The sequence below is a fragment of the Panthera pardus genome, unplaced genomic scaffold, assembly GCF_024362965.1.
Source record: "Panthera pardus isolate Hobbes unplaced genomic scaffold, ASM2436296v1 HiC_scaffold_13, whole genome shotgun sequence".
Classification (NCBI taxonomy): domain Eukaryota; kingdom Metazoa; phylum Chordata; class Mammalia; order Carnivora; family Felidae; genus Panthera; species Panthera pardus.
The window spans coordinates 20,703,140-20,775,228 of record NW_026526688.1 but is presented as its reverse complement, the minus strand read 5'-3'; the positions used below and the strand labels follow the sequence as shown (position 1 = coordinate 20,775,228).

Below are 72,089 nucleotides of genomic sequence, written 5' to 3'. Positions count from 1 at the left end.
ATTTAAGCTAGTTCAGGTTGTTTTGCTTGCGAGTTTGTATCTGAGAGCATCCTAATGGATGCACATATTAAAATAGGTATTGCTACCTTCTGAAGAGTGGAGGATTTATTGTAAAAGCTATATAATGCTTAAGTTTTAAGACCTTCTTCACTCACTTGTTCAGTCCTCTTCCAGACTTTTCACTTAATTTCACACTTGTAATTTTATATTCTTTTCCTTAAAGAGGATTATCCAAATTGTATAACCTCTGGCCTCACAACACCTGGATGTACCATCAGATGTTTTGGGGAGGAAATGTCCACCTTTCCCTCTAATTCCTTCCATGCACATCTCCCTAAGAGAGGAGTGGCTTACCTAGTGGGTAAAGAGCTGGAAGGGTCACTGCGCACATGTGGCCTGGCCTCTCCGGCTCTCTCATTCGGATCTGCTTGCCCATAGCTGTACGTTCACTGCAGCAAGCCCCAGGGGACAAGAGTAGAGGGGAATTAGTTGCTGCCTTTGACCACATCTTTCAGAACTGGCACTTGTCCAGCAAAGGTGAAAAATACTGTGTTAACACGATGGCTGTGAAGACTTTGAAGGAAGCATCATGAAGGGCTGGCTGTGCGAGATGTGGAGAGAAGGTAGTCAAGCACTGGAGCCTTTTGCAAGTCCTTGTGTCTGCTACCCCCAGCCCAGCCTCTCGCTGCCTTCAGTCTACACCCCTCATGGTAGAAACTGGCTGCACCCACTGGGGAAGCAGTTTGCATCTGTTCAGGGACCGAGTGCATAAATACATTCCTGAACAGAAAGACTCGGGATCCCATCTCGGCCTTAGGTCCAAGGGTTTTCTCTATTCCAGTTTACTCAGCAATAAAGCTCATATTGATCTCCATTTAATGCCTTTGTATATTTCCTAGACATTTTCACCTGGAAGGTGAGGAGAAAGATCATCACCCTGAAATGACAATAGGAGTCAGCAACAGCAATTACAGTAATTACGTATAAAATGTACTATATGACCAACTAACAGTACCAAGCAAATCCTAAGTGCTATGTGGGAGAATACAAATTCCTGATCTCAGGGGGTCTACAACTGGAAAAGAAAATAGCACTAACGTATATACATATCAACTTATGAAGCCAACCACAATTCAAACATTTTATATATGTTCAGTTACTAGACTGAACCATATGAAATTGCCATTTTTGTAGGCTAAAAAGTAGTTAAATGTCAACATTTTCACATGGCCATGCTAATGTTGCCAGCGCCTGACATACTCACAATTATTTGACTCGATTTGGAAGCTGGTGCCATCACACTAGATAGCTGTAGACCTCTGGTGGGCACTGCTTCCCCTCACCCCTTGGAGATTTTTCATACCTGGCTCACTGTCACTCTTTCTAATTTGATTTTCAATATTCTCAGTGACTGCAATATCCACAAAAAACAATTCTTTTAATATTCTGGTTTCTTGACCTCTTGCCTTGCGATGTTCTTGACCTCTATTTTACCTCAGATACCCAATTCCACATTTGTATCTGAGACATTGGAAAACTTACTTCATTTTGCTTAAAAATACCACTGTCTTTGACTCTTCCTCACTGGCACAAGATCTTCAGAAGATCTTGAATATCCTCTTGGTTTTTTCTCATCATTCGACCTCTATATATGGGGTGGCCCAGGGCTGTCTTCAGATGTCTTTCCTTCTTTTCCTCTGCTCACTCTTTATATGATCTCATCCAATCTCATGACATTGATGCCTTCTCTCTATTGATGACTCTCTAATTTATATCACAAGCTCAGACCTATCCCATGAACTCTCATCTGTCTTTTCAACATCATCTACTTTGTATATGTAATAGGTATCTTAAGCTTATCATGTTTAAAAATGAACTTGTGGGGTGCCTGGTGGCTCAGTCGGTTGAACATCAGACTTTAGCTCAGGTTATGATCTCACGGTTTGTGGGTTTGAGCCCCATGTCAGGCTTTGGGATGACAGCGCAGAGCCTGCTTCGGATTCTCTGTCTCCCTCTCTCTCTGCCCCTCCCCTGCTTACACTCCCCCTCTCTCAAAAATGAATAAATATTTAAAAAAAATGAACTCTTTATTTTTTCTGTCCTAATCCACACTGTCCCTATCTCAGTAAATGACAATGCCATTTTCTAGTTGGCTTGGACCAAACCTTTGACTTTTCTCTTTAAAAAAAAAAAATTTTTTAATGTTTGAGAGAGAGAGTGTGTGTGGTGCAAGCAGGGCAGGGGAAGAGAGAGGGAGACAGAGGATCTGAAGTGGGTTCTGCGCTGACAGCAGAGAGCCTGATGCAGGGCTTGAACTCATGAACCATGAGATCGTGACCTGAGCCGAAGTCGGACACCCAACCGAGTGAGCCACCCAGGCACCCCTGACTTTTCTCTTTCTTACCATACACCCATACACCAGCAAATCCTATTGCGTCTACCTTCAAAATGTATTATATGCAGAATCTGATCACTTCTTACCAGTTCCACTTCTGTCTTGGTCCTAGTTACTCTTGTATGGATTACTGTTTAAGCTTGTAATCAGTGTCCGCTTTTTCCCATCATGTAATCTCCACATGAATCAGATCGTGTCACTCCTCTCCTCCAAACCCTCCAGTGACTTCCTGCCTCACTCAGAATGGCAGCCAGTGTTCTTACCATGGCTCACAAGGCCACTTAGGCCCTGGCTAGCCTGCTACTTCTCTGATCTCATGTCCTTCCAGCTTTGCCTTTTCTCATGATGCTATAGCCACACTGGTCTTCTTTACAGACTTGAAACATGTCAAGTATGCTTCATTTGAGAAACTTGGTACTAACTTCTCCCTCTGTGTAGAGTGTTCTTTCCCAGATACTTGTGTGGTTCACACAAATGCTCAAATAGTCCTTTATGAGGGAAGCCTTCCCACAGCATCATGTATAAGAATCCGCAGGTATTCTTTTTCCCACTTTTTTTTAATTAAATTTTTTTAAATTTAATTTTGAGAGAGAGAGAGAGACAGAGTGTGAGCAGGGGAAGGGCAGAGAGAGAGGGAGAGACAGGATCTGAAGCAGGCTCCAGGCTCTGAGCTGACAGCACAGAGCCTGACGCAGGGCTCGAACTCACTAACTGTGAGATCATGACCTGAGCCAGTCGATGCTTAACCGACTGAGCCACCAGGCACCCCCTCCTTTTTCCCACTTAACCTGACTCCAAACATCATCACCACCTGCTGTTACACATATTTTCTTTTTGTTTAGTTTCTGTCTCCTGGCCAGAATGTAAGCCTCATGAGGGCAGGGATTTTCTTTTGTTTACTGCTTAGTCTCAGCACTTAGAACAGTGTCTGACACATAATAACACTCTATAACAAATAGTTGTTGAATAAAGGAACTGCATTAATATCATATACCAAGTGGTGTCTAAAATAATGTAAGGCATCACCAAATTACAAATGGATTTGTTTCCCCAGAAGCTTTTAAGTTGGGCATTTGGAAATCAACATGCATTTTCCATGCAGATATGAAGGAAGTGCTGTTATTATTTATTCCCATCTTATGGTTGAGAAATCTGAGACTTAGGATAAGTAACTGTGCTTAGGTTTTCCTATTCCAAGTACACCTAACCACTACACTAAATTCCCAGGCCAGATCACAAAACCAATATGTACATCCCATAGTTCTGATATATTCTATAAAAAGGAAGAACTACAATGGAAGACACTTATACACAAACAGCTGTACCCAGAGCCTGGATTGACCTCCCAGCTCTCTAGATGGTTCACTCAATTGCCCCCATTCCTTGATGGTCTTTGCCTTCATCAGCCTTATTGCTTTCTTGCTATCCTCTCCAGCTTTGAGCCCATGGTCCATCATTTCAACTACTCACTTGCCAATATAGGAGATGTTTTTGCTTTCTGTCCTTTCATTACCTGTCCCGTAAAACCCCAGCTCTGGATGAATACAACTATCTGTACTGTGCATCTGCACCAGGCCTGCTGAGTTCTGCTTGACCAATTAAGTATCATTATAAAATCACTATACAAATCTTCTGAGTCCCTAATGCTATATAGCAAGTCTGTGATCTCATGTACTTCATCTGTCCCTTAACAACTCTTTCAAACCCTTTTCCTGAAACTTTGATCATCTACTATTTCTTCCATTATTCTTAGGTTACCTTATCTTCTTCATGATGAAAATCTAAATTTCAGAAGGGAACGACCTCACTTCTCTGCCACCAAATCTCCATACAGGTCTGTACCTATCCCCGACCTTTCTGCTTCTCTTCTGTCACAGTGGGAAGGTTGTCCCTCTTATTTAAGTCCAATCTTTTTACTTGTCTTCTAAGTTCTCACGTCCTTTTTAGGAATATGATGCGATAAATTATGCCTTCTCTCTTGCATTTCCAACTTCTTCTCTCTTGGCTTCTTGACATTAGCATTTAAACATACTCAAATCTCCTCTACGTTAAGAATAAAGTCTCCCTTGGATCCTGTGCTAATCTCACTCTCCTCCATTTGTAGTCAAAGTCCTCAAAAGAGTACTACACTGGAAATTCCCAGACATTGATCCCTAGAGAAGTACCAGATTGTCAGGAGATTTTTATGCATTTGTGGTAAAATAGGAAACAAATAAGTTAATGCTGCCCACGTCTACCCGTATAGCCAAATTCGAGATCTATATGTTGGGTCAAAATTACCAATTTTCTCCCTCTAAGAATTGTCTTACACTTTCCAAATATGTAAAATCTTAGTTCTTTTTTTTTTTTTTTTTTTTTTTTTAATTTTCAAGAGAGAGTCAGAGCACTAGCAGGGCAGGGTCAGAAAGAGAGGGAGACACAGAATTCAAAGCAGGCTCCAGGCTCTGGAGCTGTCAGCACACAGCCCAATGCTGGGCTCGACCTCATGAACCATGAGATCATGACCTGAGCCAAAGGTGGACGTTTAACTGGCTGAGCCACCCTGGCGCTTCCAGATTTATCTTTTAAAAACACTCCACTTGTGCTTGAATATTCTATCTTCCTTAGCTCTGTGTTAATTTCTAGAAATAAATTCCAAGAAGGAATAGTTTCTGCATTTTTTGTTTTTCTCTGTATGGTATATATCTCTCTTATGGTAAGTGTATTAGAAGATGGCAAAGAAATTAGTAGTCTTATAAAATCTAACGGAGGCAACTCCATGTGGATAAGAGGTATCCCTCACTAGGTATCAGTTAACTCTGTAAATTATCTTTTGTTGTAGTTCTAAATAATTCACTGCATTTTACAGAATATATGGTCTTTGTTCCCTTTTTTTATTTTTGGAGGCCAACTTTATGGCTAAGCATGAGTCTAATTTTTGCATGTTCTAAATCCCTGAAAGAGTATGAATCCTGTTATGTAAAGTGGTATTTACATATCCCATAGATCACACTTTATGATCATTCCATTCAATTCTCAGAGTTTTGTCTGCTTGATTTATTAATTATTTAGAGAGGTATGCTACAGTAGATTTTCCAGTTTCTCTTTGTGGTTCTCAAAGTTTTGCTTATAGATTTTAAGGCTGTTATTAGATGTGTATAAGTTTAGAACCATTTTATCTTCAAAGTGAAAAGCCTCTTTATCACTGTATAGTAACCTGATTTATTTATATAGTAATTTCTTTTGAATTTGTAGTTATCACAGCCAAAAATGTTAGAATATCTTTTTTCCATTATTTGATTTTATGCATTCTTATGTCCCTTTAAGCAATTTTTGCTTGACATTTAAAAATCCATTTGAAAAATTTTGGAGTGCTTGGCAAATTTACATTCATTGTGAATGTAACACATTACGTGATTTCTCCTATTTTTCTTTTCCTTTTTAAATTTCTTTTGGATTAATTTTTTCCCCTTTTTGTTGGAGAATATATATTCTTTGCCTCTTCTTTCACTGGTGACCCTAAGTATTTTAATTTGCCTACTTAACAGAGTATAAAGTTAACATTTTTTTTACATCTCTTAAACATATCTAAGACCTTGTAATAGTTTGTCCAGTGCCCCTCTCCCTGTCAATAACATCCTATTTTTGTCTAATTTTTAGTTTTAACATCCCTTCTACAAATTATTATGTTTTTAAATGTTTATTTTTGAAAGAGGGAGAGCAAGGGAGGGGCAGAGAGAGAGAGAGAGAGAGAGAGAGAGAGAGAATCCCAAGCAGGCTCTGCACTAATGAGACTGACACTGGGCTCAATCTCACCACCCTTAGCCGAAATCAAGATCATGACCTGAACTGAAATCAAGAGTCGGACGCTTAACCGACTGAGTGCCATCCAGGTGTCTCTAAGTATTACTGTTTTTAATACATTTTGCTTAGCCTCACCCGTATCTTTGATATCTTTGCTTGTCATTTCGTCTCACATCTCTGACCTTCCTTCTGGGATCATTTTTCTTATGCCTAGATTTTCTCTGTTGTAATTTCTTTTAATAGTGATCTATTGGTAATAAATTCTGTTTTAATGTCAAGAATGTCTTTATTTTGCTTTAGGGTTTTTTGCCTTACTATTGAGATAATTTAATAAAGGATATCATTCTAGGTTGACAATTATTTGTCTCAGCTCACAGAAGATACTCTTCCACTGTCTTTTGGCTTCCTATCTGCTGGTGAGAAGTCAGCAGTCTGCTGATTGGCCATACTTTTTGGGTGATTACTCCTTACTTTCTAGCTGTTTTTAAGACAAAACGTTTTTCTGTCTAGTTCTGCAGTTTCACCACAATGTGTTTAAGCATGTATCTTTGTTAATATCATTCACAGGGATTCCAAGATCTGGTGTCTGAAAAATTCTGTTATTATCTCTATTACCTCTTTCCCATTCTGTTACCATCTTTTTATACTTCAATCGGACATATACTAGACATTTTCATTATATTCTGTGTGTCTCTTGATCTTTACTTCATCATATAGGCCATGTCCTTGTCTGTGAGCTGTACTTGGGGCCGATTATTCAGATATATCCTAGTTGATTCTGTCTGGCTTTGATGTTTAACGCATTGCTGAATTTTTAGTTGTTTTTTATTTTTTGATGTTATTATTTTTTCATATCTGCTTCGTCTTTTTATTATGTCATATTTCCTACTTATATTTGGGAGTTTTACTTCTTTAAACATGTAAGTATATTTAATATTCTACATTTGGTATTTTTAAGTGTTCTTTTTGTTTCTCTTGGCTCTAATGGTAGTTTGCTTCTCTGTGTATGTTAAATTTTGACTGTGAGCTTATTTTCTTTGAAAAAAAATTTTTGATACGATTTAAGATCAGAAAAACAGAACCAACTGAGTATTTTAAATTGAATTCTCTCCTTGAGACTTTTGTTCTCTTTTAAAATAAGTAGTAGTGTGATTCAGAGTCACAGACCCATCTGAAGTCAGCTTATAGTTACATCTCAAGACACTTTTTCCTTCCATTCTACTCAGTGCCAAACAAAACATTTCTTTGTACCCCTGTTTGTGCAATAAGATTTTTCATTGGCTGTTACCTTTGAAGGTACAGTCCTTTGTAGTCATAGATTCCCTCTTGGATGAATACAGGCACCTACATCCTGTATCTTGGGCTCTTGTCGAGGGAAAAGCTCAACGTCTCCAGGAATTGGTACAACTTTTCAGGTCAGAGTGGGCTTGGTATACATTCTTCTCTGATGTTCCTGCTTTTTATTTGTTTGCTATTATCTATAGATTCCTTTCTTTGATATGGATGAGTGACGTTTAAAAAGATATTTAGCGGCCCCTGAGTGGCTCGGTCAGTTGAGTGTCCAACATCGGCTCAGGTCATGATCTCAGTTAGTGGGTTCGAGCCCTGCGTTGGGCTCTTTCTTGACAGCTCAGAGCCTGGAGCCTGCTTTGGATTCTGTGTCTCCCTCTCTCTCTGCCCCTCCTCTGCTTGTGCTCTCAAAAATATATAAACTTAAAGAAAGATACATAAAAATATTTTATCCACTGCATTAGTTGTTTTACTAAGGAGTGCCATTCATGGTATCTCAGCTATCATACTTCTGAAAGTGGCAGCCCACGTTTTGTAAAATCAAGGTGAAACACTTCCCCTTCTCTTGGGTTTAACATGAGGGAGATGAAAAATCCCAGGAAAGAGAGAGAAAGAGAAAGGAAGAAAGAAGTCTGTGCATTTAATACTTGTTAGTTTCAGACCCTGTGTAGTTCAATGGCAGGTAGATGAGCACCACTCCCCTCGGCTCCTGGGTAGGAGCTGCAAGAGTGGGGCTGGGGAAGAGAAGAAAGAATAGTGAGAGTGTTCGTAGGCATGTTAAGAGGACGTTTCATCTTTCATTGCATTTACACCATATGGCAAATTTGTCAGTAGTTTTCTAATATTAAAGAGGAAACTTTGGATCCTTATTACAGTAGGAACTGGGCGAGATTTCAAATTTCTAAGACATAATATATTTGTTAGAAAAGAAAATGTTAGCATTGGGTTGAAAAATGGCACTTTATAGTTCTTTGAATGCAGGAACTTAAATAATACAATGTATTAAAAAGAAAACAATTAGATTTAGAAATAAGACACTAAATTCAAGAAAAGAAAATTAAATCTATTAATAGCAGAGGGCATGGCACTGAGAAAGTATATTGCAAAACATTTTAAATGAAAAGTGCACTGGGTAAAGGGATGCTCTTGGAGGGTCACTCAGAGATAGAGATCAGGATTTCCAATCTCAGAAGACAGTGAAGCAAAAGCGCAATGTTTAACCCAGCTGGGCTGCAGTTAAAGTGGAGTGAGAGATCAGCTGGGCCGAGAGGACAGAATTTTTAAGGCAGATGAAAGAAAGGTGGCAACGTGAATGCTGGAGTCAGTGAAACCAAGATGGGAGACCCCATGAAGACAGACTGTGAGCCAGGTTTCAGGTGGGTCCGGACGCTTAAGAGCAGAGGGGAACTGCAATGATTATGGGTGTGGATGGTGAGCCCTTCACAGCCTGAGTTGATGGTGGGGAAATGAGAAGTTTCAAAACTGATACTTGGGGCCATGGTATATGATTCTCCAACTATGGGTGCGCTGGAATGAAAGCTGAATTCAGCTTGGGAAAAACCAGAAGGGGCATTTTCATGGGAGAATTAAGTGGAAACTTTGGTTTACCCTTCTACTAAATGCTTAAGTCTTTGTCCATTTTCCTGTATTCTGGAAAGGACACACACAATGGTGTGGAATGAAGCTACCGGAGTAAAAGGAATGTGGGAAAACAAAGTTGGTAGTCACAGGTGGAGAGGTAAAAGCAGCAGGGATACATAGAGGGCCTGCTGGAGAGGATTTCTGGACTTAAAATGAAGAACAAGGGAACGTGCCAAATGTTCTGTTTGCGTAGGCAGTTGGGGAAATTATTTTTCTAAACAACATGAAACTGCTGTGTGCAAGCTGATTTAAACTAGCATTTAGGATCGAGGTGCTGTAGAACAGCCTAGGTTGGACTCAAGTCTACTGGTCTTTCCTACATAAGCACCACACTTCAGAAAGTCATTTTACACATACAGGTGAAACCAAACTGAATGAATGCTGATTGGCTGCTAAACTGTTACCTTAGTTTTAAGTTCTCCTGAACCTAGGTATATCCCTGGGGTTTTTCTGCTATCAGTTAAAAAGCAAACGAACAAAAAACCCTTGGAGGAATATATTTAGTAGCAGAATAAGAAAATAGGGATGAATACTTATACAAACATAAAGTATAATACAGAAAAAGAAAAAACAAGACATTAGGAGCTTAAAGCACTGCTTTTTTTTTTTTCCCCCCTCCTATGTGATTGACTGTAGCCATACAACTTAATTTTGTCCAGTGGCAGTTAGGGAACTAAGGTTAGAAGTCATGACTTGATTCCCTACCATGGCATCTACTTTTATTCAGGTTTCCAACTTTTTAAAGGAATAAAGAGGTATGCTTTGTTTTTTTCCTTACAGTTCCACTTAGTATCTAAGGACCAGAATTAGGAAATTGCATGATGGAAAAATAAACACTAACAAGTAGGGCTACACCCCTTTTGCTCTATTAGCAGCACTCAGAACAGGATTGCAAAACCTCATCAGATTTGCGAAACACTCTAAGAGAAATGAACACCTGAAGATTTTAATTTAAAAGTCCTGGCTATGCACTCTGAAAAAATATTTTTAAAAGGATTTTTTAAATGTTTTATTTATTTTATATATATAGAGAGATAGAGCAGGAGAGAGGCAGAGAGAAAGGGAGACACAAAATCCGAAGCAGGCTCCAGTTTCTGAATTAAGCACAGAGCCCAATGCAGGGCTTGAACCCACGAACAGTGAGATCATGACCTGAACCGATGTGTGTGACAGCAATTTGGAGACGGTAAAAAAGTGAGTCAGTGAACTTGAAGATAGAAAAATTGAAATAATCTAATCTTAAATGTGAGCAGTCAAAAAAAAAAATTGGATGTGGGGAGCTTTTTCTTTGGTCAATGTTTTTATTTTTTTATTATATATAACCTTTTTGATAAGGCTACTAGGCTGATAAATCAGGGGAATGCTTGGCCAGAACGCATCTTGATTTTTACAGTGCACTTGACTTTGAATGTGGAGCAGATGACAATATTTAGATGCATTTATTCTTGACCCCTGCCACTCTGCCAGATTGACTTCAGTCCTGTAACGGGGAGATGAATATAATACAATGACACAAATAGGAAAGAACACTTATCAGTTGCCTGAGAATCACTGCTGTCCTCCTTCAGGAGTGTATAAACTCCATGAGGGCAGCCAGTGTATGTTTTTAACCTGTACCTTCCTTCCCAGTTGCCAGGACCTGTAACTAGTTCTGCTCTCTGGACTGGGGGAAGCATGAGGGTGAGCACGGTGACAGGGAATCCAGTCTCAGGTACCAAGACACTATTGGAGGCAAGACTTTAATTTCTTGAGTGAGTGTTTCTGAAAGTGTAGTTCAGATCACCTGCTTCAGAATTAACTGGACTTTTGGTTAAAATGTCAATTTTGGGATATAATTCTAGACTTGCTAAGCAGGCAAGGGTAGGTCTTGGAAATCTGCAGGTACCCTATGCAATTCTTATTTCTAGGGGCTGGGGGCTGGCAAAGGCAAGGAATAGACTGAGTCCGAGGCAGGTGTCAGAACCCTGGCACTGTTAGCATCTTGGCTGGAAAATTCCTTGTTGTAGGGGCTGCTGTCCTGTTCATTGTCAGACGGTTAGCAGCATCCCTAGTCTCTAGCCCTCTAGATGCCAGTAGCACCCCCTCTCTCAGTTGAGATTGTCTCCAGACACTGCAAGATGTCCCCTGGGAGGCAAAATAACCCCTTGTTGAGAACTACTGCCTTGAGGGACCCAAGTAGTAAGAGATGTTCCCAACCTAAAGATCAGAGGAAGAAGGAGAACACAAGATGGGTGGATGTCCAGCTCTTGGAAATGGAGTGGCAAGTTAGGGCTAGTTCTACAGCAAGAGCTCCTTTAGAAGGTTGATATCGGTAGCTTAGCTTCCTTGCTGTAGAGGAGCCGTGTTACCCGAGAGCTGGTGACAGATGGAAGATAAAGGCTGAGAACTAGACAGGGTTTGGCAGCTTAAGTCAGGTCTCAATCCTGGCTGTGTATCATCAACGGGGAATCCTAAAAACATACAGATGCGTCAGCCAACCTTGGTCCTTCTGAAGCAGAATTTCCAGTGGTGAAGTCCAGGCATCTGAGACACAACCTGGATTTTGGAATACTCACAGAGTTAGAGGACATCTGGAATGCTGTGTTCAGGAATTCAGAAAGAGGCTAAGAATAAAGATGTCTCAGCACTGCAGACATCAGCAATGTGTAGTGTCTGAATATCTTTAATAGCTCCGCTCCCATCCCATCCCATCCCACAAGTGAGGACACAAGCATAATACCCGATGCACTGTGGGTAAACTGTTCTAAGTAGGGAATTTTCCCAATTTTACTCTTATCCTCCAATCTGAGCCTACTTGCTTTTTTGTAATGTTTCCTGTTCCCATTTCACTGCCTAATACCTGATTTCTTTCTCTCCTCCCAACCCCTCTGTCTAATAATCTGTTTGGTTTGTGTGATTTGGGCAATATTTAGAAAGCAGAATCAAAGCCTTGTTGACTGGATTGGGAGTTTCTAGCTTCCTTTTAAAGGCACCAATGAAGCACTGGTGGTAGAAAGTAAGTAATATAAACTAATACTGTAAAGCAGTAAGAGATTCATTCCATAAGCTTCACAGGAAACATGAGGTTCATAGAGTAGCACCTCATGCTTTAGGGCAGAAAATGTAGAAAAGAAAAAAAATTCTGTGGCATGTTGAGTATGTACTCAATGTTTCAATTCCATGTGAAACACTGCAGTTAACTAAAAAGTACATCCATGAAGATCTCAATTAAACTTGATTAATCTTATTTAAACTAGCTACGATTTCAGCAGTAATTCCATAATGGCCCAAGACCTCTGTAAAAACACTTCCATTGATTATTTTATTCAGAAAAAAACAATAGGGGGAGACAGAAACAAAAATTCTGGTCATTTGCAGTATCTATCAGCCTTCAATTTGGCTCTCCTGTTTAAACAAAGACAAATGATAAAAATTATGTAAAACATTCCATATATAGTCAGCTACTAAATATATACTCAAACTCAAATTGTGTTCTCAATTTGGTTTTTATATCACCATCCCACTTATATCAAAATATTTTAATTAAAATTTAACTTTTCAATGTTAGGTTTCATACTAAATGCATTCTGTTCTTATGAAAGCCTTTCCTAATCTTGAAGAAATGTTGCCTAAGAGCTTTTTCAATCCATAATAGAATTTTAATTGCCTCTGAATTTAAGCATGCCCTAAACTTCTATTTAACAGGGTGGCAATCTTCTATTTTCATAAGCGGTAAAAGTGACAACACACGGACCTTATGTCTTTTGTGTCCACATTCTGGTATTGTTTTTTTACATCCTATTCTTATTTCTTAAAACCAGATACATGCTTTCTCAGCAGGAAAAATTCTTACATCACTTACTAACTTCAGATAACAACATGATCGACTCAGTTAACAGGAAATATATGCTGAAGCATCATCTTTATCAAGTAATGTAAAGAGATGTTTTAAGACTAATTTTGCAACACAGGACTTGAAGGAGTGGCAGATTACCACATTCTCTTTCCTTCTGGTGCTTACTTGATTTACAGTTCTAAATGTACAGCCAACCCTCTCTACTCATTTTTTTTATGTTATAAATCTAGGACATTACTTACCTAAAAAGGAATAGCAATAGATAAATATTAATAATGTGCTCTGATAAATATCCTGCACACTTCTAAATTGAACTTGGTTAAAAGTGCTTCCATTTCATTTATTTCATTTTATACTTGATAATTTTTAAACTGATTTATTTTTACTTCATTTTTAGGAAGCTGTACTACTCTACTAGAACCCACTGAGTTTTGAAATTTAACTACTTCTTTCTAATAGTTATAAAAAGATGATGATAAATAAATTCATGAAGGAGTTTCAGTCAAACCTGAATTTCTTACCACAAAATATGTAAGTTTTTGAAACTTGGCTATTTTTAGATATTCTTTATTGGTAATGTTTTCCTAGACTTATGATGTCCTTTGTAAGTAACATTACCATGTTCACAAATTAGAAGACCAAAACTTAACAACTGTAATAACTGAAAAAGAACACTGGTTACACATAAGCCATTTCTACTGGATCCTGAAAATGGCTGGAAATAAGTAAAAATATACCTACCTGTCCAGAAGTGTTTCATGTAAAAATCCATCCTTCCGGGCCTTTTTGAGAATTTTACTGTCTTCTTTACTTATTTTAAGTTTGTGGTCTTGGAAGCTCTGAAATTTCTTTCTGTTAAGAAAATGCCTTTCTTGAAAATCACCTCAAACTTTGATCATACATGTTTACTCATGAAATTACAAATATTTTAAAAGTTTTTCATTTATTTAAAAAAATTAATTGTATTTCTTTAATGACATACAGCTTTTCAGCTGCAGAGATGACCTCAGTGCTCCTCCCCGCAGAGGGCAGTGGCCTGCGCAGCACTACAAGGCCTCCCTTTCACTGAGGGGTGTTGGCCGGGGTCCCGAGTGCTGGCTCTGGAACATTGGGTCAGCATCATGTACTAATAAGCTATAGTCATTCTGTTAATGAACAGGGAGTACAGACTAACCCAAGTGACTTTAGCTTTGAAAGCCAGCAGGATAATTAGGAAAACTGAAGCTTTGAGAAAAGAAAAGCATTCAGCCTAGTTCTTTGTCCTAGTCTGTTATGCCTCATGTCGTTCAGGCCTTGAGAAGGACCCGTCTAATCTGTAAGGTCGAAAAGGAAAATAATACGTACACATAATTGATTTCACACTGTTTAACATTTCCTTTGTCTTCTTCTGGAATATCATCTTTTTTCTTAGTTTCTCTTTCAGCACAGGATCTAATCTGGACAATGGAGAGAACTCAACAGGTTATACATGAATCTTCCCCTTCCCCACTTATTTCCTAAGAACCCTCTAGATGATTTTTTATGCAAAAGAAGAAAACAATCAACTTAGCAATTAGATTCAGAAAAAGACAGGTTCTAGATATGTTTGTATATATGTTTATATATATGATTTATATAAATAATTGCTATTATGTTTCTCTAGAGCCCTTGCATCAGACATGGAGAAATTTATTTAGAAAAACATTTTATAGATCAGATCCTGCTGAGCATTTAGGCAATAATTTAATTTAATGGTGGCACCAAAGTAAATATTCAAATTATTCTGTAGTGTTTATTTTATAACACTGAAAATTTAAGATAGTAGTTACTTTACTTTGCATAGGCTATTCACAAATCCATTAAAATTTGTAACATTACACAACTCATTTTTACCTAATTGGAATACACTCCTTCTAAATCTTCCTTATGTCCTCATAAATTGTGACAGATATTTACTATCACATGCCATAAACTGATACAGCAAGTGGGATCTACGGAATAGGGCAAGAAGGGGACAGAAGTCAGGCCCTTGGAATTGGCAATTTGCAACCCGAAGGACTGGGATTCTATCTCCAAGGATTTACATCTCTGAAGTGAGCTTTGTGGCCCCGAGCCCAATTCCAAGACTGCTTAGAAAGCAGTGACCAATAAAGCATGCACCAATGCCACGTGTGTGACAGGTCTGCTTAGTGGGGTCCTTACAGATCTGGGGAGGTTACTGGCCAGTGCATGTGACAATACTGCACTACTTTCGGCAGAAGGGAATGTGCTCTGGTCGATAAGGTTAGGCTACAAAGGTGGATGGATGATACAGACTAGCAGAACCTGCGAAATAAAATGCAAGGTGGGAAGAGTTTTGGATTATCACTGCTCAGGGCTTCTAGATACTTGACTAACCAAATGAACCCAGGGAAATATGACAGGTACTTCATTTAACAACAGTTGTTGGGGCTCCTGGGTGGCTCAGTTGGTTAAGTGTACGACTTTGGATGAGGTCATCATCTCACAGTTCATGAATTCGAACCCCGAGGTGGGCTCTGTGCTGACAGCTCAGAGCCTGGAACCTGCTTTGCATTCTGTGTCTCCCGCGCTCTCTGCCCCTCCCCCACTCATGCTCTCTCAAAAATAAACATAAAAAAAATTAGATATTTAGAAACAGTTGTAATTAGTGACAAATACGGCATAGTATTGTTTTTTCCATGAAGTGCAGAGTTACTGCATTTTATTTGCATCGTTTCTCTTCAAAAAGCATACTTTTAGGTAAGTGAGAAATCCACCAGTATTTTTCTCACGACCTATTTCCGGAGAGGCGGTGTGGTATGCAATGTCAGTTTCCAGTCAGCTGGGTCTGGGTACATATCCCTGTCTCATTGCAGCTAGCTGTGTGACTTTCATGAAGTGACTGATCAAAATAGGTAAGGATATAAGGAGGGCTACAGGCCATCCCCTCAGAGGTAAGGTGACTAGCTACCTCCCAGGAGCACAAGGAAGATTCAAGATGATGCATGTGCCACCTTCAGCAGAGTGCCTGCAGCTACTTGCTTCTGCTTTGTTTTTGTTTTGTTTACATAACTGCAAAGTGTTATGACTAACGCTTTTCATATACCTTGTAATTCTGCTTGTGGGAATGTGTCCTCAGATACACTTGCACAACTAAAGAAGGATGAATATTCAAAGTTATGTGTGTTACAGCACTGTGTGAAGGAGCAAAAGACTGGAGGGAACCTAAATTTGCATTTATAAGGAACTGATTAAATCAATTATGGTACATCCCTAAAATGGAATATCATGTAGTTGTTAAAAAAGCAAGAGAAGGGGTGCCTGGGTGGCTCAGTCGGTTAAGCGTCTGACTTCAGCTCAGGTCATGAGCTCATGGTTTGTGAGTTTGAGCCCCGTGTCGGGCTCTGTGCTGACAGCTCAGAGCCTGCAGCCTGCTTTGGATTCTGTGTCTCCCTTGCTCTCTGCCCCTCCCCCACTCACACTCTGTTTCTCAATAATAATAAATAAAATTAATTACTTAATTTTAAAGCAAGAAAAAATTTTATACATCATGATAAGGGAAAATTTGCAAGAGACAATGTTAAGGAAAAAACTCAAGTTCTAAAGGAGTGTGTATTGGAGGCTAACGTTAGTCTAAAAAGGTAGAAAATTATAAACATATCCATTTTTTATAAACTCTGGAAGGTACAGAAGGATAGCAGTGATGTCTTAATATGTTTGTATTTTAAAAATTTTGAACCATGTAACGTACCTATTTAGAAAACTAAATTTTAAAATTCAGGCTTTAAAAAGAAAATATAGGCCTAAAAAGCATGTGGCAAAATACTAATACATGGGGGTAAGATACAGAGTAATTTTTCTACTGCATGGTACAAACCACCCACCAGTTATGGGATTTATAATTAAAAATAAAGGTTATTTGGATCATAGTATAAAAAACTATGCATTACATCTTTAAAAGTGATGGCAAATGACTATTCAACATTTTAAAGAGATATATATGTGACATGTATTAATGTATAAAAAGTCATGATTACCTTTATCATTTCTTCTTCTCCTGCTGTTTTACTTTTCGCTTCTATATCACCTGCTTCGTTGCATCTAATAAAACAGCTATTTGAGGCCAATAGGGCCATTTTCCCCTGTAAAACAAAACAAAAAAGTCACAGGAATACCTACAAAATAATTCTTATATCTTGAGAATGAAATTCTACTCTTACCCCCAAGTCTAAAAGTAATCAGCAAAAAGAATTTGGAGAAAACATAGAAAATAAAGACATACAGAAAAGAAAACCAAATCACCTATAATCTTACTATTCAAAGATAACCACAATAAACATTTTTAGTATATTCATTCTGTTAATAAGATGAAATAGAATTGTTTCCTTTGGCCTCAAAGATCTATTGAGAATATAAATGATTTAGTTCAGCTGGAAAAATAGTTTTTAAAACAATACAAATTATAAAATTCACAGTAGTTTACTCAAATAGTACTGTTTTAAGTAAAATTTTCTTCATAATTAGAAAATATAAAAATAAAAGCTAACTTTTGGTGCCTTTGAATTTACTGCTCAGAATGTTAAGAATTAATGTCTGAGGGACTTTTTTATGTGGACAGAAATATTTATACTCTTTATTTTTTTTTAATGTTTATTTTTGAGAGAGACAGAGAGAGAGAGTGCATGAACAGGAAAGGGGCAGAGAGAGAAGACAGAGGATCTGAAGTGGGCTCCGTGCTGACAGCCCCATGCGCGGTTCAAATACAAGATCATAACCCAAGCCGAAGTTGGCCGCTTAACCGACTGAGCCACCCACGCGCCTTGTCATACTCTTTTCAGTTGTTCAATGCCCACTGTGTTATACAGATTCTAAAAGGCAAAACGTGAAAACGAATTTTCTCGTGTATCTAAACCTAGATTTAATTAAATCTTAACAAATATAAGGCTTAATTATGACTTGTAAAACTTTGAGTACCTTAAACGGACAAAATATTTACAAATATAATCATTACAAAATGTATGAATAACTTTATATCACACTCAATTACAAAAGGGCTAATAACAGTGGATGTGATTGATTTTCTTATTTTTTTTTTTTTTAAGTTTATTTATTTTTGAGACAGAGAGAGACAGAGCATGAACGGGGGAGGGTCAGAGAGAGCGGGAGACACAGAATCAGAAGCAGGCTCCAGGCTCTGAGCCATCAGCCCAGAGCCCCACGCGGGGCTCGAACTCACGGACCACGAGATCGTGACCTGAGCCGAAGTCGGACGCCCAACTGACTGAGCCACCCAGGCGCCCCGATTTTCTTATTAAGGTGGCCAGGGCTGGGCTTTCTACCATCTGGACGACGCTTGGTGTGCGGGGTATGGCTGTATCATCCAGTGTAATTTAAACTCGTAATTTAAAGCTGAATCCCTCTTAGCAATCAAGTTTTCCTTGTTCCATCAGGAACTTTTATGTGTCTTTTTCATTTAAATATTAAAAGTTAGTGTCTTTCCCCAAAACAAAGTGCAATGAACTTCCCAAACATTCTGTATGAGTGGTAGTATCTGGGTTATCATCATGCTGGCCTGATGATACACTGGTCTTTTCTGTTGATAGAATTTGTATTGAAAGTACCTTATTATAGTGGTAAGATCACCTAGAAGGGGTTGCAACCCATAAGTGGTTCATGAAATCAATTTAGTGGGTCCTGCTCAGTATTTAAAAAAAAAAAACAACAAAAAAACACAAAAAAGGTACAACAGAATAGAAAATACTGAAGTGCACAACACGAAGATTAAATAGGTATTAAGTACAATGTGTGTACTGGGCTGCAACGTAAAAATGTTTTTCTCACTGGACTGAGGTCAAAGAAAATTTGAAAGTTACTGACCCAGAGATTTTATCCTACGGGATGAGGGAATGAGTCTAAATAATTCTTTTGGGGGGATGTTTGGCATACAGAAACACCGTGGGATCCTATTTTGAATTCGTTATTGTCTATTCCCAATGGTTCTATGCAGTTACCAAACTCCTCTTCTACTGGTGGCTACCTATCCTTCCTCTTCTCAATACAGTACCTCCTTTTAGCTCTGTATGGATCTAAATATATAGAGCTATATAGAACTCTGTATAGAGCTTGATATAGTATCTCCTTTAGCTTGGAGACTGTTTTAGCTCTGGTATATTTTTGTTCAATCCTTACTGCTTACACAAACAGAAAAGGAACTTATATATTATAATTTTTTTTCTTTGGAACGTAGGTATTCTGAATAAACAGACATAGACTTAACAAAATATCCTTCCACTGCTAAGTGCCTATTTACTAAGATCAATAAAAATTAATATATTATCTTCATCCTTCTTTTATACTAAAACTATCTTTTTGTACACTATTTGCTTTTGAGTTTTACCATGAACTCAGATGTTTATAGACTAATTTGATTTCAGTGAACCATTATTATCACTATTTACTATTTTATGCACAGATTGTCACAAGCTGGCCATAAGCTTCCTCCACTGTTCTCTTACCACAGTCTCTAATGTTTTTGAAAGCATCCATAATTTCTCCTAAGAAGGTATTCCTGAACTATCCTATTTTCCTGCCCCAAGACATAAAATGGGCTATCCTCTGAGAAATCTGGAATCTTTAATGAAAAGTAAGAACTGAATCCAGGCACCAAGGGTATACAGAAATGATGGTGGGCAAAAGTATTTTTGCTATTTTTGTTACACTATTTCCCCCCCAGTTTTATTGAGATATAACTGACAAAATCACTGTGTATAAGTTTAAGGTACACAGCAAAATGGTTTGACTTACGCATGTTGTGAAATGATTATTTCAGTAAGTTTAGTTAGACCCATCATCTCCTGCAGTTACAATAAAAAGAAAGCATAAAATGGAAAAAAAAAATTTTCCCCTTATGATGAGAACTCAGGATTTACTCTCTTAGCTTTCCACTTTATTATATAGCAAGGTCAGCTGTGGTCCTCATGCTACACATTATATCCCTGGCACTTATTGTATTTATCTTGTAACTGTAAGTCTGTACCTTTTGGCCACCTTCCTCCTCTAATTCTTGCTCCCAGCACCTCTCACTCTGGTAACCACAAGTCCAATGTCTTTTTCTGAGTTTAAGTGATTTATTTATCTTATTATTATTATTATTATTATTATTATTATTATTATTATTTAAGATCCCACATGTAAGGGAGATCCTACAGTTGTCTTTCTCTGTCTGACTTACTTCACTTAGCATAACGTCCTCAAGGTCCACCCATGCTGTTGTACATGGCAAGATTTACTCATCTTTTATGGCTGAATACTATTCCATTGTGTGTATGTATGTATATATGTGTATATATATATACACCACAACTTCTTTATCCATTCATCTGTCAGTGGATGCCTAACTTGTCTCCATGTCTTGGCTCTTGTAAATAATACCCCTATAAACATGGAGGTGCAGATACCTTTTCAAGTTAGTCTTTTTGTTTCCTTTGGATATATTCTCAGACACGAGATTGTTGGATCATGTGGTAATTCTATTTTTAATTTTTTGAGGAGCCTCCACACTGTTTTCCATTTGGTTGTACTAGTTTACAATCCCACCAACAATGCACAAAGGTTCCCTTTTCTCCACATCCTCAAAAGCGTTTATCTCTCGTCTTTTTGAAGATAGCCATGCTAAGGGTCATGAAGTGACATCTTACTGTGCTTTTGGTTCGCATTTCCCTACCAACTAGCGATGTTGAGCATCTTTTCATATACCTGTTGGCTTTTCATATATCTTTTTTGGGAAAAAAAAGTCTAGTCATGTCTTTTGCTCATTTTTTAAAACTGGGTTTTTTTTTTGATATTGAGTTACATCAGTTCTTAATATATTTTGGATATCAATCCCTTATCAGAAATGCAGTTTGCAAATATATTTTCTCATTTTATAGGTTGTCTTTTCATTTTGTTGATTATTTCTTTTGCTGTGTTGTACTATTTTTTGACATCTTTTTTTGTGACATCTTTTTAAGGTTATGAGTTCGTATTGGTTTTCTCCAATTTAATGTATGATATTATTACATTCTTTCTTTTTTTGTTGTTTTTTAGAATATATACTCTCATTGACTGTTAAAGACTGTATCTTACCTTGACAAGAAGCTTTATTATAAACAACAATAGCACTTACATCTTGAAAGACTGGTTCCCATTGTTCTCTTGGTCCAATTGCATCCGAACGCCCCACAACAAGTCCATCTGAATTAATACCAAGGTATTTTCCATAGCCAGATTTCAGGGCAATTCTTTAGATTAACAGAAAAGAAATGTTACAGACTAAGAAAAAGAAAATTAAATATGGAACATAAAAATAAATGTGGGTGTGTATAATAAAATTCCAGAAAAATCCAAAAATTTAAAAATGAAAATTATCAAAAGCATATGTGCCTAGTGACTACCATATCAGAAAGTGTAGTTCTCTCGACATAATTTTTTTTTTTTTTTTTTTTTGGTTGTGCATTTTTATTTTTATTTTTATTTTTTTTTAATATATGAAATTTACTGTCAAATTGGTTTCCATACAACACCCAGTGCTCATCCCAAAAGGTGCCCTCCTCAATACCCATCACCCACCCTGCCCTCCCTCCCACCCCCCATCAACCCTCAGTTTGTTCTCAGTTTTTAACAGTCTCTAATGCTTTGGCTCTCTCCCACTCTAACCTCTTTTTTTTTTTTTTTTTTTTCCTTCCCCTCCCCCATGGGTTTCTGTTATGTTTCTCAGGATCCACATAAGAGTGAAACCATATGGTATCTGTCTTTCTCTGTATGGCTTATTTCACTTAGCATCACACTCTCCAGTTCCATCCATGTTGCTATCGACATAATTTTATATTCTAATTATAAAGCTCCCGTTGCATGCTATCAAGTCACTTCCCAGAAAAAAAATTCTATCAACTTAACATTCTCACCTCAAAAGAGGAGAGTATTGTTTTATCACAGATCTTATTTAATGTTATAACTTTAAAAAAACTGGAATACAAGATATAGGAAAAATAGTATCCTATTTTATATTTTAATCATTATAAGTGACATTTGTACTTCTTTTTCTTTCCTTTTTAGTTTTTATCTTTTTGTTCATTTTTCTATTGGGGTCTATTTTTTTTTTCTTAGTATTATGAATCCTATACACACATGTGAAGAATAAAAATTCATTGCTTGTTAAGGTTATTGCAAATATTTTCATTTGCCCTTTTTATGTTTTTTCCCCCAGTTGTAAAGAAGTTAGTGTTTATTGATTATTCTTCTGCTTTTATTCTTCCACCATACTTATTTGCCACTGAAAGAAAGTATAGAAGTAATAATGTGATTTTTTTTAAAGAAAAAAATATGGTTTCTAACTTCTTAGTTTACCAATCCTTTATGATGCCAAGGGATTGATTTTATATTCACTTATAGTTAATATAATACGAATCATTATCATGTTGATGCAGCTAATTATTAGAATACTGAAATTCCATTTCTGCGTGTACTACCCAAAGTATCATTCTGTACTTTTGCACTGTGAGAATATAAAAAGTCAGCTTATGAAATGGTTGTAAAAATAGTGAGTAAAATATTCTTTTGCTCTTTATGACTATGTAACATTCTCTACTGGTTTTAACAATATTCCTTTCTTCTATCTTCCTGTTTATCTCTTGACTTCTGACCAGTGAGTTTACATATCACAATAACATCAGACTCCGTTGTGTCTTATATCTGTTTTCTTCACATGATCTTTCTTCTAATCTACATCTTATTTGGCCTGTGACAGTATTAATCTTCATTTTTTTCTAGCCTAATATTATATATTGCATACACGATGCTTTATTATATAAAGCATCGTGTATGCTTTTATTTGGAGCTTTAATTCTCTTTCGAAGACACAGTAACTGCAAATGAAATTTAATAATACCTAAATATGGGATATATACATATTCTAAGTTTAAAATTTCACAAAATACACTTCAAAAAGATTGTTTTGTTTTTTACCTCAAAATTACTCTGTGGAATTAAGTTGACTTAATTAATTAGCTATATGTTGGAATTTTTCAGTGAATAAAATGAAAAAAATAAAAGGTTATTAATTATAGTTCAACTTAGTTACCTGGAATCAGACAATTTGACAGCTGTAAACTGCTCTGGAGGACTAGGGCCCTCATCAACTATGGAGAAAAAAGCATTTTGAAATAATTTGACATTTGTTACAAATATACATGTAAAGATATTCTTCAGCTTTAAAAAAAATATTTTCTCTTAAAATTAATTAAGAGTATTTTGATATTTTGATACAATATGCTATTCAGATTCAAAGTATCAAGATCTACTTTATCTCCTTGTTAACTACAATATTAGTTTTACATCCTGAATAGGTAAGTCAGCATGATGCTTAGGCTTATAAGATATTTTCTTTTTGGGGCACCTGGGTGGCTCAATGCGTTAAGCATCCAACTTCAGTTCAGGTCATAATCTCACAGTTCATGAGTTTGAGCCCTGTGTTGGGCTCTGACAGCTCAGAGCCTGGAGCCTGCTTCGGATTCTGTGTCTCCCTCTCTCTCTGTACCTCCCACATCGTGCTCTCTCTAAGAATAAATAAACATTAAAAAAAGTTATTTTCTTTTTGTGTTTTAAAATGCACTCAGTACAGGGATGCCTGGGTGGCATGGTTGGTTAAGTGTCCGGCTCCTAAATAAATAAAGAAAAAGTGTCTGGCTCTTGATCTCGGCTCAGGTCATGATCTTGCAGTTAGTGAGTTTGAGCCCCGCATCAGGCTCTGCGTGGATGATGTGGAGCCTGCTTGGGATTCTGTCTCTCTTTCTCTCTGCCCTTCCCCTGCTTGTGTGCTCGCTCTCTCTCTCTCTCTCTCTCTCTCAAAATAAATAAACTTAAAAATATATATATATAAAATGCACTCAGTACATAGACAAATAAGCACTTAGTATTTAAAAAAGTAAATGCTTTAACTTATTCAAGGGATGGACATTCAGACCAAAACATACTGCTTTTTATCTTCAGTTACTTCATATCTCATTAGTGCTTATTCTGATGTGCTAGAAGGAATAACAAAACTTTAAGTTGTCAATAATGCTCTAGGTTAGTTTTGGTAAGAGATCTAAAGAATAAAGGAATCAAAGCTTTGACTCAACCAGGTTTCCCTTTCAATTTAAATTATTCATATTGTTTTCAATTTCTAGAGATACTCTTCTGGAACCATATAGAATGTTTTCAAATGCTTATGACTAAAAAAGAAGGATCTGTCAATATGTGGTAAATATTAAGGAAGGAAAAAAGGTGAAAAGTCAAATGCAATGGATTTGTTTCTTTGGAATATACTGGATATTAGTTAGAATTTGGCCTAAGTGAATGAATGTCATAAAATATATAGTGTCAGTGGTCTTTTCCTTCTCATTGCTTCTACTAGACACAAACCTTCTTTATGTGGAGCTCCCAGTGTAAAAAGTCCATTATCAAGTGCGTGTATATAGGTTCCTTTATCCATTTCAATTGCTATGGTTCCTGAAATTTCACCAAAGTTTGTTACCGTCCACCAGATTCCTAAAAAGTAAAATCAGTATTTTAAATTTGTTAGATTTGATACAAATTATTTGTTCTTGCTGTTGTAACTTATTTTTTAAAACTTTCGACTTTGCAGTTGTAAGAAACAATACACAACAATCTCTATACCCTTTATTCAATTCTCCCAGTGGTAACACCTTGCATGACTATATAGTACAATATCAAAACCAGGAGGTTACCCTTTATACAAACCATGAGCCTTATTCAGATTTCATCAGTTTTACACATACTCATCTGGGTGTTTATATATGTATGTGTATAGATATGACTACCACCACAATGAAGATTACATTTTTTTTCTAACATGAAATAGCAGAGCATGTGAAGACACAAAATGATAGAGAACAGTCTCTTTCATTCCATCCCCCAGTCATCCATGATTACTTTTCAGAGGCAATGACTGTTATAACCTGTTTCTTATGTAACCCTCCAGAAAGACTTCCCAGCACAGTATTTTTTTTTTCAAGTTTTTATTTAAATTCCAGTTAGTTAACATACAGTGTAATCTTCATTTCAGGTGTATAAATTAGTGATTCATCACTTACATACAACACCCAGTGCTCATCACAACAACTGCCCTCCTTAATACCTGTCACCATGCCCCCACCCACCTCCCTTCCAGCAACCCTCAGTTTGTCCTCTATAGTTAAAGAGTCTGTTTTCTGGCTTCTCCCTTTCTCTTTTTTCTCCTGTGTTCATCTGTTTTGTTTCTTAAATTCCACATATGAGTGAAATCATATGGTATCTGTCTTTCTCTGACTTACTAGGCTTAACATGATACTCTCTAGCTCCATTCACATCGTTGCAAATGCCAAGACTTCATTCTTTTTTTTATGGTCTAGCACAGTATTCTTAACCAAGATTTTAGATTAGAAACAAAATGAGAAGCTATATACACTAGATATACAAATAGAAATGGGTTTCTTTTTTTTATTCATTTTAAAATTCAAGTGTAATTAATATACAGTGTTACATTAGTTTCATATGTACACTATAATAATTCAGTAATTCTATACATTTCTCAGTGCTCATCAAGATAAGTGTACTATTTTTTAAAATTTTTTTAATGTTTATTTATTTTGAGAGACAGAGTACGAATGAGCAGAGAGAGAGAGAGAGCAGAGAGAAAGGAAGGCAGAGAATCCAAAGCAGACTCCACACCGTCAACACAGAGGCCCAATGTGGGGCTCGAATTCACAAACTGTGGGATCATGACCTAAGCCGAAATCAAGAGTTGGACGCTCAACCGACTGAACCACCCAGGTGCCCCAAGGTAAGTGTACTTTTAATTCTCTTTCACCCTATTCCCCTATTCCACCTATTCCCCTATTTATGCTGCACATAAATGCAATCCCTATCAAAATACTAACATTTTTCACAGAATTAGAATAATCCTAAAATTTATGGAACCACAAAAGATCCCGAAGAGCCAAAGCAATCTTGAAAAAGAAGAACAAAGCTGGAGGTGTCACAATCCTAGATTTTAAGATATATTACAAAGCTGTGGTAATAAAAACATGATACTGGCATCAAAACAGACACATAGATCAATGGAACAAAATAGAGTCCAGAAATAAGCCACACTTTTATGGTAAATTAATTTATGACAAAGAAGGCAAGAATATAGAATGGGGAAGACAACCTTCAACAAACGATACTAGGGAAACTGGACCTCTTTCTTACACCATATACAAAAATAAATTCAAAATAAAGACCTAAATGTGAGACCTGAATCCATAAAATTCCTACAAGAAAACATAGGCAAGTATCCATCCCTCCCGATTCTTTGACATCAGTCATAGATACATTTTTCTAGATATGTCTCCTCTGGCAAAAGAAACAAGAGCACAATTAAACTATTGAGACTATACCAAAATGAAAAGCTTTTGCACAGTGAAGGAAACCATCGACGAAACAAAAAACGCAATCTACTGAATGGGGGAAGCTAGTTGCAAGTGATACATCCAATAAGGGGTTAATATCCAAACTGTATAAAGAACTTACACAACGGGCTCTGTGCTGACAGCTCAGAGCCTGGAACCTGTTTCAGATTCTGTGTCTCCCTCTCTTTCTGACCCTCCCCCATTCATGCTCTGTCTCTAAAAAATAAAAAATAAACCTTAAAAAGATTAAAAAAAAAAGGGGCGGGGGCGCCTGGGTGGCTCAGTCTGTTAAGCATCTGACTTCAGCTCAGGTGATGATCTCGCGGTCTGTGAGTTCTAGCCCTGCGTCAGGCTCTGGGCTGACAGCTCAGAGCCTGGAGCCTGTTTCAGATTCTGTGTCTCCCTCTCTCTCTGACCCTCCCCTGTTCATGCTCTGTCTCTCTCTGTCTCAAAAATAAAAAATAAACCTTAAAAAAAAAATTAAAAAAAAAAAAAAAGAACTTGCACAAGTGAACACCAAAAAAATCCAAATAATCCAATTAAAAAATAGGCAGAGGACCTGAATAGAAAATTTTCCAAATAAGACATAAAGATGGCCAACAGACACGCTGAAAATGCTTAACATCACTAATCATGAGGGAAATGCAAATTCAAACCACAATGAGATAGGATTTTAACACCGGTTAGAATGGCTAAACTAAAAAAGACAAGAAATAACAAGTGTTGGCAAAGATGTGGAGAAAAAGGAACCCTTGCGCATTGTTGGTGGGAATGCAAAGTGGAGCAACCACTGTGGAAAAGAGTATGGGGTTTCCTCAAAAACTTAAAAATACAATCGCCATGGCATCCAGGAATTCCACTACTGGGTATTTACTCAAAGAAAACAAAAATACTAATTCAAAAAGATATATGCATTTCTATGTTTATTGTATGAGTTTGTTTCTGGGCTTTTTGTTCTTTCTGTTCTATTGATCTATGTATTGTTTTTATGCTAATACACAACCTTTTTGATTAGTACAGCTTTGTAATAGTTTGAAATCAGGAAGTATGGTTCGTCCAGCCTTATTCTTTCTCTAGCTTGTTAGCTATCCGGGGTCTTTGTGGTTTCATACAAATTTTAGGATCGTTTATTCATTATTTGTGAAAAATGCCACTGGAAATTTGATAGGGATTGCAGTGAATTTGCAGATTGCCTTGGGGTAATTGCTTTTAACAGTTCAATTCTTCCGATCCATGAGCATGGGATCTCTCCATTTATCTGTTCTCTTCAATTTCTTTTATCACTGTCATAGTTTTCAAGTACAGGTCTTTCACATCCTTGGTTAAATTTATACCTAGGTATTTTATTCTTTTTGGTGCAATTGTAAATGGGATTAATTTCTCTTTCTGGTAATTCATTATTAACATACAGAAATGCAACAGATTTCTGTATGTTTATTTTGTATCCTGCAACTTTACTGAATTCATTTATTAGTTCTAACAGTTTTTTGGTAGAGTCTTTAGGGTTTTCTATATATAAGATCATATCATCAGTCTATAGTGACAGTTTTATTTCTTCCTTTCTGATCTAGATGCTTTTTCTTTCTTTTTTCTTTTTTGCCTACTTGCTTTGGCTAGGATTTCCAATACTGTGTTGGATACAAGCGGCAAGAGTAGGTATCCTTGTCTTGTTCCTGGTCTTAGAGGAAAAGCTTTCACATTTTCTCTGTTGAGTATGAAACTAAATTGTACTTTAGCTAAAGAAGAAATGTATCAGTCATTAATAAGATATTAGATGGACATTAAGGAATTCTTATTAATTTTGTTAGGTCTGATAATGACATACTCTTATGTATTAAAAGGCAGAGCAAAACAGAAGAGAGAGAGAGAGACTGACTTTATAAGCAATGTACATTTATGTATATACATGGATAGAATGACATAATACCTGTGTTTTACTTTAAAATTCTCCAGGGGATGCCAGCATGGTTTAGTTAGTTGGTTGTCCAACTCTTAATTTCAGCTCAGGTCATGATCTCATGGTTCATGAGACAAAGCCCTGTGTCAAGCTCCATGCTGATGGTGTACAGCCTGCTTGGGATTCACTCTCTCCCTCTCTTTGCCCCTCCCTCTGCTCGTGCGTACTCTCTCTCTCCCAAAATAAATAAATAAAACATTTAAAAAAATAAAACAAAATAAAATAAAATAAAATAAAATAAAATAAAATAAAATAAAATAAAATAAAAATTCTCCAGAAAGAAGTGCGTATAGGGTATTATTTCAGAGTGGTAAAGTATGTAAATGAAACAAGACTGTCAAAATAATGATCATTACTAATGACGGGGGTATGGGCACATGGGAAATTCATTATTTTTTTCTACTTATGTATTAGTTTGAAAATTTCCATACAACAAAGTTTTTAAAAATTGAATTTATCACACTGCACAAGATTTCCTATTCATCTAAACAGGGAAGGCTTTTTGTAACCAATAAAAAATTAGTAAAATTTTCACTTATATGAAGTTGGACTTTACCTAATGTCATATATACAAATTAATTCAAAATGGATCAAAGACCTAAATTTTTGAGTTAAAACTATAAAACTCTTAAAAGAAAACATATGGTAGTAGCCTCATATTAGATTTGGCAATCATTTCTTTCATAGGACACCAAAGGCACAAACAACAAAAGAAAACTAAGACAAATTAGACTCATCAAAATGAAAATCTTTTGTGTACCACAGGACATTATCAACAGAGTAAAAAGACAACCCACAGAATAGGAGAAAATATTTGTAAATCACGTATCTATTAAGGGATTAATACCCAGAATATATAAAGAACACTTGAAACTCAGTTCAAAAAATGGGCAAAGGACTTGAATAGATATTTCTCCAAAGAAGATATACAAATGGCCAATGAGCACATGAAAATTGCTTGATATTGCTAATCACTAGGGAAATGCAAACCGAAACCATAATGAGATACCATTTCATACCCATTATGATGGGTATTATCATGAAACCAGAAATAATAAGTGTTGGTGAGGATATGGAGAAAATGGAACCCCCATGCACTGTCGGTGGGAATGTCAAATGGTACAACCACTGTGCAAACGGTATGGAGTTTCCTCAAAAAACTGAAAACGGAACTACCATATGATCCAGCAATTCCACTTCCAGATATATGACCAAAAGAACTGAAAGCTTTGCTTTGAAGAGGTATCTGTACAGCCATATTCATCGCAGAATTATTCACAACAGTCAAAAAGTGGAAGCAACCCATGTGTCCATTGAAAGATGAATGGATAAACGAAATGTGGTCAATGTGCACAATGGAGTATTATTCAGTCTTAAAAATGAAGGAAATTCTGACACGTGCTACAATATGGATAAACCTTGAAGACATCACCTGATTTCAAAACATTATGAAGTGACAGTAATCAAGACAAATGTATCAGTAGAATAACAGACGAATCAATGGAACAGAAATATGTCAATACACATAAAGTCAACTGATTTTTGACAAATATATCAAAGAAGTTTAATGGAAAAGGAAAGTGTTCAACAGTGGTGCTGGAACAATTGGATATTAATATGAAAAAATGAAAAAAGAACCTCTGGGGCGCCTGGGTGGCACAGCTAAGTAAGCATCCAATTCTTGATTTCAGCTCAGGTCACGATCTCAGTTTGTGAGTTCAAGCCCCAGGTTTGGCAATGTGCTGAGAGTGTGGAGCCTGCTTAGGATTCTCTTTCTCTTCCTCTCTCTCTGCACCACCCCCCTCAAAATAAATAAATAAACATAAAAAAAAAACCCTGACTCCTTACACCATACCAAAAATTAATTTGAAATAGATCACAGATCTAATGTAAAAGCTAAAACTATGAAGATTTTTAAAGAAAATATGTAAGACTTTCTTCATGACTTTGGGGTAAGTGTTAATTTCTTAGACTGAAGACATAAGGTGGTAGCCATAATAGAAAAAGAAAAAGGTAATAAAGTTTTATAAAAACTAAAAACTTATATATATATGTATATATATATCAAATAATGATGTTGTACACCTAACACTAATACAATGTTACGTGTGAATTTTATTACAGTTGAAAAAAATTTCTAACTTTTGCTTTTAGAAAAATTCCATTTCAGCAAATTAAAAGTCAAACCACAGACTGGGAGCAAAGACTGATAACAGAACTGTATTAATTCTTGGTGAGGGGTATAAAATGGTGCAACCACTTTCAAAAATTCTTGGTGGTTTCTTATACAGTTAAATATTCACCTATCTTTTGACATAGCAGCTCCATGTCTAGATATCTAGCCAAAATATTTACTCTAATTTGAGAATTGTTGATTTGCTATTTCAAAATAAAGTGAGATTTTCTAGAATATTAGCTTTATACCATTTCATATAAAATGTAAAGGAGCCATAATTTATGAAATTTCAAAATGCAACTGGCCCAGTTTTAAAAGAGGAAAAAAATTGCCTTAAAGTATAGATGTGGAAAGGATAGAAGGACTGAATAGAAAACAGGATGGTTAAATGTGTTTGGGTCAGTTTATCTCTGGTACCATTTACTATCTCTGGTACCATTTACAGGCCACTGAGATGCTCTGTTCTGTTCAATTAAGATTTTCATTCATTTCACGGTATACAAAATAATCACTTTTACTATCCATTACTGTTCCTTTAGGGACATGCATATCACTGGCTTCTACAATTAAAATGCATAGACATTCAAAGAAAATAATTTGTGAAATATATTTGATTAGATAATATTTATAGCAGGTCTTTAAAATTATGTTCAGAATCTCTAGGATATTATGGCATTATCGTATTTTAAATCAGAGAGCTGCGTTTCCTTTCTCTGTGTTTTGTTCTGATGATGAAAAAAAGGGATCAGTGACATCTCCTGTGGCAGACAATAAAAGGGATCTCTGTGTTTTGTTCTGATGATGAAAAAAAGGGATCAGTGACATCTCCTGTGGCAGACAATAAAAGGGATCCACAGTGTAAATAATATTGAACACTTTAAGAAAACTATAAACAGGTCATAAGTTCTTTTGACTTTCTTTATACTATTTAATCCCTAACTAAGAATTTTTTTTTTTTTTTTTTTTAATGTTTATCCATTTTGTTGAGACAGAGAGAGAGACAGAGCATGAATGGGGGAGGGTCAGAGAGAGGGCGACACAGCATCTGAAACAGGCTCCAGGCTCTGAGCTGTCGGCACAGAGCCCGATGCGGGGCTCGAACTTCCAGACTGAGAGATCGTGACCTGAGCCGGAGTTGGATGCTCAACTGAATGAGCCACCCAGGTGTCCCTAAGAAAATATTTTTAAAGGCATCTCAACCTGTGTTAACTTTTTGCAGAGTAAAGTATAGAAAACTGGGGGACCTGGGTGGCTCAGTCAGTTGAGCGTCGGTCTTCGGCTCAGGTCATGATCTCGTGGTCATGGGTTCAAGCCCCGTGTCAGGCTCTGTGCTGGTAGCTCAGAGCCTGGAGCCTGCTTGGGATTCTGTGTCTCCCTCTCTCTGCCCCTCCCCCACTCATGCTCTGTCTCTTTCTGTCTCAAAAGTAAATATAAACGTAAAAAATTTTTAAAAAGTAAACTTACCAACAATATCAAGCTGAGTTTCTTCATCTTCTTCTCTTTTTCTCTTCTTCTCTTTGCTCTTTTTCTTCTTACTGCAGGAGATAATTCATATAGATGAGTTTAGAAATATGAATTTGATGTTAAGTATCACAAAATGGAATCTTAGAGGAATCTTTTAAGCTGACCATAGATTTATGAGTTATTGATTTACAGTTATCTACACTGATATACCCTCTTACTTCTAATCCTGAGAACTCACTTCTGATCCTGTATGTATTGTGTTATAGTTAAGAGAACAGACTCTGGAGCCAGACTGACTTTTTAATCCTGATACTGTCATTTCTGAGCTCTCTGACTTTTGGAAAACTACTTAATCTCTTGTCAGTTTCTCACCTATAAAATGAGGATAATAATTTAACTGCTCTTAAGGTTACTGTGAGGACTGAGAGTTAACTCACACCTTCATATATTGCTGGTAAAAATGTAAAATGGTATAACCACTTTAGGAAACAGTTTGGGGTTCTTCAAAAAGTTAAATACAGAGTTACCATATGACCTAACAATTTACTCCTAGGTATATACCTAAGAGAAATGAAAACACATGTCGACACGAAAATTTTATAACAATATTCATAGCAGCATTATTCATAATGCCAAAAAGTGGAAACAACCCAATGTCCATCAACTATTGAATAGATAAACAAAATGTGTTGTATCTATACAGTGGAATATTATTCAGCCATAAAAATAAGAGTAGTGATACATGCTACAATGTGGATGAAGTCAGATACAAAAGGCCGCATACTGTAGGACTCTATAGGAGATATTCTGAACAGACAAACTGATATGGACAGAAAGCAGATTAGGGGAAGAGTGAAATGGAGAGTGACGGCTAATGATTATGGGGTTTCCTTCTAAGATGATGAAAATGTTCTGCGACTTGATAGCGGTCAACTTTGTGAACACACTGAAGACCACAAAACCGTACTTTAAAAGGTGAATTTTATGGTATATCTATTATATCTCAGTAATAAGAAAGAAAAAAATCCAGGGGTGGTTAAAAAAAAAGTTACAAGCAAAGTGCTTAGAATAGTTCTTGGCACATAGTAAGTGCTGTATGTGTGTTAATTAAGATAGAGTTGTGATAATTATAAGATACACTTGTTTGTATTTTCACCATAACATAAACTTTCAGAAGTTAACTCCCATCTCTCCTGTAAAATCAGAGAGTACAAGTTTCAGATTTATTCCGGATAAATTCTTTGTGATTCCAGACTCCGAGGCAGAGTTCCCAACGGCAGAGGTTTCAGCTTGCTCCTTGACACTTTTACCTAAAAGTACCAAACACTGTCCCTGAGACAGGATGAAATGCTCAACGCTTGTATGAATAATCAATCCTGAGCAAATCGGCCAGGTATAAAGAGAGGTGGAGACTGGAATGGGCAGATACCTTTTCCTAAAAATCTACTAATTATAAATCACTACAACCTTTGCTTGCATTTGGCTCTAGTTACTGTACATGGTATCTAATCCTAAGAATTCTTTTATAGTACCACTAATATTTCCTAATAAATGAGTAAATGGAAGTTCAAGAATGTTAACGAACTTGCCACAAATCGCAAAACTGGTGCCAGTCACCAGTGGCAGTCGCCACTGGTGGCAGTCGAGATGTGAGCCCATACCCCTCTCAAAAGGCACATCTGCATATTGTATTAAATTAATTAAGAATCTGGGCGCCTGGGTGGCTTGGTCGGTTGGGCGGCCGACTTTTCGCCGGGAGACGATCTCGCGGTCCGTGAGTTCGAGCCCCGCGTCGGGCTCTGGGCTGACAGCTCAGAGCCTGGAGCCTGTTTCAGATTCTGTGTCTCCCTCTCCCTCTGCCCCTCCCCTGTTCATGCTCTGTCTCTCTCTGTCTCAAAGATAAATAAACGTTAAAAAAATTAAAAAAAAATTAAAATCTTTTGGGGGAGGCGGGAGACAAGAGTGAAAATAATGGCTTTTAATAAAGGAATTCATTGTTATGGCCTACATCATAAGACTAAGACCCCATCATGCGGAGGTCTGGAGGGGAACCTTATCAAGGGACCCAAACTCGTGGCTCCTGGGTCTCGCTCTCCTGTCTCCTCCCTTTTGAAGGCGCGACAGTCATGGCGCGTCTCTGGGGCGGCGTCTGTCCAGGTGCCAGGAACGGAGTCGCAGCATCAATCCATGTGGCACCAGGGGCCAGGCCCAGGGGCTGGGAGCATGAATAACAGCTCTCTTAAGGCTTCCGCAAGAGTCTCCGCGGGGGAGGGGAGGGCGGAGTACGCACAAACTCCCGCACAAACTTTGGTCTTACCTCTTAGCCTTGGTTCCCTTGAGCACAAGTTTGGTGGACTTCACATAGGAGTATTCGGCCATGATTCTGGGGACACTGTATAAAGAGGTGAGAGCGGGCTCAGGGCAAAATACCTTCACTGGAGTAGGCACGCGCGCAGGAGTGCCAAAAATAGAAACAGAGGGCAGACTCCCTGGAAAGCGCAAGTTACCGCGGGAGTGAATCCCTTCTGGGTCCTCGGTGTTTTTCACCCGACCATTGAATTCTACTTCCTGTTTACTCTCTGGGAGTACGGCAACAGCAGAGGGCCGAAATACGTCAGGGTTCATTTGCTTGGGGCTTCTCGAAGCAAGAGCGCCAGGAGAGAGCGCCCTCTGGTGGGCGTAAAGGGTCTAATAGCTGTGGTTGGCACCTCAGCTCCTCTTGTGGTTTTCTCCTGCTAGGTCACCCGGATGGGCGACAGTTTGATGGGCAAGAGGGTGAAATGACTCAATCAGTGCTCCTCCTTCTACTAGCTATGAACTGGGCCTGACTACCCGGCGCGGCAGAATGCATTATTGGGCCTTGGACGACTTACAAGCCATTTCAATTCCATAAACTCTTCTTGTATTAACTAGGGAGACTTGAGTAATGTACAGGAAACAGCTAGGGAGTAAAATAAAAGATAATCACGTACATAAATTTGGGCCACAGATTTCACAAGCGCTGTAGGAATGTGGGTGGAGGTGGGGTGGGAGGTGGACGTTGAAAACTAACAGAATCAGGGAAGTCTTTCTGTGTAGGGTGGGTCTTTAGAGATGTTTTCACAGTGTCTGTCACTAATTCTCCTGCCTGCTCCAATCTCTTCGACAGTTCTATAGTTCACCTCGCTGATTCCATTTTCTCCCGCTTCCAAACCATCTCCTATAATGCAACCCGAACGATCTTTCTAGAGAAAACGCTGCTTATTCTCCTATCTGAAATCTATTTAAGGCAGCCTATTACCTTTGGGAGGGAAAATCCTGGAATCATTCAATAAACTATTGAGTCTGGCCTCTTTTCCCACCACTTAACCTTTTGCCATCTTAGTTCAGGTTACAGCAAATCCTTGGAAGTGTCTGAATGCTCTGTGTTTACTTCTGTTTGCTTCGAATGCTGCCCTTTCCTCTTTTCCCACACTCTTCCCTTGGCCTTGTTTTTCAGTCTTTAAGACAAACTCAGGCATTATTTGTTCCTGTGAATATTAATAAAGATAAGCCTCACTAAAATGGAGAAAGGAGGAGATAGAGCAAGTTAGAAGGGGAAGCCTTACCCCTCGACTTCAATTACAGGAAGAATTGTCAATTACAGAAGCCAAAAGAAGAATCATCAGCAGGAAAGATCACCACTTATAGGCCCCAGCAAGGGAAAGATGTACTTTGCATCTCCTACAAGATATCACTACCCCTGCAACTCAGCCCATTAGAAACCATCATCACCAGGACTTCTGCTTTTTTTCCCCAATGGACTTTTCAGAACAATGCCTTCCAGCTTCCTCCTTCTGCACAAAATAATGTTCCTCTTCTCTGCTTGTTGGACTTGCCCATGGTTTTGCCATAGCTTGTGTACCCCAAATTACAATTCTTGGATAAATTATTGTTGAATAAATCCACTTTTATTTTTCAGATTAACACTCCCAAAAACCGTCTTTGAATGATCTCCTGCATTACTTGTTCTGTAGCTAATTGCGTGCTTTTTCAGGGCAGGAACATATGTAGCTTATCCATCTTTGTTTCACCTATACCCCTCCCAATGCCTGCTTCAGAGTAGACCCTGTGTAAATGTCTGTTAACGTGTTAAGATTCTGAAGCCTGAAGTTTAGCTGTGGGATAATGAAGAGGGTGGAGCATTTAGGAGTTAGACTTGACTACTCAGGAGGGGTTGTGGTAGAAAAACAGGAGGAAGAAAATTCTATGGGTAAAGAATATCATATCATGGAGGCCACTGGAGGTCCATTTCTTATTTATATATCAGCCATCAATGCAAAGACACTGTGTGCTTGGTGATAGAGAATACAAAAGATGCTTCGACTCAAGGCCTGATCTTTTTTTCAAAGTCAAATCTATAATTTTATATCTTATAGTTTGTAATGTTTGGATAGTTGGTTTCCATAATAAAATTATTAGCTAGTAACAGATTACTTAAACAGTGTGCCTATAAAAATGCATAATTAGATACTATTTACTATTCAATTATATCAGTAAATCGTGATAAACTGAAGTTAGCAAAATTATCTCAGTATACCTAAATGTGATAGACAATTCTTACCGAGTTACTGAATTTCAATATGCCAGAAACGACTTCCCACTAAAACAAGTTATTAAAGATGATTAATAACTAGATTAAATATCAACATTCTTATGGGTTATCATAGTCTATGTGATATATCTAAGTATGTATAATTCATACTTGATTTTTTAACATTTAAATCCAAGTTAGTTAACATATAGCGTAATCATGGTTTCAGGAATAGAATTTAGTGATTCATCACTTATATATAACACCTAGTGCTCATCCCAACAAGTGCCCTCCTTAATGTCCAGCACCCATTTAGCACCCCCCCCCACCCAAACCCCCTCCAGCAACCCTCAGTTTGTTCACTGTATTTAAGAGGCTTTTATGGTTTGCCTTCCTCTATGTTTTTATCTTATTTTTCCTTCCCTTCCCCTATATTCATCTGCTTTGTTTCTTAAATTCCACCTATGAGTAAAAATATATGATATTTATCTGTCTTAGATTGACTGATTTCGCGTAGCATAATATAGTCTAGTTCTAGCCACATTGTTGCAAGAGGCAAGACTTCATTCTTTCTGATTGCCGAGTAATATTCCATTGTATATATATATACCACATATTCTTTATCCATTCATCCATTGATGGACATTTGGGCTCTTTCCATAATTTGGCTATTATTGATAGTGCTGCTGTAAATATTGGGGTGCATGGGCCCCTTTGAGTCAGCATTTTTGTATGCTTTGGATAAATACCTAATAGTGCAATTGCCGGGTCATAGGATAGCTCTATTTTAATGTTTTGAGGCACCTCCAAACTGTTTTCCAGATGGATGCACCAGTTTGCATTTCAGTCTGCCTTCCCACCAGCAGTGCAAAGTGTTCCCTTTACTCTGCGTCCTCACCAACATTTGTTGTTTCCTGAGTTTGTTAATTTTAGCCATTCTGACAGGTGTGAGGTGATATCTCATTGTGGTTTTGATTTGTATTCCCCTGATGATGAGTGGTGTTGAGCATCTTTTCATGTGTGTGTTAGCCACCTGGATGTCTTTGGAGAAGTTTCCATGTCTTTTACTTATTTCTTCACTGGATTATTTGTTTTTTAGTTCTTTATAGATTTTGGATACTAACCCTTTATCCGATATATCCTTTGAAAATATCTTCTCCCATTCCATCAGTTGCCTTTTCAACGTTTTTTATTTATTTTTGGGACAGAGAGAGACAGAGCATGAACGGGGGAGGGGCAGAGAGAGAGGGAGACACAGAATCGGAAACAGGCTCCAGGCTCCGAGCCATCAGCCCAGAGCCTGACGCGGGGCTCGAACTCACGGACGGCGAGATCGTGACCTGGCTGAAGTCGGACGCTTAACCGACTGCGCCACCCAGGCGCCCCCCATCAGTTGCCTTTTAATTTTGTTGATTGTTTCCTTTGCTGTGCAGAAGCTTTTTACCTTGATGAGGTCCCAATAGTTCATGCTTGCTTTTTCAAAGAGGTTGTTGCCTGTTCTCTTCTCTAGGATTTTGATGGCTTCCTGTCTTACATTTAGGTCTTTCATCCATTTTGAGTTTATTTTTGTGTATGGTGTAAGAAAGTGGTCCAGGTTCATTCTTCTACATGTCGCTGTCCAGTTTTCCCAATACCATTTGCTGGAGAGACTGACTGTTTTAGATTGGATATTCTTTCCTGTTTTGTCAAAGATTAGTTGGCCATATGTTTGTGGGTTTAATTCTGGGTTGTCTAATCTTTTCCATTGATCGCTGTGTCTGGTTTTTTTTTTCCTTTGTTTGTTTTTTATTTTTTTAATTTTTTTTAATGTTTATTTATTTTTGAGACAGAGAGAGACAGAGCATGAATGGGGGGGGGGGGTCAGAGAGAGAGGGAGACACAGAATCTGAAGCAGGCTCCAGGCTCTGAGCTGTCAGCACAGAGCCCGATGTGGGGCTCAAACCCACGGACCATGGGATCATGACCTGAGCCAAAGTCGGTCGCTTAACCGACTGACCCACCCAGGCGCCCCTTCTTTGTTTGTTTTTAAGTTTATTTATTTTGAGAGAGAGAGAGGGAGAGGCAAAGAGTGAGAGGGAGACAGAATCCCAAGCAGGCCCCGTGGTCTCAGCATGGAGCCTGACATGGGGCTTGAACTCATGAACCATGAGATCATGACCTGAGCTGAAATCAAGCGTTGATGGTTAACCGACTGAACTACCCAGGCACCCCTATATGTGTGTTTTTGTGCCAGTACTGGACTGTCTTGATGATTACAGCTTTGTAATACATCTTGAAGTCCATAATTGTGATCCCTCAGCTTTGGTTTTCTTTTTCAACACTACTTTGTATATTTGGGAGTCTTTTCTGGATCCCATACAAATTTTAGAATTGTTTGTTCTAGCTCTGGGAAGAATGCTGGTATTATTTTGATAGGGATTGCTTCGAATATGTAGAATGCTTTGGGTAGTATAGACATTTTAACAACGTTTGTTCTTCCAATGCATGAGCATGGAATGTTTTTCCATTTTTTTGAGTCTTCTTCAACTTGTTTAATTTGCTTTCTATAGTCTTCAGTTTACAGATCTTTTACTTCTGTGGTTAGGTTTATTCCTAGGTATTTTATGGTTTTTGGTGCAATTGTAAATGGGATCGATTCCTTGATCTCTCCTTCTTCTGCTTCATTATCGGTGTGTAAAATTGCAACTGATTTCTGTACACTGATTTTATATCCTGAGACTTTGCTGAATTCATGTATCAGTTCTAGTAGGTTTTTGGTGGAATCCTTTGGGTTTTCCATGTAGAGTATCATGTTGTTTGCAAAGACTTCTTCCTTGCCAATTTGGATGCCTTTTATTTCTTTGTGTTGTCTGATTGCTGAGGCTAGAACTTCCAGTACCATGTTGAACAAAAGTGGTGAAAGTGAATATCTCTGTCATGTTCCTGTCCTTAGCGGTAAAGTTCTCAGTTTTTTTCCCATTGAGAATGATATTAGCTGTGGGCCTTTCATATATGGCCTTTATGATGTTGAGGTCTGCTCTTTCTGTTCTTACTTTCTTGAAGGTTTTTATCAAGAAAAGATGCTGTATTTTGTCAAATGCTTTTTCTGCATCTGTTGAGAGGATCATGTGGTTCTTACGCTTTCTTTTATTAATGTGATGTGTCACGTTGATTGATTTCCGGCTATTGAAGCACCCCTGCATCCCAGGAATAAATCCCACTTGATCGTGGTGAATAATTCTTTTAATGTATGGTGGGATTTGATTTGATAGTATTTTGAGAATTTTTACATCCATGTTCATCAGGGAAATTGGTCTGTAGTTCTCCTTTTTAGCAAGGTCTTTGTCTGGTTTTGGAATCAAGCTAATACTGGGCTCATAGAACGAGTTTGGAAGTTTTCCTTCCATTTCTAATTTTTGGAACAGCTTCAAGAGAATATGTGTTAATTCTTTTTTAAATGTTTAGTAGAATTCCCCTGGGAGGTCATCTGGCCCTGGACTTCTGTTTGTTGGGAGACTTTTGATTACTGATTCAATTTTCTTTACTGGTTATGGGTGTGTTCAAATTTTCTATTTCTTTCCGTTTCAGTTTTGGTGGTTTATATGTTTCTAGGAATTTATCCATTTCTTCTAGATTGCCCAGTTTGTTGGCATATCATTGCTCATAATATTCTCTTAATAGTGTTTGTATTTTTGCAGTGTTTGTTGTGATCGCTCCTCTTTCATTCGTGATTTTATTTATTTGGGTCCTTTCCTTTTTCTTTTTGATAAACCTGCCTAGGGGTTTATCAATTTTGTTAATTCTTTCAAAAACCATCTCCTAGTTTCATCACTCTATTTTTTTTTAATTTCAATATCATTGATTTCTGCTCTAATCTTTATTATTTCCCTTCTCCTGCTGGTTTTGGGATTTATTTGCTGTTCTTTTTCCTGTAAGGTTAGGCTGTGTATTTGAGGCATTTCTTCCTTCTTTCAGAGGAAGGCCTGATCTTCAGGGCCTTCATCGAAGTAAATACTATGCCACAAGAAGCAGTGTAGCATGTAGTATAGCTTCTGGAGGCAGACAGATCAGGTAGTCATAACTGGCTTTCTATGAGACTTTGGGTAAGTTATTTAACTTCCACATATCTCCATTTCTTCTGCTATAAAATGGGATGATACCTGCTGGAATTATGATGAAGATTAAGAGAGTCAGTAAAACCCTTTTCAAAGTTCCAGATAAAAATAGTAAATGCATCACAAATGTTAGCTATTATTAGCTATCCAAGTGCCCTGAGAAAGACAAACAAAATACTATAGCAGGATGTAGTGGCCACATGTTGCAGGAGTTAGGTGCTCCTATCTTGTTCTAAGGATCAGAAGAAGCTTAATAGTCAAAGTGACATCTGAGAAGTGCGGGTGAGATTTTAACAGATGGAGATGGGAGAGGATAGGCATGTCTGATAGGGGCAACAGTAAGGACAAAGGCATGGAGCTGGAATAGTGCAGGGCTGTGAAAGGAGCAGTCAGTGGCCTTGTTGATCGGAGCACGGGGCTTGCAGAGTATCATGGTGGGAGCCAGAAGTGGGAGGGCAGAGTGAGGTCATTTTGTAGCTAAAGAATTTGCAGGAAATCAGAAAGCAGTCATGGGGGATTAAATAAAGGGGGTGAGATGAATAGAGCAGTACCGCAGGATGGTTATTCTGCAACACTCAACATGTGTAGTGCAAGCCCTGAGCCTTGGCCTTTTTTTTTTTTTTTTTTTTGGTAATACAAATAACTGAGAAAAGACAGTTATCTCACATAAACACATTGACAGCCACAAGACCAGATAAAGAGCCATGCCACGGCCCCCCACTGAGACTCCTTTGTGATCTTGGTTGATTTCAATAACTGATCACTTGGGCCACTTGCCTTTTCTCTTCCTGCTCTTGAAATTTGAACTCTTAGGTTTTAAATTCTCCAACAAAGTGGGAGCCTACAAAACCCTAGCCTGCCACCCCTGACTCCAATAAAAGCAGAATCCCTTGACCTGCACATACGTGTGTGCTCACCTTCCCCACTCCCCCTACCCTGTGGGACCTTGCTGTGTGGCCCCAGATGTGCTGTGTAATTTCCAGTCTTATAAGTAATAAACTTCTAGGTTTTTTTTTTTTTCAGAGTTTCCTGTTGTTGTTGAAGGGCATCTAGCAATCATAATAGAAAGCACAAGGGCCTCTCCAAAACAACATTGGTTGTCGATAGGCTGAGACCAGCTCAAAGCAGTGACGAGTTGTGTAAGTGACACCGAAACCTTCTCACTGGAGCTGTGGCTCTTTACATAATGTAGGGCACCAGTTGGCTTCAAAATCTTTGGAGACATAGTTAAACTCGTGATTCCTGGTGGCACCATAGGTTCAGGATGGGTCCATCTTACCTGACTCAGAAAACAAAACCATAGCCAATAATTTAGTAGGTTAGTATCCTTATGTACTATTATCACATCTTTTCCGATATTTTCACAATACTTCCCTTTTTCTTATACCATAACAATCTGTGTCGTGATGAAAAAGTTCCCAGAGCCATGAACAGAAGAGACAGGATAAGAGGGTGCTCATGTTGGCTTTTCTAAGTGACATTTGGCAAAACCTCAATTTCCTCATCTCTTAAAACTTGGGTTAGTAATAGTACCTCTGAAGGTTATGAGGATTTGATGGTGTAATTCATGTAGAGTGGTTACAAGCACTCAGTAGATACTAGTTGTGACTGTCACCAGCCTGTTATTGTTATGTGGTTGTCATCGCATTCTCAGGAATGTTGGGAGCATGGAATGGATGCCTGTTCTGAGGGAATGAACGTGGAGAAACCAGAAGAGCAGGAACTGAGCCATACAACCATATAGCAAGGGGGGAGAAAGAAAAATGAAGACAGGAAGATAAAAAAGAAGGAAATAACAGGGTTACAGTAAAATGACAGAAATCAAAAACTCCAGAAAGAACAATATTACTTAATATTGAAGGTGTTCAGGAGAGCAGGATGGAGGGACGGCCCCTGAGTTAACCTACAAGTGATGTGTGGGGAAGCGTTTTCAGCAGAGCAGTGGAGAGGGAAGTTGGCTTGACCTAGAGAGTAGGTGGAGAGGAGGTATGAGCAGTTTGCTGTTGACTGTTCGGCTGCACAGGAGGTAAGTAAGGGATGGTACATTCTGCACTTCTGGATTTCATTCGGTCTTGCTCAGCCACTATATATGCATAGAGGTACAGCACAAAGTTACAGAGAAAGAAAATGAGACCAACTTCATTTGTGGAAACCTGAGACAATACTTTACCCGAAAATCAAGATAAATTCATGACTCTTCTACTCTCATCCTCAGTTTTTAAGTTAAACAGCTGCTTTTCTTCTTCATTCATGTCATTTTCAGCTCCTCCCAGGTGTCAGTGGTTTTCAGGAGTTACGTGAGTCTTCTAGGTTCTTGATGAGTTGAGGAGGGTGAGGAGGTGTGAAGAAACACTGTTTTCAGCACAGGGAGGATTTTGAAATTCTGTTCACGTGTTTTTCAGTAACAGTTCCAAGTTTTCAAGGTTATTCAATGACAGGGATCCTTGTGCAATTTTCCAAACTTCACTGGTAAGAACTACTGAAGATATTTGTTTAAGATACTGATTCCCAGGGCCTTCACTTAGCGATTCTTACTCAGAAGATCACCCTTGGGATCCAGGAACATGTATTTATATTTATTTATTTTTTATGTTTATTTAGTATTTAAGAGAGAAAGAGAGCACAAGTGCAGAGGGGCAGAGAGAGAGGGAGACACAGAATCCAAAGCAGGCTCCAGGCTCTGGGCTGTCAGCGCAGAGCCTGACGTGGGGCTCAAACTCACGAACTGTGAGATCATGACCTGAGCCAAAGTTGGACATTCAGTCGACTGAGCCACCCAGGCGCCCCTATTTTTTGACAAATGTCAAAAGTGATTCTTACGGTCACGCAAATTGGGAAACACTGACCTACTTTTGTGTATTCATTGCTGGCAGCTGGAGAAGCCTGTTTCCCAAACTTCTATCTCTTCTAAAAATAAAATATTTTTTAAAAGGCAAATATGACTAGATAAAATATCTATACATATATTATATGTATTGTATACTTCTGTCATATTTATAATTAAAGATGGGTAAGAATACTCAGACAAATTGTATATTAAATGAGAAGAGGAGTGTGTAGGGGTGGAGAGAAATGCAGCCTACTGCTGCGATAAAACAGGAAGCCAAGATGTTAGAAATCCAATGTTGCAAACAGCATTTTATAAAGTGCAAGAGCTTCAGAATCATGTCTGAAATCTTCTTTGATGTTCAGTTGTAAACGGTGACTTCGGACTAGATTTAGGGGAGAAACCAATTATGCTTTAAAGTGTTCTTGTAAAAGGCTTTAAGTGAATGAAAATCCTTGTATGTGGCTGCAGCAATTTAAATTGAAGGCTTTTAACAAATTACTAACCCTTCTCCTCTTAAAAACAATCTTTCATTTGAAATGAAAATTTAAGTTGTTATTTATGCTCTATTAGCGTCCTTATGCAGAGACCGAACAACATGTTTCACATTTCCAAGTTTTTATCTCTTGATTTTTCTGGAAGGAATAAACTACTCCATTGATTTTTTAAAAGCAAGGTAAAACAATTCATTCGACAAGGGATACTGTACTTTCTTCCTCAGTTTTCTGGTGGCAAAAGATTACATTTAATAGTGAAATCGGCATGAGAGCAGTAAAGTCTGCATTGGGTCCAGATCAGTTCCTTTAACTTCATTAAAATCCCGTTCTGTTGTTTGGATTAAAAGAAAAACAGAGGAGAAACATTTATTTTTTATTTTTTATTAAAATTTTTTTTTTAAGTTTATTGTTTTTTGAGAGAGACAGCACAAGTGGGAGAGGGGCAGAGAGAGAGGGAAAAAGAGAGAATCCCAAGCAGGCTTCTCACTGTCAGTGAAGAGCCCAATGTGGGGCTTGAACTCACGAAACCACAAGATCACGGCCTGAGCCAAAACCGAGAGTCGGGCGCTTAACTGACAGCCAACCAGGTGCCCAGAGGAGAAACATTTAGATCTGATACAAAAAAAAAAAAATCAGCAAGTATTTATGATGCAGAAGGAAAAATGGAGGAAATAGAGCTGAGATTATTGGAATTGATAGGCATTAATTATGTCAAAAGCCATGGGACTGTTACAAATACTATGTTTTTAACACTATCAACAATAGCCAAAGTACGGAAAGAGCCCAAATGTCCATCGATGGATGGATGGATAAAGAAGATGTGGTATGTATGTGTGTGTGTGTATATATATATATATATGTATATACCCTCAAGACCCATCCATGTTGTTGCAGATGGGAGATTTCTTTCTTTCTCATGGCTTGAATAATATCCCACTGTATGTGTAAATATTCCATTGTGTATGTGTGTATATATATCATATCTTATTTATCCATTCATCCACAGATGGACACTTAGGTTATTTCCATATCTTGGCTATTATGAATAATGTTGCAATGAATACGAGAGTGCAGATATCTCTTTGAGATACTAATTTCCTTGCCTTTGGATATATATATATATATATATACATATGTATATATATGTATATATATATAAACACACCCACATATACACACACACAGTGGAGTATTACTCAGCGATCAAAGAAGAATGAAATCTTGCCATTTGCAGCTATGTGGATGGAACTAGAGGGTATTATGCTAAGTGACATTAGTCAGTCAGAGAAAGACAAATGTCATATGACTTCACTCATATGAGGAGTTTAAGATATAAAACAGATGAACACAAGGGAAGGGAAGCACAAATAATATAAAAACAGGGAGGGGAGCAAAACAGAAGAGACTCATAAATATGGAGAACAAACTGAGGGTTACTGGAGGGCTTGTGTGTGTGTGGGGGGGGTGAGCTAAATGGGTAAGGGGCATTAAGAAATATACTCCTGAAATCATTGTTGCAGTATATGCTAACTAACTTGGATGTAAATTAAAAAAATAAATTAAGTAAAATGATAAAAAGAACCAACCAACCAAACAAAAAATACTGTTTTTAAAATTGGATTAGCTAAGTTTTTTTTACTGAGAAGGAAAAAAAAGACTACGTGAAGGTAGCCCATAATGGCTACAAGTCTGTAGTGACTTTTCACTCTATTTAATGAAATTAAAGCTATAGTTGTTATACATCTGCTGCTACCAGGAAATAGCATCCATTCAATTTACATCTGTAGTTATATTAAGTTTTTTCTGACATCCTGATTTTCAGAATCCTTTAAGAAATATTGTTTACTTTTGTCTCATCTGAGCCCAAAACAACAATAAACAACTTTTATTCTATAATTTTTTTCCTTCCCAGCATCATTCCTTCTATTAAGATTAAGGAATGTGTAGGGTGACTGGTAAGAGAATTGCTCACAGAATTAAGTCAGACGTTCAGAACATTTCAGGATGATGTTGGTAATATGGTCAGTGAGATATAATAAAATCTTACTAAATGTGGTATCACCATGAATCCATTTTGGTATCTTGTTGGATCTGGCACCCCAAAGTTGACAAATTGCTTAATAAGATATGCTTCCATTGATGAGTTTACAGTTTTTAGATGTGCTCATCCTTCTTCCCTCTGGCTTTCATTTATTTGTCTGTTTATTCATTTGTTTACATGGAGCAGTGGCTTCCAATCTAAGATCTTGAGGCTCCTGAAGACTTTTTTTGTTGGTGTTAATCTATTCTCAAAGTCTCTGTTATGCTTGTTTCTCATTAAAGCATCACAGCAACATTGCTATTTATTTATTTATGTATGTATGTATGTATGTATTTATTTATTTATTTATCCATCCAACTTTATTAAGATGTAGTTGACATACAACATTGTAGAGGTTTAAGTTGTTGGTTTGACACACTTATATTTTGATAAATTATTACCACAGTATCACTAGTTAAGACCTCTAACACCTCACATAATTACGTTTTTTGTTTTTGTTTTTTGCATTGAGATTATTTAAGATATACTTTCTTAGTAACTTGCAAGGAGATGATACACTATTGTTGACCATAATCACCATGCCGTACATTAGATCCCCAGAACTTATTTATATCTTATCACTGGAAGTTTGTACACTTTGACCAGCATCTCCCCATTTCCCTCACTCTCCCAGCCCCTGATAACCACCATTCTGCTGTTGCTATGAGTTTGCTTTTTTAACAAAATTACACAAATAAGTTGGATGATACAGTATTTGTCTTCTCTAACTTACTTCACTTAGCGTAATGCCCTCAAGACCCATCCATGTTGTTGCAGACGGGAGATTTCTTTCTTTCTCATGGCTTGAATAATATCCCACTGTGTATGTGTAAATATTCCATTGTGTATGTGTGTATATATATCACATCTTATTTATCCATTCATCCACAGATGGACACTTAGGTTATTCCCATATCTTGGCTATTATGAATAATGTTGCAATGAACATGGGAGTGCAGATATCTCTGAGATACTGATTGCCTTTGGATATATACTCAGAAGCAGCATTGCTGGATCATATGGTAATTCTATTTTTAATTTTTTCAGGAACTTCCATACTGTTTTCTATAGTGGAAAACATTCCCACTGACAGAGCACAAGGGTTTCCTTTCTTCTACTTCCTCACCAACACTTGTTATTTTTTGTCTTTTTGATAATAGCCATTTAAAAAGTGTGAAATGGTATCTCATTATGCTTTCGATTTATATTTCCCTGATGGCTAGACATGTTGGGCATCTTTTCATGTACCGATTGGCCATCTGTATGTCTTCTTTGGAAAAATGTCTATTTAGTTTCTTTGCCCACTTAATAGGATTTCATTTATTTTTTTACATGCTATTGAGTTTTATGAGTTCCTTATATATTTTGTTCCTTATATATTTGGATATTAACCTTTTATTAGATATACAATTTACAAATATTTTTCTTTCTCTCTTTAGATTGCCCTTTCATTTTGTTGATTGTTTCTTTTGCTGTGCACAAACTGCTTAGTTTGATATAATCTCACCCATTTATTTTGCTTTTGTTGCTTGTGCTTTTGGTGTCATGTCATATCCAAAAAGTCATTACCAAGCTCAATGTTGAGGAGCTTTTTACTATGTTTTCCCTAAGTTTTTTGGCTTCAGGTCTTATGTTTAATTTTTTAATTTCTTTCAAGTTGATTTTGTGAATGACATAAGATGGGGGTCCAATTTCATTCTTCTGCATCTGATTATACAGTTTTCCCAGCATCATTTATTGGAGAGATTGTCCTTTTATCCTGAATATTTTTGACTCACTTGCGAAACTTTGGTTGACCGTAGTATATGCAAAGGTTTTCTACTGAGCTCTCAATTATGTACCATTGGTCTACATCTTTTTTATGCCAGTACCATATTGTTTTGATTACTATAGCTTTGTAGTACAGTTGGAAATGAGGAAGTATGATATCTCCAGGTTTATTCCTTTCTCAGGATTGCTTTGGCTCTTTGGGGTCTTTTGTTGTTCCATATGAATTTTAGGATTTTAAAAAATATTTCTGTGAAAAATGCTATTGGAATTTTGATAGGGATTGCATGGAATCTATAGATGGCTTTGGTGTAGTATAGACATTTAACAATATTAATTCTTCTGCTCCATGAACACAGGATTTCTTTCCATTTGTTCGTATCTTCTTTTTTTAATTAAGAAATTTTTTTAATTTAAAAAGTTTATTTATTTATTTTGAGAGAGAGAGTGGGAGAGGAGGAGAGACAGAGAGAAAAAAATGGAGTGAGAGGATCCTAAGCAGGCTCCGCATCATCAGTGTGCAGATCAGAGCTTGACATGGGGCTTGATCTCATGAACCATGAGATCATGACCTGAGCTGAAATCAAGAGTCAGGCACTTAACTGACTGAGCCACCCAAGTCCCCTGTGTTTTCTTTTTAAATTAAAAAAATTTTTTAAATGCTTTTTTATTTATTTTGAGAAAGAGAGAGAGAGAAGGAGAGAGAGGCAGAGAGAGAGAGAGAGAGAGAGAGAGAGAGAGAGAGAGAGAATCCCAAGCAGGCTCCACACTCAGCACAGAGTCTGTCATAGGGCTCCATCCCACTACCATGAGATCATGACTTGAGCCAAAATCAAGAGTTGGATGATCAACCAGCTGAGCCACCAGGCTCCCCTGTTTGTGTCTTCTTCAATGTCCTTCATCAAAGTCTCGTAGTTTTCAGTATACACATAGATCTTTCAGTTAAATTTATTCCAAAGTATTTTATTGTTTTTGATGCTATTGTGAGTGGGATTTTTAAAAATTTCTTTTTCAACATGAATAGACACTTCTCTAAAGAAGACATCCAGATGGCCAACAGGCACATGAAAAGATGTTCAACGTCGCTCCTTATCAGGGAAATACAAATCAAAACCACACTCAGATATCACCTCATGCCAGTCAGAGTGGCCAAAATGAACAAATCAGGAGACTATAGATGCTGGAGAGGATGTGGAGAAACGGGAACCCTCTTGTACTGTTGGTGGGAATGCAAATTGGTGCAGCTGCTCTGGAAAGCAGTGTGGAGGTTCCTCAGAAAATTAAAAATAGACCTACCCTATGACCCAGCAATAGCACTGCTAGTAATTTACCCAAGGGATACAGGAGTACTGATGCATAGGGGCACTTGTACCCCAATGTTTATAGCAGCACTCTCAACAATAGCCAAATTATGGAAACAGCCTAAATGTCCATCAACTGATGAATGGATAAAGAAATTGTGGTTTATATACACAATGGAATACTACGTGGCAATGAGAAAGAATGAAATATGGTCTTTTGTAGCAACGTGGATGGAACTGGAGAGTGTGATGCTAAGTGAAATAAGCCATACAGAGAAAGACAGATACCCTATGGTTTCAGTCTTATGTGGATCCTGAGAAACATAACAGAAACCCATGGGGGAGGGGAAGGAAAAAAAAAAAAAAAGAGGTTAGAGTGGGAGAGAGCCAAAGCATAAGAGACTGTTAAAAACTGAGAACAAACTGAGGGTTGATGGGGGGTGGTAGGGAGGGGAGGGTGGGTGATGGATATTGAGGAGGGCACCTTTTGGGATGAGCACTGGGTGTTGTATGGAAACCAATTTGACAATAAACTTCATATATTGAAAAAAAAATTTCTTTTTCAGATATTTTGTTGTTAGCATATAGAAATGCAACTGATTTCTATATGTTGATTTTATATTCTGCAACTTTACTGGATTCAGTGATTAATTCTAACATTTCCACTCCCCCACCTGGAGTCTTTAGGGCTTTTTTATATATAAGATGATGTCATCTGCAAACAAAGACAGTTTTGCTTCTTCCTTTCTGATTTAGATGCCTTTTATTTCTTTTTCTTGTCTAATTGCTCTGGTGAGGATTTCAAGTACTATGTATGCTTAATAGCAGTGGCAAGAGCGAGAGCCCTTATCTTTTTCCTGGTCTTAGAGGAAAAGCTTTCCACCTTCACCTTTGTGACTGATGTTCACTGTGGGCTTATTTATCTGAGGTACATTCCTTCTATAGCTAATTTGTCAAGAGTTTTTGTCATGAAAGGATGTATTTTGTCAAATGCTTTTTCTTCATCTTACTGACATGATTATTTGATTTTTATTTTTCATTCTACTAAAGTGGTATATTACATATATTGATTTTTGTATGTTAACACATTCTTGCATACCAGAGATAAATCTTACTTGATCATGACATATGATTCTCTTAATGTATTGTTGAATTCAGTTTGCTAATATTTCATTAAGAATTTTGTATTTGTATTCATCAGAGATGTTGGCCTATAGTTTTCTTTTCTTGTAGTGTCTTTATCTGACTTTGATGCAGGGTAATTGTGGCCTCACAAAATGACTTTGGCAGTATTCGCCCCTCTTCAATTCTTTGTAAGAGTTTGACAAGGATTGGTGTTAGTTATTTAAATTTCTGGTAGAATTCACCAGGGAAACCATCTGGTGTTTGCCTTCTCTTTGTTGGGAGATTTTTGATTACTGATTGAATCTTATTATTGGACTATTTAGGTTTCCTATTTTTTCATGATTTAGTCTTGGTTGGTTGTATGTTTTTGGGAATTTGGCCATTTCTTCTAGGTCATCCAATTTGTTGGCATATAATTGCAGTGATTTTTATGATCCTTTGTATTTCTGTGTTAACAGATGCAATGTCTCCTCTTTAATTTATGATTTTATTTATTTGAATTTTCTCTTTCTCTTTATTAGTCTGTCTAAAGGTTTGTCAATTTTATTTATCTTTAAAAAAAACAGATCTTAGTTTTGTTGTTATTTTTTAATGTTTCTCTGGTCTGTATTTCATTTATTTTTGGTCTGATATTTGTAATTTTCTTCCTTCAGAAAACTTTGGGCTTAATTTGTTCTTCTTTTTCTAGTTCCTTCAGATGTAAAGTTAGGATCTTTATTTGAGATCTTTCTTTTTTTCTTAATGTAGACGTTTATCACTATAAACTTCCTTCTTAGAACTGCTTTTGCTACCTCCATAGGTTTTGGTATGTTGTATTTTCATTTTTGTTTGCTTCAAGATATTTTCAATTTATCTTTTTATTCCTGCTTTGACTCATTGGTTATTTAAGAGTGTGTTGCCTAATTTCCATAAATTTGTGAATTTTTCAGATTTCTTCTTGTATTTATTTCTAGTTTAATACCATTTTGGTCAGAAAAGATAGTTGATTTCAATCTTCTTAAATTTGCTATGTCTTTTGATCTGTCCTGGAGAATGTTCTGTGTGCTTGAAAAGAATAAACATTCTGCTGCTGTTGGATGGATGTTCTGTGTATGTCTACTAAGTCTAAAGTATGTATGGAATATCTGTTGGTCTGAAGTGTAGTTCAAGTCCATTGTGTCCATATTTATTGTTTGTCTGGATGATCTCCCAAACTCCTAAGGAATCCTTTAATGTAAGAATGGGAAGTCAGGTCTGGCGATATCCAAAAGTTGTATTTAATATTTTTAGAATGTCAACAAATTATACATTCATAAAAGATAAAGCTATACAGATTTTTAAAATATGGATGATTTTCTTTAATTCTATTCAGTATGAAGTCAACAGAGTATATTAATGTTGGTTATCTCATACTGATTAGAATCTCTAATGCATAGCCTTATAAATCTTTGATTAATTAAAAATAAAGTAGGTAACTAAGTAAATATACTTTCTTTAAAAAATATTTTCAAACAACTTCCTGTCTTAGAGTATTTCCTTCAAAAATTGGGACACAGTAGGTACTCCTTTAGTTGAGCTCCACTAACTGATTCACCCAACAAACCAATGTTCTCTGGTATTCCTATAAAGCGTACTAACTAATGTCCACTGCAAGCTGAAAACTCTTGAGGTACTCTTCATTTTTTTTAATCTCTTATGCCCACATATTTCTGCTCCCATAATACACCTTGTATATTTTCTAGAACACAGTTGTGTTTGTTGCAAATGTATTTATGTCATTTGTTCCTGCTACCATGATTAGATGATTAGATAATTAGATAATTTAATTAAATAGTATATAAGGTGAGAAAATGAATATAATAAGAGTACTGTTGTTTCTCTAAAAAATAAGCTGGATACATTGGGAAGATGAGACAATAAAACAGTTGCTGCTAGATTAAATTGTAGACAAACAACTGGAAACAAATAGGAAAAAACTGTAAAATCTGTGACTCAGTTCTTGGATTGCTTTGCCCCAGTTTTCACTTTATAGAACGTGAAGCTAGAAAGCAAGGACAATGTATCATTGGCATGGTTTCTGGAAGAAGAAACTCCAGTGAATCTATACAAAGCTTTGAACCTGTATCAAAATATTGGCAAATTTATTTACACAGGTAGCTTTTAAGTTAAAAATAAGTTTTGTAGGTATACATGTAATACTTTTAATGATTCCTCCTCTTAACTGAAATGTTTGATTAAGCTACCCATTACTGATCTCACTCTTATTGAATAAAAGGGTTTCTTCCATTTTTTGCTAACCAAAAATGTACTTTGGTGAGAATGGATTTATAAATATAATAATTTGTTTGATCCTAAGGGATTATATTAATAGACCTCAGCAGTGAACAAACTTTAGTATGCCTAAAATCTCTTGAAGAGCTTACTAACAATACACATTCTTGGGCTTTAAGGCTGAGATTTTAATTCAATAGGTCTAGTGGGGAACAGGAATTACATTTTTAGTAACATTAAAGGAATGTTGTTTAAAAGAGGATAATCATTGTTTAAATGAGAGCAATTGTTTAAAAGTGGGTAATACAAGGGATACAGGAATGCTGATGAATAGGGGCACATGTACCCCAATGTTTATAGCAGTGCTTTCAACAATAGGCAAATTATGGAAAGAGCCTAAATATCCATCAACTGATGAATGGAAAAGACGATGTGGTTTATATATACAATGAAATACTACTTGGCAATGAGAAGGAATGAAATCTGGCCATTTGCAGCAATGTGGATGGAACTGGAGGGTATTATACTAAGTGAAATAAGTCAGTCAGAGAAAGACAGATATCATATGTTTTCACTCATATGTGGATCTTGAGAAACTTAACAGAAGACCATGGGGGAGGGGAAGGGGCCAAAAAAAAGTTACAAACAGAGAGGGAGGGAGGCAAACCATAAGAGACTCTTAAATACAGAGAACAAACTGATGGGGGTGAGGGAGAGGGGAAAGTGGGTGATGGGCATTGAGGAGGGCACTTGTTGGAATGAGCACTGGGTGTTGTATGGAAACCAATTTGACAATAAATTATATTAAAAAAATAAAAAAATAAAATTCAGCCATTTATACTAAAGAAAAAAATAAAAGAATAATAAAAATTGTGTATATTTATATATACAAATATTTATATATACAACAACACTTGTAAAAGGTTTTTATTTAACTCAGTAATTAATGAACAATCTAATAGGATGTTACAATGAGTTCTATGGAGAATTCAAAAGTCTACACATATCTATGCAGTAAGGAACACTGAAATAGATTTGCTTCCATAGAGTTAAAACCGACTTCCTGATGCAAGGTGGAGGGAAGAAGAAAAGTAATTATACTTCCATCAGAAGTCAGTCATTTTCTTGTCTATACACAAGAATCATTTGTCTTGCGGGACACCTGGGTGGCTCAGTCAGTTGAGCGTCCAACTCTCCCTCAGGCCATGATCTCACAGTTTGTGGTTCAAGGCCCACATCAAGCTCTGTGCTGATAGCTCAGAGATGATAGCCTGCTTTGGATTCTGTGTCTCCCTCTTTCCCTCTGCCCTTCCCTCGCCTGTGTTCTCACTCTCTCTCTCAAATATAAATAAATAGACATTAAAAAAAAAGAATCATTTATATTGCCATCAGTGGTCTGCAATTTACAGAATTACAAATACCTCAAACACAAGAAAGGCTCAGGGACCCCATAGAATCAGATAACCCTAGAGGTTTTGCTATCCAAGGTGGAGTTTGCCACCGAAGACATCTGGTTAATCTCTTTGGTCCATTCGAAAACCTTTCACAATTTTTCCCTATAATATTTTGCTCTGGCAATTCTAATACATTGTGGTTAACGAGCCATGATCTGAGGTATCCTTTTAATAGCCTGTAATCAAAGTTGTTGAATGATTTCCCCCATTAGAGAGAATACTAATATGTCCATGTATGTGAATATGATGAAAATGGCTTACTATCTGTAAGTAGACTTGAAGTTCCTGATTTTCTTAAGGTTATTAACATTTCTGGAGAATCTACCATATGTCGAGCAATGTATTATGCTTTATAATTTAATCCTCCATTGACTTTTACTTCCTCTTCAATTGAACCACACGCTCCCTTGGCTATAAACTTAACTCTTCTATAACCGGAACCTACTTCCAATGTTGAGGTCTCTAATGTCCCTGTTCTTTTCCACTCTTGCTTTTCTTACTGTCAATTCACCTTCTCCTCTGTCTTCTTGAGTTCCCAGGATTCTGACAATTCCTTTTTGTAACAAGAATATGGCTCCTCCTAGTTTTGTTTTTTTTTTCCTTTCCTAACCAACCTAGATAAATCCCATCATCCCTTTTCCTTCCCCCACTTCTAGTGCAACTGCTTCTTTGCATTCCTGCCATATGTATCATGCTACATGACCTTAACCTGGCTATTTACAAACTGTAAATCTTAACGTCCTGTAAAATAGGGATAATAATAGCATATACCTCATAGGAATGTTAAGAATGTTAAGTGAAGCTTTCCATATTAAATGAAGGTAACTTTTTGAAATATATTGGTGAGATTTTTTTCTGTGCTCTGTTCTGACTTTTCTGTTGCTCAACTAAAGGCATCCATTGCCATGGAAAGCATTAGGAGTATGATAGCAGAAATTAAAAGTAGGTAGGAACTTATTAAAAATCAGTGTTCTTATCAATTCCAAGATAAGAACTTGAAACCCATAACCTGATGATAGTTCTGAGAAACAACTTACTGAGGTTGATCTGGGTTTTAAAAGCCTAAAAGACACTTTTCGCATGTTCAAGAGTCAAGGTTGGTTGCATAGGATCCTATAAAGGTTGGATTATAAATTTTAGTTGGAGAGGGTGGAAGGTGTCAAAGAAAATATGGCATCAAAGCTAAACCAGTAAGGAAGACTTTATGCAAGGCTATTGCAGTAAGGGAGAGACATGAGAATCCAGTCTGAATTCCATCTCACTGGAACAAAGGGTTTTGGGGATTTTAAGAGGTAGGGTGCAAGGGAGATCATGGGCCATCTGTGTTTGCTAATTGAGTTTAACCAAAGGAAAAAACAAGCTTTTTTGTATCTCCATAACAGGAGGTAGTTTTATAACATGGATCAAGGCACCTCCAAAGTTAGACTCATACTCTCCACAGAGACTGGGAGATAGAAATACTCGTGTGAGGATTAGATTTCAAAGGAATGGCTCCCAGACCCTTGAGAAAGACATTCCTGGGTTGTAAAAGTGGCAGGAAGCTTTAAAAATGATTTATATCTCAAAAGGACAGAAATAATTTATAGTGACAAGTTTTCTAACGTGAACGTTCTAAGAGAAGGGAGGTCAGGGGCCTAGTGTCAGGAAGAAGTCTGTCTCAAGTTTAGTCAGGCTGAGGGGAATGTCTTATTAAAGGTATGACGTAAGGGGCAATTCCCACTGGACAGGAGGGTAGCGTTCTTTCATGCCTTGGTTAGAAAGCAACTTCCCAATGTTCTGACCAGTCACTCAGTGTTCCCCCGCCTGCATGTGCACAGAGGGGAGGGGAGATGAGGGGTAAAGGGGAGGTTGGGGGCTTTGTTGTTGTTGACTGTGGGGTGGGGGAGGGGAGGAGGAGTTTAGGAGGGTGCAGGTGGAGTTTCAGCTGTCGTTTCCTTCCCTTTCCTTTTGTGCTGTTGTTGCTAGAATTTGCTTTTTAGATTATAATATTACCGTAAACTAGGAATTGTGGGAATAGGCATCACTGAGTCTGAGTAATTAAAGTCTTTCTTTCCTGTCGTCTAAGTTTCGGTATATTCAAAGAAATCTGTATTGTTTTTTCCCCTCCCAAATTTGGAATTTAGACAGTCCATGTAGCTACATTCAGGTGATGTGTCCCCTTGGATACATTTTAGGATCATTTATAAATCTCTATAAGCAACGCTATGCTACCCTTTAAATATAAATATGACCTACATCTCTTGGAGAAAGGACTACACACATGTAAAAAATGGGAATTTAAATACAACCTGATACTACTGGAGTAAAATGTATTCACTTTCTTATTTGTCCACAAGGGGCTGCTGTTTCCTTTCCAGTAACACAAGGCAGCAGGTCCCAAGAACCCAAGGTACTCTAAAAAATTGCCATAGTTCCTGTTTTATAGTTATTTAGTTTTCAGGGTGCTATTAGGTTTGTCCCATAGAAAGAATGTGTAGGATTTTTCTTGTAGAAACACAAATTTTAGCAATAAGTTAGCCCCAAATTCAGCATTGTTAGAGTGAGGGTATGCCTTTTTCCCTTATAATTTCATTTATAATTATTATGTTTTTAGTGATACTAACAGCCTTATAAAAACATCATTATATTATATACCCAATGACTGTGAAATCATCTGCCTTGAAGCATAGCAAAATCATCAATCAGCAAACTGGGTCTAAAATGGGACCATTTTAAGAAAGCTATTTACACTGTAATTTGCAAGTTGATTTTTTTTTTGAAATTAAAACATTTCTAAAATGCACTAACTATGATTGTTTAAAAAAAGTAATGGCTCTTTTTATGGTAAGGAAATAAATTGAACCTCTGTGCTAGGAAGTGCAGAAAACAAATCAGCTTTCTTTATAAATAGATTTTACTGCTGGTTTAGAAATTACCTTATGTGCTTTTCAGATGATGGAAAAATGAAATCAGCTTCTGTTTGCACTGTGAATGCAGCATGTTTGCTGTGTCACTTTCCAGAGGATTATGGAATGTAGGGAGGTCAGGGTTCTCGAAATGTAGAATTCTAAGAAGTAGCAGAGTGAGCAAACGAAAATAAAGCAAGCCTAGTTGTTTAATATATGTACTGATGGAGTTGAAGGGAAACCCTGGATTGGGAGCTAGCAGATCATGTTCTGACTTTGACGGAGTCACAGCAGGACTGGAACTCAGTGAAGGCCAAGGCCGACTGGGCATCAGGCTGACTGGCATCAGAACAGGGAGAGAGAGGCCACTCACTGGCCAGAGGTTATGGCCAGATGTTCAGTGCTCAGTGCTAACCACGGTGCTTATGTACATCCTGAGGGCAGGGCTGACCCACAGTCTGGACTTTCTGGTGACTCTGCGATCTCATTCTGATGGGCGTGGTTAAGCAGTCTTAGAGGTGCTATCTACGGATGCTGGGGTGAGGAGCATGGAGATGTTTCCTTTCCCTAACAAACATTCTTTGGTTGTCTATGTTAGACAGAAGCACCCCAGAGGAGCAGAGACAGACTCTTCAGATGTGGGTTAGAGGTTTGACTCTGTGGAATGAGAGTTCTGGAGTGTCCACTTCAAGAGAGGAGGGAGGAAACCACATATCAGGATGACAGGTGACTCACTAGACTGGGTTTCTAAAAAAAGAGAATCCTTAAACCTTAGCCTCCTTGGGCATTACCATGGACTGAGTGGCTTAAACAACAAACATGTATTTCTGTCATTCCTGGAGACTGGGAAGTCCAAGATCAAGGCAAATCCAGCATCTAGTGAGACTTGCTTCTAGGATTCCTGGTAGCTACCTTGTTGTGTCCTCACCTGGCTCAGAGGACTCTGGTCTCTTCCTTTTCCTATAAGAACACTAATCCCACTACACATTCCCTACCTCAGGACCTCATCTAAACCTAATTACCTCCCCAAAGCCCAGCCTCCTAATACGGCCTCTAACACCATAGGGCTTCCCACTATGAATCTGGGGAGGGTGCAAACATGCAGTTCTTAGCACCTTTATCTAGTAACAACCAGTGTCCCTTGGATAAAAACCTAGCTTCTAGAAAAAGACTTAAAAAATTGTGCCTTGGTTCTTGTCCAAATTGTCTGTCTGGACTTGTTAAAAACAAGGCACACTGGACTATTTCCTCTAAAGGTTTGTTTATTCTTACCCTATTATATTCACAGAATTTTTACAGAATGACATCCACAAGCCTCCTAATAGCTTAATCTATTATAGGAGGCTTTATAACTATATAATGTTGGTAAAAGCATGTGCTTTGAAATCATACAGTCGAATTTATGAACAAAGCTAATACCAAGTGCTTTATGTACATTATATAATTTGAGCTGCACGAAACCCTATTGTCAGCCACTCTCACTGTTCCACTTCTGCAGAGGAACTAAATTTGAGACTTGCCCAAGTTTGCACAGTTAATAAGCGGTATAGCTGGGATTTGAGTCAAGTCTGTCTGATTCCAGAGCCTACTTACCATTCTCTTACAATACTTTTTAAGTCCCTGAGAGTGCTAACATCTTTTCATTTGAAATCTTATGTCTTTTTGGGTAGCAGCTTTTTAAATCTGTGAATAGGGCACCATAAAGCAGACAAGAAAGTCTTTCCAAACTTCAATATTCATGGTGAGAGAAGAACCAGTTCTGTGGTTGTCAATGCAAAAGCATCATCTGAAGGCTTTCCCTTCTAACACACAATCAAAACCAGGAAAACAACAAACAAACAAACAAACAAACAAGCAAAAATCCAAAGCCTAGGCAGGTTCCCCTGGCGTTATCAAGACCAGTCTCTGTGTGGCCGTCTTCCTTGTCCTCCTCTCTGATAGGTGTTCTAGTCCTTTCTTGTACCAGAGTGGAGTGGCCAGATCTAAGAGTTCATTTGGTCATGGGGAGGAGTAGAGGGAGAAGGTCTCTGGCCTATTTTGGCATTAGACCACGTTAGTAACAGAGTCCTTCCAGCCTTAAGTTCAGCCCATTAGACCTCTCTCTGTGTTTGGGGAAAGTCTCTGGGGAGTAATAAAGCGTTATTTATACACCTTTCTTTGCGACATGGTGGGGAAATTGGTTCCCTGGCCAAATGCCATCTTAACCACTTCCATGATAACAAATTTCATTTCCTTGGTGGAATTGAAATCTAAATGGAGGTTTGAGGAAAAAAAGTATGGTGAAAGAATTAAGAAGGTCAATCCTTTACCATCTTCTTGTAGGGATGTTGATTATTTCCCCCTTTGCTTTCCACCGAATTCTAGACTTTCATAAAGTGGTGTTTAGGTCTGATTGGATAGCAGTAAATTAGACCACCACCTAGAGGACCACTGGGAACCCTCTCTTGTCTGCCAGAAATCCCACTATTTGGAGATGGGAGCTTGGAAGCCTGTTAATATTTATGGAATGTTAAGTGCTAGCCATATTAAGTAATTTTGAGTGTGTTTACATTTGACCCTCACAATAATACTCTGAGGTACATGTTACTAGATCTGTTTTAGAGACGACAAAATCTAGGTTCAGAGACACTAAGCACTGCAGCTAACAAAAGATGGTGTTGAGGTTTGCAGCACTTCTGGCTAACTCTGGACCACCATATTTATGCCATCTTTTCACTAGAAAGTTCTTTCTTTGATTCTTCAAAGCCCTTGGTTTTCAGGAATTAATCTTCGACTGTAGATTTCACAGGAAGGAACTACCACGTGAAACTTGGTGGCTGAAATTAGAGATTTGGAGCTTGAGAGAGGCACAGGGGAGGGTTTCATAGGTAAACTTCATGTCTTTGGGGGGTCCTGAAAGTCTGTCTCCAAATTCTTTGTCCTGTTGACTTTCCATATTAGTTCAAGTGTCATACAAGTTTCCCTTGGGGGTTAAATTAAATAATTTCTATGAAAAGTTAAAAAAAAAAAAAAGGAAAGAAAGTAAAGAAAGGACTGAAAGAGAGGGGTAAAAAGCCAACTCAGGTCTTATACTTAGGTATCAGAGTTTTGTTCAACCTAAACAGGCCTTGGTACAATGTGAAGAAGGCAGGGTTGAGTTTGGTAATTGTTAGCAAACCTGTCCATGTTCAGTGTTCATGAAACCATGATTAGGAGTGTAACTGAACTCAAGGGGTGGGTTCGCTGCTTGGGGTGCATCAAATTGGAACACAACCCAAGGAAGTGCTGGATGGAGGACTTTTTATTACTTGTTACAATTGAGGAGACAGGAAGATAGCTTTCAAAGCACGGTGTGCCCATGGGGTCAGTACAGGAAACTTTCATTCAGTATATTAGGGGGTGGAGGCAGGGAGCTTGCATATACATTAAGGAACTTACACATACTCTGTTATTTACGTACTTCTGGTTCAGTTGTGCATGTTCGTGTGTCAACATGCCAGTGTATACATAGTATGCTCAAAAAATGATGGAAAACCCCATCCATAGGAGGAGATCTTTGTATTATAATGAGCTAAAGGTAACTTCAGGACAATTCAGGGGGGCTTCTGTGCAGGTCGTCAGCTCCCATCCAGCTCAAACTGGCTCACAGAAGGGGCTATCAGGTGAAACACCCAGCTGGTCATTTCCTTGGCCAGAACTGTTGGTTCTGCAACACAAAACACATTCCTTCCCTGCTTTTGTCCCTTCCCCTTCTCCCTTCTGCTGATAGCTTTCACCCCTCTTATTTGAGTAACTTCCTGTTGTATCCTAGCTAACCAAAGTTCACTTAACAGATTTACCAGATCAGTTAGTTAGTTGTAAAGTCCAAAGGGAAACAGGCACAGTTCAGTTGGGACAGGGACAAAAGACAAGTCTGGGGGTGGCGAGCCGGGCAGGCCCCCATGAAGCAGGCACGGGCAGGGGAAGGGTGGTGCCAGAAGTCTAGGGAACGGGGCACATTTGGGTTACCCAGAGATCACAAAAATCAACTCTGCTCTCTTCAAATGCTTCCCATGCCTGTTGGAGTTCAACAGAGCACTGAGAAGGACTGCGCTGTAGCCTGAGTCTTGGTCCCCAGCTGCCTTCCCTCAGCAATATCTTGGCTGGTGTCTATGTGCTTGGGGACAATTTGCCTGGCTTTCTTGATCCAGACCAGAAAGCTTGCTTTTGAAGTGGTTGGGAAAGCTCCAAAAGAAACATGCTTCATGGCATTGGTATTGGTGCTAAAGAGAAAAGATTCTGCTTTTCATCAGCTGTTTGCTTCAGCAATCTGTATCTCTCTAGCACCTACTGCCCATGGCCCTGGTTGTGCTGACACATAGACGGTGTAGCTGAAGGTAAAGCACAGCACGGGGTCTCCTGGGCCCACCCCTTCCAGGCCGGGCTAGGAAGAGGCTCACGGATGTTCCGACGCTTGAATGCAGGTAAGCTGCAGATCTGCAGCAATTCTTTTAACATGAGGCTGGATATTCTTTATAGTTTCCCCAGACACAGGAGTTGGCAGGGCTTGAAAAAGGATCGCTGGCAGGAAGTTCATTTTCTTTATTGCTACCTCCCCAGCCATAAAACTCAAAGCTTTTTACCTAAATCATGTTTGCTCTCTCGTGGGGGTGGGAGATCATTTTCTTCAGAGTTTTTCCCAGTTGGGGTTTAGTCCTGGGGATTCCATGGTTTTAATACTCCATTTGAATTTGAAGAGCTTTTCTAATTGATGGTTCCCATATTCCCTGCCCCCCTCCTTCTGATTCTGTGTCATTTGTATCCCCCTCCCCCCGATCTCAAATTCCTGAAAACGAAATCCTTTCATTTTTAACTTCATCATTTTAACTTAATTAGCTCTTTGCTCACCTATTGCACCAGATTTAGTTTCTTCCCTCCAAAATAATCTCCCTCTATTCGAGTTTCCTCTGGTTGACCCAGAGCTATTCAATTCTTGCAAATAAGCGGAAAAGGGAACCTCCCTTGTGTCTTGTGATTTGTGTAACAAAATATGTTGAGGGGCTAACCCCCTGATTTGTACTTTGTTAATGAATAAAAATCTTACCGAGAATTTTCTAATTTTTGAGATTTAAAAATATAATAACTGACATTGTTTCTAATTCAGTCTACATTTCTGGTATGAAATGATGTCAGGAGCCCTGGGATCTAAAGCTGACAGGGTAAATAACCCTCTGTGTGACCTCAAGCGAGCCATTTCCTCTTTCTGCCCCTTCTTTCTTCATGTGCAAGATGTGGATAACTTTGTCTGCCCCACTTAATTCACAGAGTGACTGTCTTAGATCACATACAGCCAAGTTTATTGAAAGGCATAAAGCTCTGTAATGACATATAACATCACCTGCCATTTATAAGCTTCTGCAGTCCTGGGGCCATGGAGAAAGTATCCTTCGTCAGGTAAAAGATCCCTCTATAGGCTTTCTAGAAGATCTCTGGGTGCCTTCTTTTCCTGGCTTTTCAGGGATTCTGCTCATTGCTTTTCCACTTCTCGTGCACATCTTCAATCTTTTGCTGTCCCCATGTTTTCTGTCGTAGATAAATCCTTCATCTAAAAAATGGTGTCTTCTATCTTGGGAGAGAGACCTTTCCTTCGACTCTGCATGCCTTTCCAGCTGCCAAGCCATCTATCCTCTCCCTCCATGACAAAGTTTCCTCGAGAATATTCCACTTTTGCTATCTCCCCTTCCTCATTTTCATTTCACTCTTTTATCCAGACCAACTTGGCTTTCACTTTCACCAAGTCCATTAAACTACTTTTGCTAAGGTCACTAAATTAGTTTGCTTGGGCTGCTGTAACAAAATACCAGAGACTGGGTGGCTTAAACAACAGAAATTTATTTTCTTACAGTTCTGGAGGCTAGACGTCCAAGATCAAGGTGTCTGTAGGTTGGGTCTCTCATGTATTTACATGACTTCATTTAACCCTCATTACCTCTTTAATGACCCTGTCTCGAAATACAGTCACATTCTTTGGTAGTGGGGTGAGGACATCAATATGTGAATTTTGGGGGAACACAATTGAGTCCATAAGTCACCAATAGCCTTCCTGTTTTTAAGTTCTGTGGGATCTCAGGAACATTCAGTAGAGCAGTCGTCTTCTAGTTTTAAACTCTCTTCTTTGGGGAGGGGGGTGCCTTTTTTACTCTATACTTGGCTCCTTTTCTTTGGCTGAGTCAGACTTTCCCCCATCTCCTCCTTCTGTGCCTCCAAACTGTAAATGCTGAATTAGAAATCTGTCCTATAGACCTCTCCGGTTAAGTGCCAAACATTATGTCCAAGTCCTTTCTTAAAATTTCCACTTGGATTTTTATAAGCATCTCATAACTAAGAACTCTTGAGTTCTGCCCCCAAACTTATGCCTCTTTCTGTATCTATTCCTTCCTGTTAGTTTATTTCTTCTCCAGTCTTATTCTTCCTAGAAATCACCTACCTGCTTCTGCCAGCAATGAGGAGTAATCCTTGATGCTTCCTTCTTCCTGCCACCCTTCCACCATAACTGTTTGCTATTCTACTTCAAAATCACGTCCTAAAGTAATCTCCTGCCATCGCTGTTGACACCTCCTACTTGGTCAGCAAACGTAAACTCCTCTTTTCAGCTTTGTGCCCCTCCACTTCATTCCCCACAGAGCATCCAGACACTTAAAAATTTCAAGTAGATCACGTCTCTTCTGTTTAAAAATCTTTAGTGGCTTCCCACCTGCAAGGTAATTCTGCTAGATTGCAAGCTCTAAGAGTACAGGGACTAGGATTTCCTTATTTATTGCTGTTTGCCCAGAGCCTAGCCCCGTGCCTAGTACCCAGTAGGCACTTCACACACTGACCGGCCTCACCTCTCACAATAGTGCTAGTCTGTCTCGGTCACATTGCTCTCAGATCCGTGAGCTGGCCTTGTCTGGGCTGCCTGTGCTGTGATAAACTCACTCTCCCTTCGTTGGCTAGCATTTACTTGTGTCCTTGATATGCTAAGTGGTGTCCAAGGCCAGCAGCATGGCCCTATGGAGATGCTTGTTAGGACTCGGGCTCCCCCTCCAGCTCTGATGAATCAGAATCTGCACTAAAACATAGTACTCAGGTGATTCACATACACAGTAAAGTTTGAGAAGCTCTGCTTTAGACTTCAGCCTAAGTGTTAGCTTTTTTTTTTTTAATGTTTATTTATTTTGAAAGAGAGAGAAAGCATGAATGGGTGAGGGGCAGAGAGAGGGGGAGAGAATCCTAAGCAGGCTCCATGCTATCAGCACAGAGTCTGATGTGGAGTTCAATCTCACGACTGTGAGATCATGACCTGAGCTGAAATCCAGAGTCAGATGCTTAACTGACTGAGTCACAGGAGCCCCCTAAGTGTTAGTTCTTTCTTAAATGTTTACTTCTTTATTTTGAGAGAGAACGAGCATGAGCAGGGGAGAGGCAGAGAGAGAGTGAGAGAGAGAATCTCAAGCAGGCTGCACGCTGTCAGCACAGAGCCTGACATGGGGCTCGAACTCTTGAACCATGAGATCATGACCTGAGCTGAAATCAAGAGTCAGATGCTTAACCAACTGAGCCACCCAGGTGCCCCAGTGTTAGTTCCTTAGAGAGAACTTCCCCAACTGGCCAGTACACATTAGGTGACCTAATGTATTAACTCACAGCATCTGTGACACCCAGAAGGGAAAGGAAGTGAAAGATAAGGGAGGGAGGCTAGGGAAGTGAAGCATACTGATCAGAAGCTGTTTGCTTTTGAACGTTACCTAAGGTTGACCCTAACGGAAGTTTTGGTTTATATAGAGGAGCCTGCAAAATCTTTGAATTGTTTAATTTGAGCAAATTGAAAATGGCACGAGGTTTTCTTTGTGTTAACCAATTTTTGACCTCACCCCGAAAATCACTTTATATAGTTGTTTTGTTTTGGTTTGCCACATTGTGACACCATAGGATAAACACATAGCAGGTGAGCCACAATTGGTTTGGGTTTTCCAATATTTCATTGACCCATGGTTGTGGAGTGCATTGTAGAAAGTCCAGCTAGAACACCTATTCTTTAATGTAGTTTGATTTTAGCTTTGTTGCAAGTCAATTGTCTAGTGTTTTGTTGCAAACATTTTGGATATTGAATAGCTGACTGGTTTGTGGTTCTCTAGGCTTTCTATCAGATGCCCAATCATAACATTATTGCAGATCTTCAGCATTTTGCAGAGGATGTGCAATGAATGTGCAACCAATGAACTAAGTCACAGTTGTGACTGAGAGATGAAAGAAAACACACTCTTAAAAATAAACACCTTCAGCACTTATCACTGAAAGTATTTCTAAGGTGTCATACATATAGGCTTTACTTGCCAAATATTTTTTTGCCTCTATTTGCCAAGTATGTTGGGATTTTACGGTACCAAAGTATTCTACTAAATTAGCTGGACAACTTGTTTGAGTTATTCAGTAAACTCACATTCATGGCAGAGTTATAATTTTAAAGTGTTTTCCCGCTGGTTCCATGAGCATTACAGCTGCTCCTTATTTATTTAATAATAGAGCTGATGAGTACTTAATTTGAGAGGGAAGCTGGGTGCAGGTGTAGTGCCATTTAGATGTAACAGAGGACACATTTGACATCTGCTGCAAGATCTATAGATAAAGTAAACAGAGGTTAAAATCAGCCCGATGTCAAATCTACATGGTTTAAAACTTCACAGAGTTTTTCTGGACTTTGAGGGAGGAAGTTTAGTAAAAATCTAAGGGGATGAGAGAGGGACCAACATTTGTTCTTTGCCTTTTATTGGGCACTCATTTAATCATCATATAAACTCTTCAAGATGGATTTTGTTTGTTTCATTTTATGCAGATGAAAAATTGAGTCTCAGACCCATGTTTTTTTCCCCCCTTGGTTACACATTAGCCTCACAGTAGTGGCATTTAAAAAACACATTTTATACTCATTAGGATGGCTATCATTGAAAAAATGGAAAACAACAAGGGTTAGCAAAGATGTGGAGAAATTGGAACCTTTGTGCATGGCTGATGGGAATGTAAAATGGTGCAATGGCTGTGGAAAACAGTATGTTGGTTACTGAGAAAGTTAAGCATAGAATTACCATATGATTCAGCAATCCCACTCATAAATGGATATATACATAAAAGAATTGAAAGCAGGGATTCAAACAAATACCTTTATACTCATGTTCATAGCTGCGTTATTCGCAAAGGCCAAAAGGTAGAAATAACCCAAAAGTCCATTGATGGATAGATGAATAAACAAAACATGGTATACACACAATGGAATATTATTCATCCATAAAAAGGACTGAAAATTTTTTTTTAAGTTTTCATTTAAATTCCAGTTAGGATACAGTGTAATATTAGTTTCAGGTGTACAATATGGTGTTTCAACACTTTCCTACAATACCCGGTGCTCATCACAAGTGCACTGCTTAATCCCCATCACCTATTTAACCCATCCCCTCCTACCTGCCCTCTGGTAACCATCAGTTTGTTCTCTGAGTTAAGAGTCAGCTTCTTGGCTTGCTTCTCTCTCTTTCTTTTATCCCTTTGCTGATTTGTTTTGTTTCTTAAATTCCACATGAGTGGAATCATATGTCATTTGTCTTTCTCTGACTGACTTATTTCACTTAGCATTATACTCTCTAGTTCTATCCATGTTGTTGCAAATGGCAAGATTTCATTCTTTTTTTAATGGATGAGTCATGTTCCATTCTCTATACAAACCATCTTTTTTATCCATTTATCAGTCTATGTAGACTTAGGCTGTTTCCATACTTTGGCTATTGTAGATATTGCTGCTATAAACATTAGGGTGCATGTATCCCTTTGAATTAGTATTTTTATTCTTTGAGTAAATACCTAGCAGTGCAATTGCTGGGTTGTAGGGTAGTTCTATTTTTAACTTTTTGAGGAACCTCCATACTGTTTTCCAGAGTGGCTGCACCAGTTTGCATTCCCACCAAGAATTCCTTTCTCCACATCTTCGCTATTCAATACCTATCGTTTCTTGTGTTGTTGATTTTTGCCACTTTAACATGTGTGAAGTGATACTTCATTGTAGTTTTGATTTGCCTTACCCTGATGCTGAGTGATGTTGAGCATCTTTTCATGTGTATGTTGGCCATCCATATGTATTCTTTATAAAAATATTTATTCATGGGGCGCCTGGGTGGTTCAGTTGGTTAAGCATCTGACTTTGGCTCAGGTCATGATCTCACGGTCTGTGGGTTCAAGCCCCGCATCGGGCTCTGCGCTGACAGCTCAGAGCCTGGAGCCTGCTTCAGATTCTGTGTCTCCCTTTTTCTCTGCCCCTCCCTTGCTCATGCTCTGTCTCTCTCAAAAATAAATAAAAGTTAAAAAAATGTTTATTCATGTCCTGCCCATTTTTAAATTGGGTTATTCATTCTTTGGGTGTTGAGTTTTATAAGTTCTTTATGTATTTTGGATATTAACCCTTTATCAGCTATGTCATTTGCAAGTGTCTTCTCCCATTCTATAGGTTGCCTTTTAGTTTAGTTGTTTCCTTTGCTGTGAAGAAGCTTTTTATTTTGATATAGTCCTAATAGTTTATTTTTGCTTTTGTTTCCCTTGTCTCAGCAGACATATCTAGAAAGAAGTTGCTACGGCAAAGGTGACTATGTTCTCATCTAGTATTTTGATGATTTCCTGTCTCACATTTAGGTCTTTCATCCATTTTGAATTTATGTTTATGTATGGTGTAAGAAGGTGGTCCAATTTCATTCTTTTGCATGTAGCTAACCAGTTTTCCCGACACCATTTGAAGAGACGCTTTTTTTCATTGAATATTCTTTCCTGCTTTGTTGAAGATTAATTAACCATTTGGTCGTGGGTTAATTTTTGGGTTTTCTATTCTGTTCTATTGATCTGTGTGTCTATTTTTGTGCCATACCATACTGTCTTGGTTACTACAGCTTTGTAATATAACTTGAAGTCTAGACTTGTGATGCCTCCATCTTTGCTTTTCTTTTTCAAGGTTGTTTTGGCAATTCAATGTCTTTTGTTGTTCAATATGAATTTTAGGATTATTCTAGTTCGGTGAAAAATGCTAATTTTGATAGGGGTTGCATTAAATGTGTAGTTTGCGTTGGGTAGTGTAGACACTAATTTCTTTTAAATTTTATTTTAGAGAGAAAGAGAGAACATGAGAAGGGGAGACGGGTAGGTGGAGAGAGAGAGAGAATCTCAAGTTTGTACCATGCTCAGCACAGAGCTTGATGTGGTATTCGATCCCACAACCTTGAGATCATGATCTGAGCAGAAATCAAGGGCCAAACCCTCAACTGACTGAGCCACCGAGGTGCCCCGGGTAGTATTTTAACAAACTTGTTCTTCCAACCCATCAGCATGAAGTGTCTTTCCATTTTTTTGTGTTGTCTTCAGTTCCTTTCCTCAGTATTTTATAGTTTTCAGAGTACAGGTCTGTCACCTCTTGGGTTAGGTTTATTCCTATGTATCTTATTGTTTCGGGGGCACTTGTGAATGGGATCGATTCTTAATTTCTCTTTCTGATGCTTCATTATTGGTGTATAGAAATGAAACAGATTTCTATATGTTGAATTTGTATCCCACAAATTTACTGAATTGGTGTATCAGTTCTGGTAATTTTTCTGGTAGAGTCTTTCAGGTTTTCTATAGAGAATATCATGACATCTGCACAGACTGAAAGTTTGACTTCTTCCTTGCCAATTTGGATGCCTTTCACTTCTTTTTGTTTTCTGATTGCTGTTGGTAGGACTTCCAGTACTATCTTGAATAACAGTGGTGAGAATGCACAAAAAGAATGATATTTTGATACTTGTTACAACACAGATGAACCTTGACAATATGTACTAAGTGATGTAAGCCAGACACAAAAAGACAAATATTATATGATTCCACTTGCATGAAGTGCCAATAATAGGTAAATTCATAGAGACAGAAAATAAAGGTCACGAAGGACTGGGGAGTTATTGTTGAGTCAGTACAGAACTTTTCTGTGTGGGATGATGGAAAAAAGTCCCAGAGTTGGATGGCGGTGATGGCTGCACAGCATTGTGAATGTACTTATGCCACTGAGTTGTTCACTTAAAAAAGGGTTAAGATGGTAAATTTTATGCTGTTTGTGATACAGTTAAACACATTGCTTGGGCTCCACTATCAGATGCACTTTAATGATTGATTTGGGGTGGAGCCTGGTCATTTGTGTTCCCCAGGCACTCTCTGCTTTCAGTCTGTCCTTTTCAGCACTATTCTAGGATCCCTCTTGGTTCCCAACTCAGGCCTGAAGAACTCCTAAAAAGTCCATACATGAAATCCAGGAATGCTTCTTCCTTTTATCACTTCAACCCTCTACACTCAACCTTAGTTAGGAGCTAGGAGAAAACCAAGGTAACTAAAACTTTGCTGCAGGCTACCAAAAATGTCAAAGATCACTGGTTATTAATCCATATGACTCCATAGAAAATAGAATTTAGACTGGTTGAAGGATCCCTAAAATCCTACCACCTACTCATGCATCTGTATGTGAAAAATTTATTTATTTGTACTAAATCTATGGTGGGGAAAGAGTAATGAAGAGAGCCAGAAGCTACTCCGAGACCTTATAAAAGACCTCTGGGCTCGTAACTCCAAGGGCCAGATGCAGTGAGGGAAATTGATGGTTTTTATGTTCTTTCTTCTCCTTTATTGCTTCTATTCTCCCCTTTGTCCCCTGAAACTTCCCCCGAAGTCCTGGGTCCTGAGCTATCCTCAATTCTAATCATCTACCTTCTACCTCTTGAATGAAGAAGCAAGGTTTAAGTCAGGGTGCTGAGCTGTATTAAGTTATATTAATTCAAGAATCATGATTTGTACCATATTGGCTCCCAATGCCAGAGAAAGAAGGGGGATGACTGTAATGGATATGTCACTAGGAGCCATCATGATCATGTTTTCCTAGGACACAACCTACATATGATTTCTATTCAGGCCATCACAGCATTTGACATACATTCCACTTTCCTCTTGTGTAAAATATAGTCATAGAACAGGGAGTCTCTTTAAACTATGATTGTATGCTTTTAAAAATTATTATTTGAGAGAGAGAGAGAGAGAGAGAGAGAGAGAGAGAGAGAGAGAGAGAGAATCCCAAGCAGGTTCCATGCTCAACATGGAGCCCAACATGGGGCTTGTCCCTGGGATCAGAACCTGAGCCAAAATCAAGAGTCAGATGCTCAACTGATTGTGCCACCCAGGTGCCCCTAAGGTTGTATATTTTTATGTCAGAACTTCTTTTTCTCTGGGGCCTGCTAGGTGTAGTTTCTTCATTGGCTTGGCCAACCCTTCTTTCTTTCCTCTCCTTCTACTTTTTTCCTTTTGATTGATCCAATATATATTAAACTTTTTTTTTTACCCACTATCTCCTTTCATGCAGCTAGTCTCAGATAATGTTTCTGTTGAGCATAATGAAAAATACACAAGACTGTATATAGTTAAAGTATGTCTTCTATTTATTTGGTGGCAATGTTCTGATAAGGGAGTACAAGTGCTTCTTTTTAAATCATCATTTAATCACTGGGCAGAGCAGGTAAGGCAAAATTAGAGTCTAGAATCTGGCATCTGTCAAACTCAGGTATCTTCTCACTGATTTTTATTGAGTCCTTTCTTATATATTTGATTACTAGTTGATAACTATTGGTAGCTTGAAAAGAAGCATGGTGAGAGTATTTACATCACAGGAGTCAGCAAATTGTACAAATCCACCCACCACCCCCCCATTGGTTTACCAGCATGTCACTTTTATTCTTCTTGTAAGTATTCAGAATTTCTATAAATATTCATAGCCATCCCTACACTCCCTGTCTCACACAGAATAAGGCCAAGTGCTTTGGCCAATAAGGCCCTAAATGAGCTGACCTAACCCACCCTTTGACCTGTCTCCTCCTGTTCACCCCACTCCTAGTGTTGCTGTGCTCCATGAACATGGCTAGACATGCTTCTCCTGAGGGCATTTTTCTGCTGTTTGCCCCCTTCCCCCAGACATCTGCAGAGTCTGCCTCAGTCATCTTCTCAGTGAGATTTTCTGTTTTTGTTTCTTATTAATGCTCTAACCAGTTAACACAAATTCAGTGACTTAACGCACATTTTCTTTCAGTGAGAATCCATTTCTTTACCTTTTCCAGCTTCTAGAGGATGCTCATATTCCGTGGCTCATGGCACTTCTAGCCAGCAATTGTCACTCCAACCTCTAGTGTCATATCTCCTGCCTCTGAATCTTCTACCTATTTCTTTCCCTTATAAGGACATTGTGATTTAACTGAACCCACCTAGACAATCTATGATAATCTCCCCATCTCCTGACCCTTAAGTTAATCACATCTGCAACACCCTTTTTGTTATATAAGGATGTAGCCATGTTTCGGGGCCATCATTCTGCCTACTTGACCTTCCTTGACCATTCTGTTTGACTTTGTACCTATTCACTCCCAGCATTTCCTATCCTTCTTCCCAGCTTATTGTTTCTCTAAACCTCTTACCACCTTCTAGAATATGATATAGTTTATATAGCTATTTTATTGATGGTCTGTCTTCCCCCATGAGAATGTAATCTGAATGAGGGTAAATATTTTTGTTATACACATTCTTAAATACTTTGTTTTATATTTTTGCTGCATTTTCATTGCTTAAAACAATACCTGGCTTCTATTGAGCTTTCTATATATTCTGTTTGAATGAATTAGGTGGAGGGGTTTGGGAAAAGAAAATGACATGACACGGAGGGCTCACCAGTGAGGGGAAAAGGCCATGTACTGGAGCCTGTATAAGAAGCTGAAAAGCTCCAGAGATGTCTCATGGCAGAACTGCTTTGTCCACCTTGAAATATTTTTCCAAGTTCTGGTGTCTCATCTTTTCTCTCATGTTTGTTTTTGCTCTTTATTTGGAATACACTCAGAATTTATATATTAGTTTCTGACTCTAGTTTTTAAACTCCTGAGGCAAAGGAACCATTTCCCCCTTCATAGTTCTGTAACTGTTTTACTCTGTTTGCTTAGTGTTTGCTGTTGAATATGCCAATGCCACATATTTCCTTTTCTGATTTCATACCTTTCATTTTTTTAAAAATGTTTACTTTACTTTACTAAAAGAGAGACAGCGTGTGAGCAGGGGAGGGGCAGAGAGAGAGAGGGAGACATAGAATCTGAAGCAGGCTCCTGGCTCTGAGCTGTCAGCACAGAACCCGACATAGGGCTCGAACTCATGAACCATGAGATCATGACCTGAGCCAAAGTCAGATGCTTAA

The 72,089-nt window shown here is 38.0% G+C and overlaps 1 protein-coding gene across 2 annotated transcripts; it reads right to left on the bottom strand.

The window, feature by feature from the left end:
* Positions 1 to 12,382: 12,382 nt before the first annotated feature.
* FRG1 (FSHD region gene 1) lies at positions 12,383 to 34,589 on the bottom strand. 2 transcript variants are annotated; one of them, XM_019466691.2, is made up of 10 exons: positions 34,497 to 34,589; positions 34,307 to 34,381; positions 31,990 to 32,060; positions 24,363 to 24,488; positions 23,041 to 23,098; positions 21,088 to 21,202; positions 16,961 to 17,065; positions 14,289 to 14,380; positions 13,686 to 13,796; positions 12,383 to 12,493 (listed from the first exon to the last, which is right to left on the bottom strand). In XM_019466691.2, the coding sequence occupies exons 2-10, from the start codon at positions 34,366 to 34,368 to the stop codon at positions 12,457 to 12,459; spliced, it is 777 nt and encodes a 258-aa protein (XP_019322236.2). In that variant the 5' UTR covers positions 34,369 to 34,381; positions 34,497 to 34,589; the 3' UTR covers positions 12,383 to 12,456. The 2 variants fall into 2 exon arrangements, with proteins under 2 accessions (XP_019322236.2, XP_019322235.2); XM_019466690.2 differs by having other exon boundaries at positions 34,307 to 34,575.
* Positions 34,590 to 72,089: the final 37,500 nt, after the last annotated feature.

What these genes read in the sequence shown, in the direction of transcription:
- FRG1 (XM_019466691.2), bottom strand. Translation starts at nt 34,368, where the DNA reads ATGGCCGAATACTCCTATGTGAAGTCCACCAAACTTGTGCTCAAGGGA. An exon ending in AAGGGAACCAAGGCTAAGAG is followed by an intron (nt 32,061 to 34,306) that starts GTAAGACCAAAG and finishes TATCTCCTGCAG; the next exon opens with TAAGAAGAAAAAGAGCAAAG. An exon ending in GGGAGCTCCACATAAAGAAG is followed by an intron (nt 23,099 to 24,362) that starts GTTTGTGTCTAG and finishes TTTTCTCCATAG; the next exon opens with TTGATGAGGGCCCTAGTCCT.